The sequence below is a fragment of the Oryzias latipes genome, chromosome 16 (genome assembly GCF_002234675.1).
Source record: "Oryzias latipes chromosome 16, ASM223467v1".
NCBI classification, from domain to species: domain Eukaryota; kingdom Metazoa; phylum Chordata; class Actinopteri; order Beloniformes; family Adrianichthyidae; genus Oryzias; species Oryzias latipes.
This window is the reverse complement of record NC_019874.2, coordinates 1,791,604-1,853,441: the sequence shown is the minus strand read 5'-3', so window position 1 is coordinate 1,853,441 and position 61,838 is coordinate 1,791,604. Positions and strand designations below refer to the sequence as shown.

General features: G+C 45.0%; 2 protein-coding genes across 3 annotated transcripts; one reads left to right on the top strand and one right to left on the bottom strand.

Annotated features, from left to right (window-relative positions):
• Positions 1 to 22,269: 22,269 nt before the first annotated feature.
• Positions 22,270 to 55,513, bottom strand: tshz1 (teashirt zinc finger homeobox 1). 2 transcript variants are annotated; one of them, XM_023964707.1, is made up of 3 exons: positions 55,405 to 55,513; positions 53,111 to 53,684; positions 22,270 to 27,107 (listed from the first exon to the last, which is right to left on the bottom strand). In XM_023964707.1, exons 2-3 carry the CDS (start codon positions 53,148 to 53,150, stop codon positions 23,581 to 23,583), a joined length of 3,567 nt encoding a protein of 1,188 aa, XP_023820475.1. In that variant the 5' UTR covers positions 53,151 to 53,684; positions 55,405 to 55,513; the 3' UTR covers positions 22,270 to 23,580. The 2 variants fall into 2 exon arrangements, with proteins under 2 accessions (XP_023820475.1, XP_023820474.1); XM_023964706.1 differs by lacking the exon at positions 55,405 to 55,513 and adding an exon at positions 53,900 to 54,587.
• zadh2 (zinc binding alcohol dehydrogenase domain containing 2) lies at positions 54,737 to 58,398 on the top strand. The gene is made up of 2 exons (XM_023964708.1): positions 54,737 to 55,295; positions 57,275 to 58,398. The coding sequence occupies exons 1-2, from the start codon at positions 55,012 to 55,014 to the stop codon at positions 58,200 to 58,202; spliced, it is 1,212 nt and encodes a 403-aa protein (XP_023820476.1). The 5' UTR covers positions 54,737 to 55,011; the 3' UTR covers positions 58,203 to 58,398.
• The last annotated feature ends 3,440 nt before the right edge of the window (positions 58,399 to 61,838 follow it).

Sequence of the window (61,838 nt, the reverse complement as noted above, 5' to 3'; positions counted from 1 at the left end):
TCTTCTAATCATGGAGATGTCATTTTTAGCCAAAATCAGAACACCTGTGTTGTTTTTTTGGACATAGTTTCTGCAGAGCTGCAGGAGTTCATTAGGAATTTGCCTCTGAGTTGTTGGGTTGGCGCAGTGTAAGCCTGCCCCTTTAAGCCTAAGCTCATCCCTTTGTGGCAGCAATATTGTAGCTATCCAGGTGTACAGTTCTGAGCCAAATGCCAGTTCAGAAGAGGAAAACAAAGACGTATATGGATATATTTTTCTACATGGATCAGAATTAAGTGGAGCAGGGAGCTTGTGGCCCGCCGATTGTGCGATTCTTACGTCACATCTACAGGTTATTTAACAGCATTTTTTTCACCAGCTCCTATGATTCACCGCGATTTGAATTAATAAATATTCAGAAATACAATTTTAGTCCCCTATCATCAGAAGAATTCAAGAATAAAATGCCAGAAACTCCAAACACACAGTTGTAATTGCAGTGGGGCCTTGATTAAGGCCTCTTTCAAGAGTATAAAAAAAACGCTCCCATTAAAGGGTTTTTGTACAATGATGATATTCCATCAGGAACTTTGAATTCAAACCCTCGTAGATTAACAACATTGACTCTTTGAAGTGACCACGTTCATAAGACTGCTAATTCTACTTTAACCTCTATTAAACAAGCAGCCCATCCCCTGCATCTCCCTCTGTGTCCCTCCCTCCCTCTGTAAGGACAGCTGACAATGATGGGCAGACAGGGTGAGGTGAAGGAGGTGATGGGTGGAGGGAGAGGGAGGAATGAAGGGATAGAGGGTAACAGCAGGGGACAGCAGGGCTAGGAGGGTGAGCAACGCTCGGTGCCTCTCAAATCAGGTCCATTTTTTCATTAGCTCATATCCTTGCCAGGCTTTACAGCTGGCTGATCAGCAATCAGCGGCCGTTTGTTTCAATCAGCCAGCGACTCCACTGTTACAGACAGGACCAGATTACTGAGAGGGGAGGGATGCAGTGGGAGGAGGATGTCTTTACTTCACCATCCGCGTGATGAAAGGGGTGAAGCAGGGGACATTCTGATACAAAATGAGCCAAAATGGAGAGCAAGGCACTTTCAGGGTTGAAAACAATGGGAGTGAAGTGTGGAGGGAAATGAGAAATGCTGCCTGTCACTGCATAAACAAAGAAGAGAGGCTAATTTCGTTTTGCCGTCTGTGTGTTGGAAAAGTTCGTAGAGAAGCTGAGTGATCTGTAAACTGTGGAAGGCATCTCTTTCAGCAAGTCCTCTAAGTAATGGTTCTTTTTTTCTAAAACAAGCAAAAAAGAAAAAAAGAGAGTCTGTCATAGATCAAGACAAAGATGAGGATTTCACCTTCTTTTTTTTAATCAAGTACCAAGTAATCTGCATATTTTTCACCTTATTCCAAGAAAATGTGGCATATTTATAGCAAAAATCCGGTGACAGGTGAGACTCCCAGAGTAAGAAAAGGAATTGACTCATTCTTGCTATCCCAATTACCTCCTCATTTGAAGACAAATAGGACTTTGAGATCAGATGTGAGATTAAAAGCTTTACTGAGAGAGACTCTCTTTATTGCAGTGAGGGGAAGTGTGAGGAAATAAAGAGAAATGAGAATAATATCTCTCTCATCCCTCTTCCAGTCAGCCAGCCATCCTCTCAGCCGCACAGTGTCAAAAGGGAGGTGTGAAAAAAGATGAGAATGAGGAATGATTAAGGCGGGGGAGGAGGCAGTATCGTGCCCAGGGAGGCCTTGTGCCTACTGAGCGTGCCCAATGAGTGGCGGAGACTGAGGCGTGTTGGATCTATAAGCAAAGTATTTATCCTGCCAGAGACCCTGAGAGATTAGCCTCCGCAATGGTGATTTATACCAACACCCAGCCATCCTTTACCTTACACCACAGACACCCCCCTCCCTGCCTTCAGTCCCTGTGGATTGTGTCTGTCAATGGGCCCTGATGCCCAGTTAGCCTCCAGCTATGATATTTGATCATAGTAACTACTGACTCTGTCACCTCCATTTCTTTTCTGTTTGGATACATTATATATAAGGCGGCAGAGACATGGACGTATGGAGGAGAGGGCAGGAATCATATGGAGATGGATTAAAACAGCTCTGATAAATACAGCATCGGCGGCGCCTGACAATTCGACAGCTAGTTCGTTTTGCCTCCGGACAAGCCGCTTCTTCTTCCTCTGTGTGCCAGACAGTGTGCTGTTCATGAGAGCAACCAAATAAATTGGAAGCCATTAAAGTCCTGTTAAATAAAGCTAAGAAGGCTGTCTTTGGTGTTGGGCCTGGAGTTTGCCTTTTCTGTTGACATGCCGTTTTAATGTCTGATCTTTGACGTCAAGATTTCTCAATTTTGGACTTTATGAGATTCCTAGAACCACCAACAGATACAGGAAACTCGTTTTTAGACAAAGAGAGCATAAAGTGCCCCTAAAGTTCAAATCCCACCAAAGAATCACTCAATACGAAAACATATTAAAGATCACAACGACAATTAAAAAAGCAAAACTAATTTAGAATTTCCAAATTCCAGAAACTAAAACACAATTCCAAAAACTTGAAAATGAAAAATGAAACAAAAGCAATTTCCAGAAATCAAAATGAGATGTTTATAAATCAAGCACGATAAGAAACAGGAAAAGGTAGTTGGTTTATTTCAATGCATCTTCAATGCCCGCATACTTAGAAAGTTTTATCATTAGTACCAAGCATATCCAGTGTCGCTTCACTCCAAATAACTTTGTTTGTAAAGATGGACAAACGTCATCATCCAATCAGCGATGGCTTATAGTTCTTATGTTTTCTGGTTTCTTCTTTCATTCTATTTTCAAAGCTCATTTCAAAATTTGGCAATTACTTTTTTTTCTAAAAAGTTTTTTTCGTTTTTACAGAAAATATTTTTTTGTTAAACTGCATATACCAAGTTAGATCAAAGCCAGAGGTCCAAATAGCAAACCTAGTCTCCATGACGGCGTTCATAAATGCACACAGTGGACACACAGGGAGGGGCTTCTTTTTCTACTGCTTGCTAGCGCATGTCCACTACCTACGGTTGGAAAATTCTTGGTGCGACATGTCAAGGCGGTGGAAATCTTTTGAATCTTGCTCCAGGCTTTTTTTTTTTCACAGCTCTATTCTGATACAGTATATGAACGACTCTGTTTAATGTAATTCCGTCCGGGGCATAAATTGCTTTTAATAATTTCTCCTCTATTATCAATTTCCAAATGGTTGGCACTTCCATGAACTGAAAAGGACCCCATCCATACTTCACTACCAAATCCAAGTCCCTGATTGGTCAATTCAACCTGGTTTATTTTCAATGTGTGTTCAATGATCGCGCATTTTGTATGTAGAGCCCCAAAATAGTCTTATAAATTAGAATGAATCCTCCTGGATTCATTCTAATAAACACAAAGAAATGTGCACATGACAGCTGACATAATAACACCTTCAAAAACATCCAAATGTATTTAACTATGACGAAACGTTCTGGATGAAAACAGAGGAATGAAAAGTCAAATCTGAGAGGATTGACAGGTGAAACTATGTGAAGATCTAAACTCTCCCCAATTCAGAAGTGGAAGCTGGACTACTACTTATGTTTCATTTTATACTTTGTTAGCTCGGTGATCCACTGTCTTGGTTAATGCTGCACTTCTAATTTTCATAGTATGTGATTGTGGGGCCATAAACAAAGGCCAAGCAGGCAATAAAGAAATAATCAAACTGGATCCAGCTGAGAGAGCTGTTGCTGCAGCTAATGCCGTAGTCACAACTGCCCTTATGCGTGGAAACAGGCTGTCTGTGGGGAGACATGGGCAAATCTGCAGAAAATATCAAGGTCATAGACCGCTGGGTGAGACTGTGGTTCATGCACATATTTTCTATGGCCATGCTGTGGGAAATCAGGAAATTAGACAGTCAGAAGGTAGATTTTGTGGGCATCCTGCAGGCATCTTATGGGCCCTACTGTACTTGTCACCTGCTGACCTGCTTTTACCCAGTCTCAGTAAGGAGCCAGTATGCACACCTTGATAAGGATTAGAGTGCGGCATAAGCATTACCTATACACCATAAGTGTGTGTAACTTCCTTTATCTGTTCAAATACTTCAAGATACACTTACGACACGCATGACAATGGCTAGTTCCATTTTCATGACACCTCTTAAGGTGGCCACACGAGCCAACGACTCTCTACTGGCCCAGACAACCCAAAAACCCACTGCAGCCAAACGGCTGATAAGACGTTGGTGTTGTAGGTGACTTTTGGTTCTCAGCCTGCAAGCTTCAACAACCACATCAGAGAAGGTCATCACTGGACTTTACTTAAGAAAAAAAAAATATTTGCACAAATCCAAATGTCAGAAAAAGATCCATCATGTGCTTACATTTACTTTATATTGACTGAAAATAAATCAATTCCGTGGCACAGAAACAACGTGATATCAGATGTTCAATACAAAACTAATTTCACTAATGGAACTTGAAGTTGACTTCATTTTGAGTGACTACCCGCATCAGTGAATCCTCCCCTGCAGCAGCTTTAGAGAGGTTGGATATTATTAACAGTGAATTACACTCAAATTTAGCCTAACAGTCAGGGAGTGGGTTGCGGCTCATCACGTGAGCCTCTATTTGCCCCATTTGAAGACCCTCACCCACTCATTGTGGCTGTAATTGGCTGAGCTGAAGACAAATACAGTGTGACAGCTAAAAGCAGCAGACAAGTTGGCACATTATGCTAATTATGAGATGTCATTACATCTTTAGGGGAGATGGCTGGTGGGCTCAGTGGAGGATGTCATCAGAAGCCACATCCAGACAAGCTTCATCCATTAGATGTCCAGCTTCTTACCCCCACTGTCTCCCCCTCCCTCTGTGGAATCACACATCAGCATCCTCAAGCAAGCTGTTGTCAGGTTTGACCCACTCATGCAAACAGAAACCAACTGTGACACATTAACCAAAGTAAATCATCACATGGTCATTTATGAATACACAAGCATAATGATTATTCATTTTACCTCAAAGTCCATCTCCCATCATCTTTTCATCTACTTTCAGAGCGTTCCCAGTCGTCTTTTAATGATCATGATCCCGTTTTTAGCCGAAATGAACATAGTTTCTGCAGAGCAGAGCCCTAGAAATCCCCCTCTGAGTTGTGGGCGGGACTGTTTGTGTGTGCAGAGTAAACCTGACACCATTTCCCATCATCCTTTTGTTTACACTCCTGCTAGCTTACAGCCCCTCACACCCCCAACCTAACATTACAGGTGCAACAACAATGGCGAGCAATATTGGAGCCATTCAGCCATCCAGTTCTAATCCAGATTCCAGCTCAGACGAGGAACAAAGACGTTCATGGAGCTGTGTGTCTGACAGTGGATGATCAGAATAGAGCAGAGCAGAGAGACTGTGGCTCACCCAGCGTATTTTCAATGTCACATACCATCTTTCAATCCAAAAACACCATTTTTTTCAGAGAGGGTCTTTATGCGACTAACATTGTTTCACAAATTTCATTTCTCTTGAAGATGATTTATAGTTAAATGATTATGTTATGTATTTAACAATTCGTGCAGTGTCAAAAGCAAACGTGCTTTTGATGAACTGGGATAAATAAAATCTGCTCAGCTTAAAACTATACAATATTCAGGTTTTTAAACCTAAGATTTGAGTGTTGTCTGTGAAGTAAAAGTTGTGTCTGAAATGCACAACGCACTAGATTAAAACACTTTATGCTTTAAACAACTCTCTAACTTTATCCTCTCTTTCATTAAAATAATTTGACACATATTTAAAAAATCTAGTTTGTTTATGTTAGAATTTTTCTTACTGTTTCTACTAAATGTACTCCATTTCCGTTCAATACAACACTCAGCCTAAAAGGTACAATTCAGACAGTTTTCTTCCACTATATTTCAACACATCAAAAGTTAACATCTTTAGCTTTAAAAAGCCATCTTTAGTCGATTCCTGTTACTGAGTTCATGTAAAATGTTGGTTATCAGAATCTACTAAATTTGGATGAGATTTATTTTAATTCAGCTTCATATAAGACCAAGAGGCGTCTGTCCCAGCTGGAGTAGTAAGTATGCAGCTGTTATGGTTATTTTACCCATAGTGCTTTGTGATGACCCCTGCTCCTGCTAGGGGTTGACTTTAAGTTTTGTTTTTGTTTGTTTCCATCTTTGATCGATTGTACTCCAAAGAAAGCAGACTTTTTGGAAATGAACTCCTGTTTGATGGAAACAAGTCGCACAGTGTCAGCATGAATGCATCCGGAATCTTAAAACATATTCAGAAGAAACTCACAGAGAGCTCCTCTGAAGCCTTGAAAACACAATAATTTAGCTTTGTTTGCCAATCCTTAGTTTTTTTATTGCAAAATGTGAAAATTTATGAATACAGAACATAAAGTGAATTGAATTTGAAATCTACATATTTCTATCTTTTATTTTATTACCAGCATATTGAGAAATGTAAAAGTTTCTTTGACCCAACAGAACCTGTTGGGTCAGCTGTGAATGAACGGAGTGTTGATGATGATCCTTGTTGTCTCTCTCTTCACCTGATTGATTAAAACATGTTATTGATAGTTCTGGTGTGGTTTTTGGCTGCACACGGTCCTGACAGTGCTCTATTTGACAGATTTCCTGCCCCTAGTCACATGCACCCGTACAGAGTTGACCTGTATGCGGGTTTTTGACTTGGACCTGTGATGGGTCATGGGCAGGAGCGACTGGATCTTAAGGGGAGGGCAGGTTTGATTTGTTTATCCACCTTAAGGGACGTCATGAAAATGGAATGTATGATTGTCATGCATGTGGTAAGTGTATCATGAAGTATTTGTGGGGAAAATACCCATATACAAAACAATACAATACCGTACTCTCCAAGAAGGGTCTCCAAGGTCCCCAAAATCATCTGATGATGAGCCAATTTCAGACTGCACACCTTCAGCCACCCCCCCCCCCCCCCCCCCCATGCCCCTATGTTGCCACTGTTTGATTGTTAGCAGCGTGGGCACTCCACGATGGCTGACATGGGCCGGGGGCCTGGGGATGGCGGCCACCGTGGCACATAAATGGTGCATTGATGTTTTGATGCTTTTCATCAGATGAAAACTCCTGCTGTGGTTGGACCGCTTGGATCTGTGCTTTCTTGAGTGCTGAGGCTTATCCCTTGCTGGGTTTCTTGGGAGCCATGTTGTCTAAAAAGTTTGTAAACGTGTAAATGGACACATTATGATTGATGTTATAGAATGTGTGCTCAAAATCTGAGTTGCGACTGACCAGTGGTGCAGAACGGCCCACTTTTTACATACTCCCAGGCAACAGGGCAGCTAGCGGTCAGTGCCATTTGGTAGGGACAACCGCCGTCCGGAGACATTTACACATGGTCCAATCAGAGCTGCTGCTGGCTGGTGATCCGGCTGCCACCGCCCTGTGGCCGCCCAGCTGTCAAAACTTCATAATGGCGTCATCACCCCCTGACTGACTGATGGCTGATGGCCATCATCTACATTCATGACCATGTCATCGATGTTACAAAAAAAAAGATAAATTGGCTTCTAGTTTTGCAATACTGATGGTGTTTCTTGATTAATTTAGTGTGACATGACTGACACTGTTTCTAATAGTAAAACTTTAAATTATTCGTCACATCCAAGCACACATGTCTAATTTAAGTGTAGTCCTGTGTGATTTAGTTCGATTTTTGTGTGCGCGTGGATGATGACACCATACTGTGACTCAAGCTGTATTTGCATGTCCAAATTAGAGGGAAAACCGCAGTGGGTGGTGACTGCATTATTCCAGAGTCTGTGAGGCAAATGAGGCAATATCGGAGACTTTCTTCCACAGTGACAACAGGTGGAGTGGCTAATCAGTAACAGCAAAAGTGAATAGACAGACTCACATGTTCACACACAGGCACGGAGTATTCATCTTTCACTAATCTAACCATGGGGATCTTTCACAGTCATGGCCCCAAGTAGCAGGAGCTGTCAATATGGACAAGGTTAGTGAACTCAGGGTCATAACAAGGCAGACCCCTGCCTCCCACCACAAGCACACTCTACATCCACACAACACAAACACTGCTCTGGCTCCCACCGCATGCCATGAATGCCAATTCTGAATGGGACAACATGTGAACTGAACATGCTAGTGTTATGTTTACACGATGAATGTTTTTAGACTAAAAAAAATGATTCCTTTTTTTGTCAAAGTCCGTTTCTAAGAGGAGTCTAATCAATGAACCCAGTCAGCTCATCTGCAGTAAAAATCAGAATATGCTCTAAAAATACTTGTCTGTCAGCGTTTCCTCTGTCTGTAATTGAGATTAAATTAAAATACAAAAAAAAAGTCATAAGACGAAGAAGAATCATCAAGCTGATAATAAGATTATTGTTGTTTGTTGTGTGTTTGTTATGGATGACGGATTAAAATGAAAACGAGGGTTAAACGCGGGGAAGATTAGCACAGCCAGCGTAGTTATCGCCCTGCCGTTTCATAAAATTAGCAAATGCAACAGACTGAGAGCTCATTTGCATGAGGAGATAACGCTGGCATTGTTGTACGAGTGTTGCTGCTAATTAGAGGTTGTGCGAATACTGTTATGATGAATTAAACCCTTCATCATTAACACTGAAAAAACTCACAAACGATGGGACAGAAGGGGGAATAGCTGCAACGTGAGCTGGAAAGAGTATTTACAGGGTGTCAACTTGACTGACACTCCCCCCCACACTCACACACAAAATGGGAAGGAAAGCATTTAGGGAGGGGGCCGCTTTTCCATTCAGTATGATCAAAGCCCGGACTGCAATATTATGAGGTGTAATAGGACGTGGGGCACGTGACCTTCTGCAGTGTCTGCCTTCTGGATTGGGTTCGTTTGCGTGTGCTCACTTGTGAGCGATGTGTGCGTTTCCACGTCCTGGATGTGTGTTTCCTCTTTTCTAAAGTGGGTAATTAAACAGCAGAGATGAATTGTCATTTAGCTTTAATTATGTGCCATAAATGAGGAGAGCAACCAACTTGCTTCTCTTCTCTGGATGAACTGATCCTTCAAACACATCAGAGAATAAAACCTAATGTACAGTTGGAAGTTATGCAATCTGACGAGAGCTCGTGGAGGTGGGGGGAGTGGAGAGCAGCGGCAGTGGGCGATGGGTGGAGGGGTAAAAAGGGAGATGGTGCTAATTAAAGTCAGCTCTCTGTCAGTTCTGCTGGATAAACACTTCAAGAAGCTTTGCAGATAGACGAGAGATGCCTTTGTGTCAGGGAAATCTCTTACGTGGAGACGTATCCCACAAAGGGTGACAATCCCCAGGGAGGAAAAACATCTCAGAAGAACCTTGTCTTGATTTTTAAAAACCAGAATGGGCCTCATTAAGGACCAAAGTCATACAGATATCCCCTTTGCCCAGTATTGTAGCCAGAAAAAAAAGCAACACAAAACTAGACAATGAAAACACTTCAGCTGTGAATGTTACTGTTTGAAACCAGTTGCTGGATCAAATGTAAAAACTAAAACCTGTTTGCGTAAATCTACTCAGCATGTAAGGAGAAAAAATTAGGAAAAAGCTTTCAGAATAGATTAAACCGAAAATTTATATTATTGGTGGGGCAACTAACTGAATATAATCCAGTCAGATTGATTTGACAAGTCAACCAAGTCCTTCTGCTGACTTTTGTTTTGAAGAACCAGCAGATTTTCTTTAGGTTTCTGTTAAAGAAGTACAGCAGTGAACAATGCTCCTCTAGATCTTTCTGCTTCTCGTCTGATGTGATGCCACTCATGGGCTAGAGCTGAGCAAATGTCACAGCGCTTATAAGTTTGTGCTTACATTTGTTAGTTTCTGAGGTAATACTGTAAATGAGACCTGGACTGGGTGAGTGTCACCCATGGAACACGAAGCTCCAAGAACTTCCAGCTCCAACAAAATGAAGTGCATTCAGTAGCCAGTTTTTTTCCGATATGGACATTGCCATGTTGGAGCCAGATGATGTCAGTAAGAAGAAATTGGTCCCAGTCAGTCTGATTCATTGTTTCCATTCATTATTTCCACCACTCGCACCAATCAGGAGTGAGCTTGTTGGAAGACCACACCCCCTACCACTTGAAAGATGGCTCAGGAGAATCTGTCAGTCCAATGCTTTCAATGTGAGACCACTAACAGTTTTGAGGCATTTGATTGGTCAGTTCATAACTTGAATAACTTCCAATTAAGAAAAAATATTGTGAAAAATATTAGGATTATCAAGAAGGTCTCTAAAAGGTATCACAGCAAAAATGTTCATTCTGACCAATAGAATGACTGAGTATCAGCCTTTTATTTCTCTATAGAAGTCAATGGGATTTTGGCTTCTCGGAGCCAGCAAGTACTTCCTGTTTGAAACGTGAGGGGAATCACTCAGTCCAGTTCTTATATACAGTCGATTGGAAATCCCCATTTTGGCTGATAATGAAGTCACTTAATCTCCAGACTCGTGGAAATACTCTAGGAAAGACTCTCAGTATGGCATTTTTGAAGCATTCTCAACCTCACTTGACATTTGAAAGACAGTCACCTTTTTTTGTGAAGTTTCAAATTCAAATGTAAAATAAAACCCACCACTGAAGAAGGTTTTTGCTGAAAACCACTTAGTGGTTACCTGGCGTGTTTGTTTTGTTCAAGTCTTCTGGACTGTACCAGGGGGCCTTTACCTGATGCCTATTTTCATTAGGCTATAGGCATGGCTGCAAATTGCTCTGACTTTTAAAATCACCATATTGGACTGTTTTTATCACAATAATAGAAAAATAATGAAAAACACTTTTATAAAGATCATTTTTTACATGGTGCTTACAATCGATTCTTAGTAACCCGCCGAAAGTCCCACTCTGAGCATCTTTGGTCGTAATGTGAAACCGTTCCAAAGAGTCTTTTAATTATGATTATGTCAACCCCCCCCCAAAAAATAAAACAAACATAAAAAACAAACAAATTAATTAATTAAAAGGGTTTTCTTTTTGGGGCAGTGATACATTACTAGTTTGCCTCTGAGTTGTGGGTGGGACTATTTTCTAAAAAGTATACTCTTTTGAAACAGCATATTCTCATCTGCTCCTGATTCACAATGATTTGAATAAAGAAATTCAAATACTGAGTTTCTGAGTAAAGATACTCAGAGATGCAATTTGAAGCTTAACTTGCTCTATCTCTGTTCTCCATCATGAGAAAAAGGCCACAAGAACCTGTTAAAAACACCAAAAACACAGTTTTCATCAGAGTGGGTCTTTAATCCCATTTGGGGTCACTGGCCTGCTGGAGCCCTTTAACAGCTACTGTCAGGCGAAGGCAGGGAGCCCCCTGGACTGGTTGCTAGTCTCCTGTAGGGCCTCACGCTCCCATGCACACCTAGGGAAGACAGTTACCTTTAGAGCTAATGTGGATTTGTTCAACCCCCTCACCCCCTCCTCATGTTCCTCATGTTCCGTTAAGATCTTAGGTCTGATTGGTTCTGATCAAAGCCATTCCCCAGCTGTAAAGACTGCATCACAAGCAAATTGCAGCTTTTGTCCACTTTTGCACCCCCCCTCCCCACTCCCAAGACTGAGTGCAGAACACTGGAGTTTACCCAGTGGGTCAGGGGTTTGATTTTAGGGACAGTGACAGTTCTGTTGTGTCAGGAAAGGCCCCCGGTGTGAAGAACTTCCCCCCAGTTTACCGAGCAGATCATGCTGTTGTGATGACCTGTATATTCAAAAAAAGCCGAGTCGGTGCTGCCAACTGATCAAGACAACATCTGGATCCAACACAACTGCTGATGGGAGCCAATGAATGTCTGCACATCCTAAGGATTCATTCACTTTCCACATTTAAGACAACATAGACATGCTGGTCGGCTGTTGAACGTGCTGGAGCACCACCCGCCCACGAAGCTGTGGGGAATGGATCACAAAGAGGCTTTTTTCAATATCTCAATGTCATTTGATCAGACTGGTTTTAGGAATTACAAGGTGAGATGCTCGTGACAAATCTAAAACTTCTCTCGTGAGCACAGTGTCCTGACAGCAGAAGGAAATGGCAACGATCAAAGCTGGTGGAGGTTCTTGGGAAATGGCACAAATGCTCATTACAGTACAAATGCACTGTAACACATTTTTATTACGCATGATCACTGGCAGCATTGTGCAGCAGTTGGTGCACGGCTCCATGCTGAGAAGTGCTTCAACTCAAAGCGCTCAAATGAGCACCACCTCAAGTGTTACCAAATATTTGAGGGGGAATGTTGTCGAAATCGATGCACATGGACTCCAATGCTAATGCCAAAGTAACCTCTTTGGTGGTGCCAGACGCTGACTCCGTCCTCATTTGTTTTCTTTGCTTTATTGATCTTATTGTGTTATTTCCTGGTCAGCAGATGCAGCCAGCTCTCCCTTTTGTCGCGAGTGTTGGCTGGAAGACGAAGCGGCTGTGGCTCCAACGGGCTTTCATGCCTGCAGGCAAAGCTGACCCCATCGTCCTCCTCCGAAAGTCTGTGATGAGGTGCTGATCTTGGCTTCAGGCAACAAACATGCACGGAGGGGGGGTTACATTCATCGAGAAAGAGGGTGGGGGGGTGCAGGGCTACATGGGGTAAAGGCTTAATTTGCCTGTTTTGTCACAAAATGTAAAAAGAGAGATGCTCAGGAGTGCAACATTTTACACTGTGATTAAACCCACTCTGTCATGGTAAACAAGGGGCTAATGGGGGAAAATGGAAAGGGCTAAGAGCAAAGTTTTCCCTGAGGTATGAGGAACCAGTTAGCAAGAGGTTTTCATGGATGCCCGCCTCATCCCCCGAAGCCAACTCAGCCTCCATTTCTAACATTACAAAGAGCATTCAATCAGGAGTAAAACAAAGTACATGCAGTGCACTATACATTCTTCACTGCTGAAAAGTAAAGAGTTGTTTCAGAAAATTGGTTATTCTGAGAAGCAGCTGGATCCTCAGTATGTTTGCCAATTTCCTTTAGACTGAACGAGTTTCTTTTAAAACATATTTGTGTCTAATTTTGAAAGAATTCTGGAGTTAGTATCTCTGCTTTGGCTTATTAAGATAAAGTGAGAGAATTAAGATTAGATTTTGAAGAATTAATTTCCTGCGCTGCCTTAAATTTCCTACAAGGTTAGTCATCAATACCTTGTAATCTAAGAGCAAAAACCAGAACCATCCCATGCCCGGATGAACATTTCTCACACTTTCTTTAGTATTTCATTCTATTTTTTTACAGCCATTGCAATTCTCTATGTCTTCCATGTTTCAGACATCCTGCTGTGAATCCATCAGCTGTCAGATATTGTCACCATCTTTGATCATTTTTTGATATATTTAAAAAGATTTCCCTGAAGTCTTTTAACGGAAACAATAAAAACCTGTGTTGTTTCCTAGGACATAGTGTCTGCAGTTGGTTGGAAATTCTTCTCTTAGTCGTTGGTGGGAGTGTTGGCATGGAGCAACCCCACCCCCACTTCCCGTCACCCATCTGTTCATGCACTCTCTCACTCACTTACAGCCCCTCAAACCCTAACCCTAACACTAGAGGTGCAACAAAAATGGTGAGCAGTATCTAAAAAAATCCATCCGTTCAGTTTAGATCCAGATTCCAGCTCAGACGAGGAAAACTAAGACGTTCATGGATCTATTTGTCCGTAAGTGGATCATCAGAATAGTGCTGGGAGTTTTTGGCTTACCAATTGTAGATTCTACGTCCTGAATAAGCTCATTTTTAAACAGCATTTATGGGTCTGCTCCTTATTTACAAGGATGTGACCCCAAAGACCCCAAAAGGATGTAGTGGGTTTAGAAAATGTATGTGCGGATGGCCTGTGGAGTGTGAGATGTAGCTACATTTGAGTTTTGTTTTCTGCTGACTAAAAAATGTTCTATTTCTAGTTCCATCTTTTCCGCTCTATGAGACCCACATAAAAGCCTTCGTTTTTCTGACAGTGCGCCTTGTAATCCAAATCCTTTATGTTTGCGCTCACTGATGTTGAAGCGGTTTTAAGGTCTGTCAAAATGTCAGACAGTTTTATTTACAAGCTCCAAACAAGTTTGGGTGTTTTTGTCAATCCACCAATGTGGCTAACATGTAGAGGTTTTGGACTGTGTGTTACTAAGAAATGTTGGTTCTGAGTTGTTCTGAGTGTGACTAAAATGACTGCTGTTAGAGCAAAATGGAAGAGAAAGATGAATGCAAAGAATGCTCCGTGTTGGGATTAGATATGTGTGATTATGTTTGCAGGAAGTTTTCTTTATTTCTTACTATTTTTTACTGGAACAGTTTTATTCATTTTGCTGCAGAAGGAAACAATAGCAAATGATGGAAACCAAATGATTGTAGTTTTTTTCCTGGAGAGTCCAGCTCATTCCTCTTTGAGTGACAGCCAGCAGTGTTTTCAAGGCTCTCCTTCCAAGTGAAGTCCAGGCGACAAACTGCGCATCACAAGCCAGCCAAGATGGCATCCGTCTCACAGCCCTGCCACTGATCCCACCGCCATCGGCCGCCAATCAGACTCATCACATAGCTGCCTTCTGCTCGCTGACAGCATCCAAGGCCAGAAAAGCCTTAACTCTTACCCCACCTGCCTGGACACGAAACATCTCTGCATCACTTTCTCCCTCCTTGTCTCCAGTCGGATTTTATTTGCAGGAAGCGAGATTGAAGGCCAGCGAGCGATCACTCTAACGGAGATGCACCTCAGCCTCCTCACTGTCAGTGGGACAGCACTGCAGCTGGGGGTTTATCCTGTCTTTTTCTGCGCAGAGAGACCAGCCTCATCATCTTACTTTCCACACACAACACTCTGCTAAATTTATTGTGTGAATCTGCACGGCGAACATTTCTAACTTAATTGGGAATATTGAATAGCAGATAATTAGATATTTGATGTGACACGTGGCGTCTAATGGGCTTGATGCAGTGGTCTCGTGTTGTTCCCATAGCGAGAGGGATTTTTGATGTGTTGTCAGGCTGCAGTGTAAAAATAACTGAAGTGACAGCAGTGACTTGGTTGTCAGTGTTGTCGAGGATGGTGCGGATTTTCACAGCCGTAGGTCCTGTGCATGTGTGCGCCTGTGTGTATGCACTGTTGTGTGTCTGTGTGCTCGCTTGCACTTGTATGTGTGTGTGTGTTTGTGCGCCGCAATGTTGTGGGTGACAGTGCTGATCGCTGTGTGATGACAGCCTATCATTGTCGCTGTGCTAGAGTGAGAGTGGCAGGGGGGCCTTTTTGGCATGTGTTTTCTCCACGCCTTCATCTGTGTCTGTGGCACTCCGAGCTTGGCTTAACAAAGGAGAAGCAGGGTGGCGAGGTGGAGGGGGGTGGGGCTAGCCGCCGAGAGCGTGATGGCAGCGCAGTCACATGGTGCCAGTTTCCTTTTTTTTCTTGTACAGTTCAGGAACAGGAAGCAGAATTCACAGTTTCTGGGAGCAAAAAGTGGCTGCAGCGTGCAGCTCTCACACTTTTGATAGTCACAACGAGCAGTCGCAACTACCCAGATTTGAGGGCGTGAGGGTAATTCTAGGATCCAAAGACACAATTTGGATCATTCTGGTGAAAAATGGCCCCAAATCCTCTAACTATCAACAAGTGCTATGGGAGCACTCCCCCTTTTTCCCTGGTCGGAGCTTAGGTGTGGGTAAAAGCTTTTATAAAACTAGCCTTAAGCCATAACTCACAAAGCGTTTTTAGCAGACAAATCACATGATTCTCCGACAGAAGAAATCTCTGTGGGCTGCTCTGGAAAGGCGGTAAAAGCCTCTTTCTCCTCACTGTTATTACTGCGCCCGTAGACTATAATGAAAAATAAACTGAAGCAGAGTTCATATCGGGGGGGATTGATCCTCCAAAAACAGCTCTGTGGGAGCAAAAACTCCAAGAGAAGCTGGCCCTGGCATACTTTGGAACCAGTCCAAGTCATTGCACATACGGTGCATGCAATGGAAACAATGAGGAGGGTAAAATTATCTCGGTGAAGTGACAAGAAAGTGACAGGCTGTCCATTAAATCAACACCAAACTGCAGCTTCCTGCCTTAGTACAACTGTGCTGGTCATTAACTGCTCTGTCTGCCAATCGGTGTCCTCCACACCAAAGCCCTCAGTCATCTGCTGAGCCCTCTATGAGGAGAGCACTGGAGGATTCTGGGTATAAACCAAAACCCAATGTCTGGCCCGTTTCTAGGAGTTGTAGATTAAAAAAGGGATTCTAACGTTACCCTCTGTTTATTTTTCTGGCTTGTTAGCTCAACAGCAAAAGTGGATTAAAATAATCTAAAGACATAAAGAGAATGACATTAAAACTAAAGAATTGTGTTACCCATGCTTTGCAAAAAAGGTTCTTGACAGAAAATCCTAAATTGTTAAAATAAAATAAAAAAAGTTCTACACAGGAAATTGAACACCAAGATAAAAAAAACAAGTTCTGTGCTTGGAAAACAGAAACATTGCATTACATTTCAACAAGATTTTGTGGTTGTCAAATAATTTTCCAGAATGGGATCCAGAAAAATTTGATTTTAATTTGTTAAACTTCTTCAGTGTCCATAATTCTTTTAAATCTGAAAAAAGACTAATCATTTGTTGACATATGACTTTATTCTAAGGTTCTCATTGTAAATGTGGATGCAGCTATCCTTAACTTATCTTGACTCCAGCTTCTGCTATGAAACAACAGTAGAGGATTGTGTGTCTGTCTGCTTCGCTTTCCATTCATTTCACTTCAACTTGGAATCTAAATCAATTTAGTTTAGTTTTATGAACCATAACACCTCAGAAACCCTTATTTTTGGGTGTTATTTAATTCAATTAACCATCACTTTTTTCCTGGTCTTGCAGTGAAAGTGGTAAATTATTAAAATGTCTGGAGAAATTTGAGTTTCTTTCCAACCAATCACTGAACGTTTTCACAGCAGAGGTTAACATCTGATGCATACATGCCGGATCAAAAGCAACATGTGTAAAAAGAATGAAGAAACTCTTTTCACAGTCCTTCTTCAACTTCATAGTTCAAGTGACCCCGACGGCGGCAGCTGACTGTGAAGACTTGAATGAACAATGTTGATGCTGGATCACAAGGGAGCAGTGATTGAGCCGGGTGTGAGAAATGTCTGGGAACAGCTTCCAAACAAAAACCTCGCAGTGATTTTATAAAAAGGGGGTTTGAATGTATGAATGATGTCTTCTTGTCCTCCGGGCAATGATGGTTTTATGAAGTTCTCAGTATTTGGTGCTTTCATACAAGACGGAAAAAGGCTTTAAAAAAATCCATTAAAAAATATTACTGCTGCTCTGATAGACCTAGAAATTCCTCTCTACAAACAGAAATAGTGTTTTTTTTAATGCAATCATAGTATATACATAATTATATATGTATATACATTTACAGTTGTAAACATGTGCATTAAAATCAGTGACCTGGGAGTTTGTGGCCAGAATGAGGCCTGTCCGGAAAAAGGCCTCGAGGGCCCATATGCCTCAAAGTACTGTCTAATCTGGTTACCGCGGCACCAGCGGGGATTAGTGGGATGATGAGGGAGGGCCTCTCTAAAGAGTCTAGTCATATGCATTATTCATGCAAATGAAATAATTTGGATGAGGGGACAAAGACAAAGCAGGAAGGATTTTTGTTTTGACATCAACGCTTTGGTCTGTGAATCTGTAAACACACCTGCACGTTCAGCGCACAGTTTTGACGCAAAACCTTAACAAGGACCCCGACCCCACAGCTCACTGAAGCAGCGGAAGCTGATGCTTTAACAACACGCTGCAGCCGAAGCTGGAAAACAGTCACATCCCGTGAAATGACACGGGGTCATTTCCACCAAATCAGTCATTTTCACTCATGAGCAGACGAGATCAAGCCTGTTATTTCATGTTGGTTCAGTGTCACCAAAGCATGGATGTGTGTGTGTGTGTGTGTGTGTGTGTGTGTGTGTGAGAGAGAGATAGAGACAGCCAGGGAGTCTGCATTGCAGGATTTGAATGCACTCGTGTTTGTGTGCTCCACAGTGGACATGACAAATGTGTGGCGTCTTCGGGATGCGCTACACCAAGATGCTGCTTACCACCGTCCCTCGTAAACACACACCCTGCCACCTCTCCGCCCTCGTTCGACTCCTCCAGCCCCCCACCAAACCCACCTGCATAATAACCCCCCTCCCCCCCCCCAACCCCTTCTGTCTTCCCTGCCAGAGCGCCCATGTCCAAACCAAACACAACAGATCAACAACTCGACATGCAGATCGTGTCACGGGATAAATTATGCGCGGCGTGTCAGCTTCATACGTGGGCCCTCGGCTGGCTGTCCGTGACATGTGTCAGGGTGCCCCTGCGTCTCCGCCGCGCCACGCTAATGACGGGATGCTGGGTCGGCCTACGATGCTCTCCACCCCGCCTCTCCGCCTGCCCCCTAACACTACAACCCTTCTACCCCTTTACCCACCTCTCTACCAGCCCCCACCCATCACCCAAAGAAGACAAAGTGTCACCTCCAGAAGGGAAGAAAAACAAAAACCAACCAAAGAAAAATGAGATAATTGAACGGAAAAGTAGAGTCGCACTAAATATCTCACTTTTATTTATTTGTATTTCTCCCAAATTATAGACAATAATGCTCCCCAAACAACACGCACACTATTTAAACAACAACTCTGTTGTTTAAGGAGCCACACAAAAGTAAATGTCAGCAGGCAGGTTTGATGCTGTTTTTCAGCCCAACTCCTTTACACACACCGAATGACTTGCAGGACCCTTTAAACAATTTACGGGTCTTCTCAGCTCCCCCCTACCTGACCCCCTTTTCTTTTAAACCCACACCTTCTCCTCCCATGTTTGGTGCATTTTTTATAAACGCTTTTTTTTTCTGTCTTTGTATGCAAATCCTGTCCGACTTGTCTGAATTATGTGTGTCTGTCCGGGAGCTTGTGTGATTCGGAGTGACTGAGGATTGCACACACGGTGATTGCATCCACTGGGCCCACTCTGAGCCTTGCATAAGTAATTGAGATGTCAGTATGTGTTCTCATATTCCCACAACAAAACTGCAGGAAAACATGCTCCGTTGAAGGTCATTTGAATAATTCCTTAATAGAAGGGAGGCCTTGTTTTTCAGGACGCATGAAAAAGCAAATGTCAATGATCAAAATCAAGCAGCATCATATCTCATGGAGGCAGCGCTGATTCCTGGAGCACTTCACCCTCTATCTGCCGCCCCGTCTTTCTGAAAAGATAGATAAGGGATAAGTGTCTTTGTGCATATCAAACGCAGCACAAGCCACTTTTTCTCAAGGGTCTTTTTCAAACAGAAATTGGTTTTGAGACATTTTCTGTGTTGACCTCTTTGATTTGAAATAGGAAACGACAGGAGCATGGTAGCTGCGCTCATGCTGGAGAAAAGGGGGAAGGAAGCCTGCGAGGTCAATGATTTAATCATACATGTACACATGGCATGAGGGGAAATACACCATTATTCTTTCATGTGGGGATTATTATTGTGGCTATAGCCATGTCCCCAGGTGAGAACAGACACAGAACAGCAGCTTTACGGAAAGATTAAAAGTTCATTGTATCAATGTTGGATCTAGAAAAGAAAAATCCCTGAATAAAAGAGGAGAAGGTGGAGCGGGAAAAAAGAAAAATGAGTGTAAAAATATGAATGGATGTGTTTTCTATCTTAGTTTGTAAAACCACATCCCTCATCCAGCCGGGCAGAGGAAACATTTCATCCCCTTGTGCTTTGTGTTTTGTCCAGACTGGTGATGGATGAAGGGCCCGGCGACACACACCTGCAGATCTCACCCACCAGCACATCATAACTAAAGGCTTGGCAGCCTCTGTAGATCCCTTACATGCATTGGCCGGCTCCTGTCAAGCGCCAGCATTCTCCGTCCCACCCCAGGACCTGCCCACCGCCACGAACGACGGCCGCGTGTCCGTCACTGAAACTACGAGCGCGCTCCAGTCTCTATTCTGAAAGCACAATATAGGCAGGAAATACATTTAAATCTAGTCAATAAAGTTGATTTAGGTGAAAAAAAATTCCAGCTTCATCTCAAGAACAGGTTTTACTTAAAGAGGCATTTTATCAGGATCCAAACAGATTCCTTTGACTTTGGTCTCGTGATCAAAGGTTCACTTTCACCGAAGCTCTGTTTGTCAAGGATTGTTTGTTGTGAGGTATTGCGGCGAGGTATTATACCGAACGCTGGAGTTGCAAGCGAAGGTGGGCTTTTGTACTCGCTGTGATCCTCAGAGTGAACTTTTGCTTTGTTTTCCTGCTTTGACTATCTTGTACAAACCTGGAGCAGCGACCCCAAACACCCAAAGCCCAACAAAAGACCTGTCAGGTGGGTTTCCCTGGAGCGCACTTGCATTTTGAGGTAAGCCACAAGCTGGGGGACCTGTGGGGAGGAGATGCCCTCTGGTTTGTTTGATCTCCCTGTGGGCCTTAGCTGTGAGGTGACACCTCGAAATCAAGGGGGTCATGAAGTCACTGACACATCAACACCAACATAACCCAGACGTGCTGCAATTCTAGGGGTTAACATTTCCTCCTCTGTTCCTACCAGCCCAGGTAATTTTGTTATTCTGTTTGCGCCCTCTGTCTACACCCACCCCTGTCTGCTGTACATAATGGCCCCCGCCCTGGGAGGAAGTAGGCATTTACTTATACAAAACCTTGAGGAAATCCCCACCAATCCTCAGGGCTCACGTTCAGCAGCGCCCGAAACACAAAGACTATGCAAATCTGCCCTGCCTGCGTTTATCTACTCTCCGTTTCCGTTAGCACCACGGGAACCGGCATTGTGCCTTGCGTGGCGATTATCACATGTAATTTACATAGAATACGCACAGGAAACAGTACGCTGATGTCTAACAATGCAGAGAAGAGCCTCTATCGGCTCAGGAGTTATCTGACGGCACTGCAAAATTACAGGTCTAGCTTTGGGGTATTAAACCTGCAAGGTTCTCGTTTTTTTGCGGCGTGCAGGGAACACTATCTTGCAACATATTTATCTGTCTTGTTTGTTTTATAGCAAGAATCTTTTTTTTAAGGAAGTTGCATCTTTAGCTGGTCTAATCAGCTATTGCCAGTGTTTCCATTGTCACTAAATCCATGTATCAACACAGAAAGGTGCAGCCAGATTGAGGTGGGTAATTGCAAAAAAAAAAACCCCACTGCAGTGAGTGTGTGTGTGTGTTTGTGTGTGTGACTAACTCAGCTGACATGAGACATGTTGTGAATGTGAGGGATGGAAGTCATAACACTGCAGCATGGCTGCTTCCACACAAAGGCTGGAACTGTAAGTACTCTGTCAGGAACTTGAGACGTGAGGGTGAGATGAGAGATCAGATTCCTGATGTGGATGCCTCACCTGCAGGGCTGGCCAAGAAGGAAAAACACAGCTCGCCGCACAGCTCGCCGACGTGGTATCATGTAGAGGTCATGGTTTTAAATGAGTCCCTGTAAGCTCTAGTATCTGATGAACACCCAGGTTCTAGATTTTGTCTTGTAAGATTAAAATAAAGCACAAAAAATGTGAAAATACTTTTATAAAAAACAAGCATTTCTACTAAAAAGGTGTATCTGAGGAATTATGTTTATTTAGGGAAAGGTGACAACAAATGAAGGAGATGGTTTGGGCGCGAGCGTCAGTCTGTGAAGACGGCTGCCGTCTGCTACTGCGCCGCAGCCTTCCTCCATGCAAATATGTTATAGCTCGCTTTTAATAAAAGCTCCTCCAGGACGGACTCCTAACCAGAGCAGACACCCATCTGATTTACTTCCAAGAAGCAAGGCAAAAGTGCACTGCCGTCATTAACACAACACTGATTCTTTCAGAGCGGCCCTCCAAAGGCCAGTCACAAGCCGAGCATGGGGTTCTGGCAGCACAATAGGCAGCCTTACAGGCTTATCATCACCATCTTCATCATCACAATCACTGGCGGTATGATGCAGCTCAGTCATCAGTTATGAGGATGACACCAGTGACTCTCCTTCCTTAAAAAAAGGCCTGTTGCAGCACAAAAAAAGAAAAAAAAGAGTCCAAATAGACATTTTGGATCTCACCTCTGCAACGCCGCAGTGTGGAGCGACCATAAAAGGAAATCCTGTTAGACTGGGTTAGGATTTGATATGGGTGTGAATGCTTTAATTTGCCCAACAGCTACAGATTTGGAGTTTGGTGCACTGCCATGACAAAAGAACACACAACCACAAATATACGACTGTTACCAACTGCTTTGGGGTTTATTTTACAATTGAGAAAGAAAAGAAACAAACTAGTTGGTGCTAAAAAGTTGTTTTTCTTCCTTTTTTTTTACAATATGTTCGATAAAACATTGAAAGGTATAGTCATTGTGCATCGCTTTTTATTTATTTTCCACACCATTTCATGCATCAAATTGGATGCAAGGATAATTAAAACCATTTATGTAAACTGAGCCAAAGCTTGTATTTTCTTTAAAAAAGGACATTTTCCGTAGCTCTACGGCATATATCTATGTACACCATCTGTTTTTACTTTTTATCCTTTTTGTATATAAAATGACAGTATAAAAGTTAGAGAATGCACACACCTTAAGATACAAAGAATGCTGAGCTGTTTTTCAAATGTAAGATATGTCACATGGATTACTTGCATTTCACTGGTGGGCATGTACATGGAACGGACGGTTCGCTCTACAGCACACATTTAGAAAGAGAAGGTGGTAACAAACCATACAACTGGAAAATTGCTATAAGTTGATACTTCACAGCAAGGAAAGTATTTTTCTTTTTTTAACAGAAAACTTGCATACTGATGGCCGTCCACTTTCACTGATTGACTCCAAGAAGCAGCTTTTCTTCAAATTATTACTTTTTAATCAAATACACAAATGTTTTATAATTTTTTTAAAGCAGGCCATTGATACTTTAAAACAAGGAAATGCCAGGGAAACAAACAATACATCAAAGCAAAAAAGGAGAGGAATAAAAAAAAAAATACTTGACTTTTTCTTTTCAAATTAGATTTGAACAAATGAATGATATTTTAATACACATTTCTTTACAACGCCATAATTCAAACCATCTAAGGTGCTACTTCAGTCTTTCAGCGTTTTCTCTCATTCGCTTTTTAATGTTCATCTTCTTCATATCAAGTATTGTACAGGTTCTTTCTCCTTCTCCACCCTTTCTGTCCTCTCTCCACCTTCAGCATTGACGCAGTAGTTGCATTTTTGCCATGAAAAGATAAAAATCTCAAATTGAACCTTGTTTCACTAAAATACATGCACAGATCGGACAAATAGCATATAAATATATTACAAAATAAGTGTAAAAAAGCTTGGCGAATGAAAATAAAAGAAACACATTAAAAGACATGGTCCAGTCAGGCAGTTGTCACAACTAAAAATAGTAAGACTGATATTTTTCTGGTGGCTCACTCGGCCCAGTGCAGTAACTGTGAACAATGTCTTTTTAGTGCAATGAAATTCTAGTCAGTTCCACAGCTGTCAGTCTCTCCCCTCAGTGGCTCACATGCTTTCATGATTAAACTTTCTCCATTTTGTCCAGCTTCTCCAGTTTCTCCAGAGCGGTGACAAAAACCAGGTGGTCCTCTGGAGACTTGCCATGGGTCTTGCTGAGGTGCAGTTTGACTGCGTGCTTGCTGACGAATGTCCGGTTGCAGAGTCTGCACTGGTACACCGAGCCTGTGTCGTCCTCCGGCGTGGACAAGGCTGACAGGGGGCTGCCGAATGTCATTTTGTCTGTGATCACCTTTGAGGCAGCCTGCTGCTCCCGTAGGTGCTCAGCTGACAGCTTGGACAGGTCCTTCAAACTGAAGCCCAGGTGAGACTCCAGGTGGCTGATGTAGGAGGAGGGAGTCCTGAACTGGGAGGCACAGTCACTACAGAGGAACACAGGCTGGCACGAGTCCATGTTCTTCAGGAACTTGGTGCCCCCAGTCCGTCTCAGCTGGTATTTGACGTTAGCCAGCCAGTGAGATATGGTGGTCATGGAGAGGCCTGTAAATTTACAGATATGGACCCTCTCCTGAGGGCCCAGATCAGTCATGGCGTAGCGGCCCTCGGGAGTCTCCCTTAAGCTTGAGGCAAACTGAGCCTGCAGGATGAGGAGATGCTGCGGATTCCAGTTGGACTGCCTCCCTTTCCTCTTCTGCACCGGTGAGAGGTCCTCCAAAGCGTCCTCGAACGTGCTGCCATCAGCATCTGACTTCTCCGAAATGGAGGAGGGCGTTGAAGACTTGGGCGTCAGCCTACCTGTGAGGTTCTTCACCATGTCAGAAATATCCATCAGAGCGTTCTCTCGCAGAGGAGAGGAGACAGACTCAGGCGGGGAAACTAGGGGTTTGTTGCCGTTTACACTGCTGTTGCTCACCAGCACGCTGGTGTTGCTTTTACTGCTGCTGTTAGTGTTAGACTTATTTTTACTTAGATCTATAGGCTGATCGTTGTTTTCGTACAGCTGGTAGTGGTTGATGGGCTCAGCTGGTTTGCCCTGAGGAATGGCATTAAAAGCGGGTTTATCCATCATGCTGTTGCTGATTTTATACAGCATAGACAGAGGATCTGCACTTGGGTTTATGGGCTTGGACGCCTTCCCCAGGTGCGTGTTCATGATCGACTGGAGTGCACTGAGAGGGTTGACGAAAGGGCTTTCAGGTGAGTGATCTGTGATGATGCCGAGACTGTTACAGCCATTGGTTACAGGGGATTGGCATGCATCAGAACCATTCTTAGAGTGACTGTTGTGGCCATCTACAGGACTCTCTTTGGGTTCCTTCTTACAGATTAGATCTGAATCCACACTTCCGGGGCTGCTACTTCTCAAACCAGATGGTTTTCCTACAGAAAGATCGTTGGGAGACGGTAGCTGCTCTCTCAGTGCAGGAGAAGGAGACTTGCCTAATGATGGAGGCCTGCATCGTTCCATGCTCACCACCTTCTCCTCTTTTTCCTTCTTGACGGTGGCACCTTTGCCCGTCACTTTCTCCACAAGCTCCTCCATGGCAGTGACATTGCTCCTCAGGGGTGTAGGAGAAGAAGGGCTATGAGGGGACTGGATGACAGAGTTGGGGTCACTCACAAGACCTCGTAGCCCACTGTTGAACATTGGCTGCATCTGAACACTTTGGACGGTTGGGGGCAGAACAGTGGCAGAGCTCTTCATGGCCCCCTGCAATTGGTAGGCGGCATGAATGCTGGGGTAGCCCCCCCATGTGGGTGCGCCTGTCTGGGCCTTGCTGATGGCACTGGATACTGTGTTTTCAAGAGATTTCAGAATGTCCAAACCTTCTTTCGGTGCCTCCTCGAGATCTTCTTCTCTGAGGTATTTATATGACGTGATATCATTCTCCGATTTCTCACTTGCGTCATCCTTTTCCTCTTTGATTTTTTTATCCACTGGCTCACAGCTTTCAACTTTTTCCTCGTCCCCCCCTTCCCTTTTTTCCTCTGATGCAGAGGAGAGGGCCGGGGACACTGGTTGGGACTTAACACTACTAGGAACTGGGAGTCTGGTTGTGGTTGGTGGTAATGGAATAGACTGGATCTTCTCTTCCACCACTGGATCAAAGACTAGCTGTTTGCCCTTCTTAGATGCAGAGTTTGTAACCTTCAAAAAGTGCCCTGTGACCATCATGTGGGCAGTTAGCTGTTGGAGTGTGTCGTGTGAGCTCCCACACTCCATGCATTTGAGTATCTGAGCTTTCCGTGCCTCAAACTGCCATGTATAGCTCGCACCGTTTTGGTAGCCATATCGATTGTTCGGAGTCACGTAGGGATTAGCAGTAGCTTTCGTGTCTTTGCCTGCGTCGCTCAGAGGAATGCTGCCGACACCGCTGCCAACGTGGACAGAGTCTGGGGAGCAGGGCGAAGCTAGAGCGTCTTGAATAGCGCGTTTTTTAGCTGACGTTGGCACCAACTTTGTAGCCAAGGCTGGCACTGGTTCTTTTAGAGGCACTTTCTGGTAATGCTTGGTCTTGATCATATGAACGCTGAGATCTTGCAGGGACTCAAAAGAGTGACCACAGTACATGCACTTCAGCACCTTCTGAGCATCCTCCTTCCCTTCCATCTCCATCAAGGAGCGCTTGCGTGGCTTGGACCAGCGCTTGCCCTGATCCTCGTCTTTGTCCTTGTTGTCATCTCGATAGTGGCCTGTCTCGTTCATGTGGACCGTCAGACCCACCAGTGTGTCGTAGGCAGCGCTGCAGTCTTTGCAGCGAAACTTGCTTGCACCAGTAAAGACAGAGCCATACAGCTTGTTGTTCTGCCGGTAGAGCTGCACCGTGCTGAAGAGGCTGGGCTCAGGTAAAAGGTGGTATGGGGTCTGCTGAAGGGTTTTGGCAAGTGCCGCTTGGTGCCAGTCATAAGTGATTCCGCTACCGTTACTGGCTGCACCACTGCTGCTCCCACTGCTGCTGGAGGCACTGTGGCTGCTAACAGAGCTAGCTGCAGTGCCATTAGTGGCACTCACGTTGCTTGTGTGGTTGACAGTGGAGGAGGAGCTCCTGCCATTGTGGTGACTGTTAGCCACGCTGCCACCACTGCTCTTGTTAATGGTGGTTGTTGTAGAGGCAGAGGCAGTAGAAACAGGCTCTGCAGAGTTTGGGGCACCATTGCCACTGCCAGCTGCAGCAGACTTAGACTTCATGATGTCCATGGTGAGGCTTGACCAAGAGGCCTCTGAAATGAGGTTTGCATAGACAGCGTTCATCCGTGCCAGACTGTCCTGGAAGGACAGGCCGTTACTGGGACGGAAGGGAGAGGGAAGTGCAGCGCCTTCCCTCTCCTGACCATCCCTGTAGGAGGGGCTCTTAAAGTCTGCAAGTCGGTCACTGGCGTCGCTGAGCGGAGATCCATATCCAGCATCAGGGTTAGTGCCGTTACTGAGCGGGGAGTCTCTGTAGCTAGGCGGCTGGCCTCCATCCACATCCTCCTCTTCCTCGTTGCACAGGAACTCGGCGTCCTGACCGTCTAATGATAGGCCGTCATCCTGAAGGTGCTCCTCCTCGTCGTGATCGGCTGCCTTGAGCTCATCCTCGGGCATGTACGCTGGAAACCAAAGAAAGAGATAAAAGAGGTCAGCTCTGTCGAATTAAAGATTTACAACACACTAACAGGACCGCTGTCAAAATACCACGAAGTGAATACTCGGTGATTTGAAATGCAGGCTTTCAGTCTCATCCAAAGTCAGCATGCGTGTGTGCGTGTCTGTACGCATGCATGCATGCATGAGTTTGTGTGTGTTTTGCACACATGTGGCTCTGAAAGCCAGTGGTGAAAAAAGCCTCCAAGGGAAAAATAAATCACTGAGCTTCTGACAGTTGTCCTTTTCCTTCCTAACTATCTATTCTTCCACACATGCCTGATGTTCCCCAGGAAATCACTGGCTGTTTGGCCTTGTTAGCCAGCTGCATGCTTGGCTCTTCAATTCTCCCTTTCCCTTCATTTTTTTTCTTTTGTTCAACCACAGTTTCATGCTGTTATCTCATCGAGTCCATTTAAAATTATTAAGCGTTTTCTCAACCTTTTTTGATGGGATTAAGGTCAATTTTTAACCTGAAATAATAAGCAGTATCAGGCAGAACAGTGGCATTAAGGTTCGAAATGTAACATCTGCCCCCGAAGAAAAGAGTCCAAACTAAACCAGAAGAAAAAGAAAAACCTATTCTGATCAAAAATGCAGAAAAACCCAACAAACAAAGACGTAAAAGGTTTACTTGAGGGATACAGAAAGGCAAAAACAAAGAAGACGAGTGTGTGTGTGGAAGGTGGGGAAGACACTGAAAGCAGCAATAAGTAGGAGAGACGGGAGGTGGCTGGAGGGAGAACAAGTGAGTGAAAAGAAGATGTGCAGGAGAACGAAAAGTAAGCAGGAGGCTGCATTGGAGCGAAGGGGAGGATGGGAAAAAAAGGGGGAGAGAAGACTGGCTGTGAGGGAGGCAGGGAGACAGGAAAGACAACCCCCTAGCTTCTTCCTTTATCTCCTTCCTGCATGGTGAGATGTGTGTCCTAGATGCCAGTATCAGTCTCTCCTGATGAAACAGATGTGCTGTCAACTTCAAACGGCACGCTAACCTGTCACATCATAATCTAAGTGGACATAATACCTGATATATATACACTGGCACCATTTACTGCTGCCTGAGAGGAGATGGGTGGAGGAGGTGGGGGAGGTTAGCAGCTGCACCATCAACTGTGACTGCATGATGATGTGCATGTGTGTGAGCGCCTCCCTAAGTGCCTGCTTCGTTGGAACGCGCTCGCTTTCCCGTTCCTATCTGTTTTCTTACACACTTTGTAGTTCAAACCTGAACCCACCGACCATAATATTGCCTATAAGACTGAGTTTTCTGTGTACCACTGATACACCCCTACCTAAATGAGCAACCCCCCCCTCCAACGCCTGACAGGATTTTTGTGAAATGAGAGCGCTACAGGAGAACCTGGCTGCGCTTCAATCCCACTGACAGACTGAGACCGAGACAGTTTCTAAAAGTCCTGAAAATCCCTGACACAGCAGATTAGCATTATGTGGCGTACTCGCTACCGCACATCTGCAGAGCGTCCTGCGTCCCCCCGCCTTCCCTCTCACTAACCGTCTTCCAGCAGAGGAGGCTATCAATACATATCAGCCGTTTACAGTACAAAAGCATCCTGCAGAATGGCTACACACTCTTGGCAAGCCCAGAGGAACTGTGCAAACATACAGTAGGAATTACCTACGTGAGTCACTCATGTCAACTGGAGCCAGAGGAGGGGAAAAAAAGCTGGCAGTGTTCAACACGCACACCGGAATGAGAGGCAGCACATCAGAAATCTCCCTGGGTGAGTGACAAAACACAGACTGCAGCAGGGAGGGGCTTCCAACCATGTGCAGGTCGCCAGGGAACTCTTTGACGATCCCTGTCAATCAATTCCTGTCCTACTATGTTGTCATGGAAACAACAAAGAGGGAGATATCAAAAGCACACAGACAAAAGCCTGGGAGAGACAGACATCTGTAAAAATCACAGGCAGCAAGTGGACAATTTTGTAAGCCATAAACGCAAAAAATTAGAGGGGAAATGCAGCTAAGTCTGATCTCTTCATCTGTTTTGAAAAGCTGCATCCATCCGGACAGGATGCCAAAACGTGAGGAGATTATTAGGGGCTGCGCATTGACTGAATCACAGCAACTAGAAGATGCGTGTTCCTGACTGGCGAGCAGATTAGGCTTCTTTTTCCGGTCCTGTATGCACATATGCGGAACAACATTAACAGAGAAGGGGCGGGGCCCGAAACGCTCGCCGTCCCCGGCAGTTTGGTTTGCTGAGAGGGTGATCGCTGTGAGCAGGGCCATCTGCACGGGCGCCAAAGCGCCTGTCACTTTTGCTCGGGGACGTGCCGCCATCAAGGAGACAGGCGGCAGCGCGGCCAGGATGGGACCGCAGACTCACTGTCAGAAGCAGCAGCAATCAAGCCCACCACCAGCCACGCCACATCACCAACAATACCCATCGAGCAGCCAAGAATTAGCACTTTAGTGTCACTGATCTCTCCAGATATCTACGCTCAAGGTTAATGCAGGATTCAACACAACGTGCTCCAAAATGGGCTTCCAGCTGCTTCTTTATGAGCACCTCTATAAAAGGTGCATCAATTTGTTCTGCATGTCACCAAAAATTGTGCTGGAAGCTTCAAAGGTCTACCCATGTATTTTGTATTATTGCTTTTCAAATAATAAGTCTTCTAAGTCAGGCATGTCCAAAGTCCGGCCCATGCGCCAAATGCAGCCCGCGTTCAAACGTCTCCCAGCCCACAGGATTTGTCATGAAATCAATAATATGCAGCCCCCAGAACTTTCTAAGAAGTGTGTGTGCGGTTTCTGGATTGGGATTGGAGTGCTGTAAACAATCCTGGACCTTTCTGTCACACTTCCCTGTAGTTGCTAGAAAGAACAAGTGGAGAATTATTTTAGTCAAACACAAAACAAATTGTGTTTGTACTTTAGAATAGGAAAACCATTCATTTCTTGTGCTTTACATTTAGAGGTTTATAGAGACCATTTAATAGTGAATATTATGTAACATTTCATGTGAACTGTACTTTTATGTTGACACAAGCTTTTTTTTTTCAGACATACTTTTTCTTCATTTTATTTCTGGTCTTCAAATATAGAATCCATAGTAATTTGGGGGAAAATGGATTTAGACGTTTTCTGTTCTATGTGAGGAAACCAAAAGCATCCCATTGGACCCCCTTGTTCCATGTTTTGCCACGACAGATGATTTATTATGACTACTTGCTGGTAAATTCTGAGTCTCATACCAGCACAACACTGAGCTTAAAGAACCACTCCAACTAAAACAGTGTTTTTGGTGTTTTAACATGTTTCCAATAATGGAGGACATGTTTAAAGAGAAGTGGCTCAAATTTGCATTTCTGAATATTTCTTTTTCAAATTGAGCTTGAAAAATACGTAGAAAAGACGCTGGAAGGGCAACAAGCCCCCTGCTCCTCTCCATTCTGATGCATCCACTAGTGGACGACTAGATCCATGAACCACTTTTATTTCCTCGTCTGAGCTGGAATCTGGATCCAAACTGCACTGATTTGCTCGCCATTTTGTTACACTGGTAATGTTAGGTTAGGAGGGTGGGGGCTAGATGGATAACAGGAAGTGTGGGAGGGCTTACTCCATGGCAGGGGGAAACCTCTAACAAACTCCTGCCGCTCTGCAGAGACTATGTCCTAGAAAATGATAAGGTTTTTGATTTAGTCAAAAAAATGGCACAATCAGAACCAAAAGGCCAGTGGGAACAAAGGATGATGGGAGTGGGACTTTAAGTCATCTCTAAACATTTCCCTCTAAAGGATGTTAACTACTTTCTCTTCTGACAGGATTTTTGTAAATACTCCAGTCAAACACTTCCAGCAGACATGTCAGCACTTTGGCAAGGAGCGATGCAGAAACTTATCACTCCTTTTTAAAACTTTGCTCTCTCCCCTCTCTTCCCCTCCTCCTCTCCCCTCTTTTCTTTGCTGAGAGTCTGCTGGTTGTTAAATCAATATAACTCTCTGTCAGGCCCGCGGAGCTTCACCATTTGGCCGCTGTCAAAGCCAAACAAACCAGATAAGAAAGGCAGAAAGGCAATGAGACGGGAGGGAGAGAGGAGGGGGAGCAAAAAGACGGCGATGAAACCAGTCAGTTTCCCCTCCACCGCCAGCCCCCCCTCTCCAACACCCCTCCTTCTATTTATTTACACGCATTTCTTTATTTATTTGATGCGAGTTTGGGAAGAGCGGGCAATCACGGCAGTCATTTGCGGCACTAATGTCCAATCGCGCACCCCTTCACTCATGTGATTTAGGCAGTGCGGGTGTGGGTCTGAGGCGGAGAATGGCGGTGGGGGTGGAGGTGAGGGTGGGCAGGGGCCGTTTAGGCCGGCCCCTAATAGGAAACTGGCAGTCTTATTCCTTCCCCAGATTCTGTTTGTCACCCTGCTCTCCATTACGTGCCTCTCAGCTCTGATGGCTTTGGACAGGAGCTGATCAAAAAGCCATCGCTTGACCTACACGCCGTGGCAGAACGAGACTCGCACAGGAACGGGGGGGTGGGGGGGTGGGGGTGATACCTCTCGGACTGGGACAAGAGGGCTGTAAATAAAATGACATTATTATTTCCTCTGTCCCGTCATGTAGAAAAGCCAATTATGGTAATGCTGCTGCCGGCGTGTCAGAGGGAGTGCTGGGATGTGCTTTCCGTGAAGCGGCTAACATGAGAGCAATGCCCTGATCAGGAACACAGGCCTCAGTCTGACAAGAGACTGAGCAGAGAGGAGGAAGAAACAGAAATGCAGGGGGGAAGAAAGGAGACAGAGATGTGAAGCTGCTGCAAAGCTGTGTGTGGGCCGTGTTTTCCAAACGGATAAATATTGAATTGTGTGGAAGAGGAACTCATTTTACCTGCAGCCCTGGTTTGGATTTTCCATTGTCACTCTGCAGTCGTGTGAGCTTATTTCACTTTGCAACAAATCAATTAGCACAGAGTGTTGTCATTAGTCTTTTTAAATCCCGCTTCATTTTGGGAACAAAAATGGTGAGAAGTTCAGGAGTTCATGAAATATACGTGGCTGCACCTCAAATTCTGATGCGATGAATTATGCAGAGACGACGGTGAAAGAGCCGGATATTGAGGGTGATCATTTACTCCAGCGGCTAATTCGCTCTCATCTAAGGCATCCCTTCCTTAACATTCCTCCTGCGTTCGATGGGAGGACTCTCCTTTAAAATAATTCCTCGGGTACCTTTTGCCTGCCCTCCATTACCTCCCTGGTCTCACTTTCCTCCTCCTCCTCCTCTCCCCAGCCTGGCTCACACGCCCACATGGACCCCTCCCAAGCGTAATAATGGGAGCATATGGCCTAGGCAGCACCTACAGAGCCTTAAATAACTGCTGCAGCATTCCAGCTCGCTGTACCAATTTATCCCCGCACCACGTTTCAAAACATTTTGAGTCTGGGTTGAGCCGAGCAGCCAGCGGCGGAGCGGACACGTTGCCTTCAAGTAACGCGGCTACATAATGAAGGGATGTATGAAGTGCTGTGCAAACAGGATTAGCATGAAAAGGCTGTCTTATTGGCAGTTACAAGCAGAGTGAGTCAAAGCAGAGCTTTCCTGGGAACTGCTTCAGGTCAAGCTGAGCTCCAGGAGAATGGCTGCACTGTGAAAAGCTGCAGATGACGGCCTGAAGATCAGCAGAGCGACCAGCGGAGGTAGCCAGGTTCTGACCCGCGGGATCCAAAGCATCAGTCACCTCCATGTGCTTCATGTGCATGTGGGATCAATATTTTGGTGCAACAACGAATCGACTTTATTGATGAATCAAATCTAATCAACCTGAACCATTAAAAATTCATCTCAAAATGAAATCACAATTGGAAAATACCTTTTAGATTGAGACATGGTAGGTTTATTTTACTATAACATAGAAATGACCAAGTGCATCAGCGGACAACATACATGTGATGTCAGCAAAAACTGTTTAACCATCATTCCAGTCCAATGTGTGGACAGACTTTGAATAAAGTCATGTGACCATCCAGTGTCTAGAATGTTCTAAGAATGTTCCCTTTGGATTTTTTGGATGTGGAAAAACAACAGTGGGCTGAACTTTAGGGAACTAACATTTTGGCTAAAAATGTCCTTATAGTAATTCAGATCGCTTAAAATGAACCAACATCGACTAAGAATTGGATCAGAAATTATAATATGAATTGAATTGTTGTTGAATTGAATTGTTACGCCCCCTTAATATTTAGCAAAAATGAGGGTCAGAGTCTGGAGAGGTCAATAGTACAGCTCACGTTCCACATGTGTCACCATGCCCCCGCCTTGGTTCTGAACCAACGTATAGATTAATGGGCAGTTTTTGCCGTAAAAGTTGTGTCTGAGGAAGATCTGTGTGCGAGGAAAGCGTACGTGAGGAAGGTGCTGGTGCTTTATTTATAGAGCAAATGCTATTTAAAGATCAGTTCAGAGAAGCTGCTTGCAGGCCACAGCCAAGATCCCTCTCCATTACAGAGCGGTGATACCACACACACACACACACACACACACACACACACACACACACTGCAGTCTGTGCTTTTAACACCGCCGTGCAGTGACAATGCAGGCAGAATTATGCAGCACATACAGCATAAGCACGTGTTAGTTGGTGAAGGGCCTGCTGGGGGAGTGCGGGGGGGGCACTGACTGACTGTTCTTCATGGAGCAGAGCAGGCTTTAACATGTTCAGAGATCAATACAGCCGACCAGAAATAATCGATTGCAATTCATCTGGCTTTTTTTTTACTTCTCACCTACTCGCACTGAGCTGCAGCTGTCCTGCAACGTAACCCATAAATAAACATACACACATTTGCAAACACAGTCATGCAGTAACACACACACACACACCTGAACAGCTAGAGCTATGGCACCCTCAATGCAAGAAAGCAGGTTCAATAAACCCCCGTATGGAATTTATTTATTTTTATTGAGCATATCACCCCATCCTGGTCCTCTCTGCATAACAAGGCCTGTATAATTAAACCATAAATTTCTGTGCGCTCCTTTAATTACCACAGACAATGTCAGGAGGCGGCAGAGTAAACAAATGGCTTTGAAGTGAGCTCGAAAAGAAAATGCTTCGACACAGCCATGGAGAAGCTGTTCGTTTTGGTGGGGAATGCTGTTGCACTTGAAAAGGATGGGAAGTTCAAAAGGGTGCATGAGCAGTACAGTAGATATATTTATATTTATATATAGATATTTTTTTCCCCTCCTGTTTTATCGAAGAATTGAGGGATGCAGTTGAGCTATTGAAAGGAGAAATAATCAGCGCATTGCTGCAAGCACGACGGTGGGCAAATATGTCGACTTGGATGAGGCGCACACGCATGCAGCTCCTAATAAAGCTGGTATGCGCGTGTTTGTGCACACATACGGTTTTCCTGAAAGTGCGAAGGTGTGTTTGTGAGTAGTTCTCAAAGCTCCCCGCTTGACTGTGACTGCAGACATCCAGTGCAAAGGCTTCGTCTTCTACAGTATATGTGCCGCGTGTGTTTGTGTGTGTGTGTTGTTTGTACATGTGTACGTATTAGGTCAATGTCAACACACAGACCTGCTTCTCAGCAGCTTAGCTAATTACACAAGAGCCCTGAAGGCCACTTAGAACAGGTTAGCTAATTAACAAACAGGCTGATTGCAGATTAATTGAGAGGTGTTCTTAATCTTCACCCCTAAATGCAATGACAAATGCTAACCGGCGTTAATTAGGCTGGTATGGAGAGCTGAAACTATACGCTGTCCTTACAGATGCTGTGGCCGGTATGGATGTGCAGCTTGTATCCAGCAAACAGCAAAAAGAAGGCTGGGCAAAGGACTTACAAGAAATAATTCATTTGTGCCTGTTGAAATATCATTTTCTTCAATGATTTGTGATCTTCACTGGTGTCCATGGATTTCATGAAATCTTTCCGCCTTTATCCACCTTTGTCATGGTAGGGAGAACACGTGAATGGAAGGGGGGGGGGTCATCTGGACCCCATGTGATAGCAAAACTGAAGATGGTTCCGTCATGAAGGCTGTAAAACACAAAACCTTAAAAGGAAATCATCACTTTGGTTATAAATATTTAGAGAAAAGCTTTTCTGTGCTTTTCTAGAACAAATTATTTCTGTGTTCCTCCCAAACGACTCCAACAGGAAAAAACTGACTTACAAGCAAACCTTTAGTTGAAATGACTAAACAAAACATGCAATTTGCATTTTATATTATAGATACTCATAGATATAGATTATAGATATTCATATATTTTCATTTTTTTTATTCTTGTGATACATTAAGGGAACTGTGAGGTGACTATTAAAGAGCATATGACTTATTTTAACAAAAAGTTACGTCTCAACCCAGAGACATTGTTCACCAGATGTCAAAAAATGTATCGGCCGTTTTTATCTTTTCCTAAGCAGGGCTTCGTTTTTGGAAATTTCTGGTTTTGTTTTGTTCTTTAAAGACTTTTCTGATGATGGAGGACATATATGAAGAAAACGAATCTTAAAATGTATTTTGAAAAGCTTATTGCTCTGCATTTTTGTTGAACTGGTAATGTTAGGTTGGAGGTGTGAGGGGCTATAAGCTAGCAGGACAGTGTAAACAGAGAGCTTTCAGCAACTGAAACTATGCCCTAGAAAATGACGAGTTCTTTGTTTTTGGCTAAAAACGGCATAATCATGATAACTTGGAACACTTTTCTAATAGATCCAGAGAAGATCGGAGTGAAACCTAAAGTAGGTTTAAGTATGTTTATATCTTCTTTTATGGTGTTTGTTCTTTTGTTTTGCTGTGCAAACTCCTTGTAGCAAGCATGCTAACTGTGGCGCTAACTGTGTTGTGCCTGTTTCTGATTTAAAAACATCCTGTTTTTAAATATGTAATTTTGTCACACTGATTCAATATTTGGCCCTTTAAATAAGAGTTTTACTGTAAACATAATTGATAACAATAAGTGGTCATTAAAGCTGGAAATAATTCTGTCAGTACCAAAGCCTTAGCAGGGATTTGAGCCAGCAGCCACAGAAACAAGTCCTTTAAAAACTTCTTCTCTGTCCTTCTGCCTGGATACATTCATCATCAAGTTCCCCCTGTCTATCACACACCTGTGCCTTTTAAGCTGGGCACCCTCCCCAAAAACATATCAGACTCCACCTGGCCTCTTTCAACCTCTGACCCCCCCCTCACCAAAATCTGTCTCCGTCCTCTAATCCCTCCCCCCACCCATTGACTCCATTGCTTCTTTCTGTGCTTCCACCACCTGCGCTTTTAAATCCCCACCACCGCCAAGATGGCCCGCTTTACCTGAACACACGGCCGAACAAATACACACAAGAGTCCCCCCTCCCACACATAATCACCCCCAAGCACGCATCTTTGCCCAGATCCCTGGAAACACACACAAACACCGGCATGTCCAAACACACACATGCACTGTCCCTGACGAGACAACAGCCAGCAGCAGCTGCTTCCATCTCCTAGCAACAGCAAGCCTGATAGATGACCCAACGATGGATAATTACCGTAAATCACCGCAGCTCACACACTGAAGGCGAGAGGGGGAGAGGGAGCTGGAGGAGGACTTAAAAGAAGGGGATGGGGGGGGGTGGCTGAAAGGGATCAGAACTGGAGGGCTGGGACTGGTCATGTGTGCACTAATGCACCTTTATGACAGCAAATTCATCCGCCTCGCAAAGGAAAGGCACACGCACTTGGTGATGACCACACAAACTGTCACGACGCCCCCCCCCCTCTGCCAAACACACATATGCACTCGCATCAGCATATATGTAGTGCCAGTCTGAGCCAACGCACTGGAGCCGTCCCCCCTCGCCTCCCTGCAGAGGGGCTTCCATGTCACAAAAATCCTCCACTCAGAGGCCCATCTGAGCCAAGCAGGTGCTGTACCGTGGATCTAAACAGCACTTTCTAGAACCACAGACTGCATGACACACGAACACGTCAGACTTTAGGTTGGCTTTTGTCATGCAACCGTCCTAGAGTCCAGCATTCAGTCGGCTGAGTTAGAAACTGTTGCTGAAGCTTCAGTGGACAACAGTACCTTTTCTCAGAGGAGAATCACCAAGACAGTAACTGATACTACTGTCTTGTATATTTCAAAGGGTTTTCATTGAGTAGAATGACACATATTATTGTATAAATCATGGATATTTCTTTGTTTTTTGTTGATATTATGTTGTAACGAAACAAAATAACAAATCTGTCTAGATGTGAATAAAAGTTAGCAGATCCTTTAACGTGGTCAAAATCTCTCTAGCTCTACAGTTCTGTTCACGACGGACTCAGCAACGCGCGTTCAAGTGACCACTGTCAATTTAAAGTCTATGTAGACCCGTGTACACGCGTGTTCCACGTGTAGCCATGCAATTCTGTTTTCAGACTCTACATACAAAATACAGGTCCATTGAACAGGGTGTTGACAGGTAGTGGGTCTTTAAAGGAAAGAAGCATTCACTTGATTTTAGATAACAAAGTCCCTAAAAAGATAAAGATAAGAAACCCAAAAATCTTTAGGATTTAAAAGCTTTTCCAATCACCACTCTTGGGAAACACTTACAGAAACGTGATCAATGCAGGGGAGCCTCCGAAGTTTTAGACAAAGTTTACTCAGACTTCTTCAAAAATAAAGACACACTGCTGCTTTTTTCCACTCTCCCATCATGCAGTCTGTCCCTCTTGTTCCCTTCTTTCTTCCGCTCCATCCCCCTCTCTTCCTGAGCGAGTCTTGGCTGCAGCAGACATTTGATCTGGCTGCCGTGTGATAGATTGACAGGTAATGAGGAGGTTGAAGGGGCGTTGGAGACAGGAGCAGGTGTTCAGCACAGTCTTTTTGGCCAGCGCTAAGCTGCCATGTCCTTCACTGCTGTACCGCAGCACTCCTCTTCCTCGCTCTCTCACTCCTTCTTTCCTTCCTTCTTTCCACCACTCATCCCTCCCTCCCTCCCTCGCTCCCCCTCTTCTCTTCCGGAGAGAAGAGGACGATGCAATCCATCACGCGATGACACGGTTGGACACAGACTGTCTTTATATGGGGAAACGCATCGGCCGTGGAAATAAATAGAGAAACATGAAGTCCCATGCTGGCAGCAGCAAAGCGGGCCTCAGACCCATCAGTCAAAGCGTGTTGAGCGGCGGTCCAAACGACCTGCCTACAGACGGCTAACGCATAATCACATGTAATCACTGCCCCCTCTATGACATCAACGTATTTCTATATACTATACTTTAAAGGACAAAAACGTTTCAACAAACATAAATTATATCCATCCAGTCTTTTAAAAGTCAAAACATTTCTTAAGTTTTGCAGCACAGTTTAGAACTAATCACCATAAAAATGCATTCTTTTTTGAATAAAAACAGTTAATCCATCAAATTAAAATTGGCCGAGGATTGGGATGACTCAAAGGGATTGAGGTCCGTCCCTAATTTAATCTGTGGAGGACAAAAGTCTAAATATTTGTTACCAAATCAAAGTTTATACAATAGAAAGGATCATGACCTGCTTTTCTGTTCATGATTTTCACTGTTAAAGAAGCACATTTTTCACAATAAAAGATTGAAATCGGACCAAAAGCATTTCTGTCAGAATAAGGAGGGATTGTAATTTGAAAGGCTACAGGAAGTTTCCTGTTTTTGCTCATCTGGTTTATCGACCTTGTGCCGGGCAGTGCGGCCTCGCCGTGAAATCAACACCAAAAGTAAACAGCTGTTAACATGGAGGGAGAGTTAAAGCAGGAGACTCTGTGTCACACACCTGCTGAAGGCTGCACAAATTCTCACAAGCACTCATGGCTGATTTAGCTGCTGTTGCTTCAGTCTACAAGCACACAATTACGCTGATAACAGTTAGACTTCAGCATAAAAGCGTGCCTTGGAAAAAGGCACAGTAACCACAGCTGTTAAAGGCCTTTATTTGGAAAAATTTGGCTGATTTGAAGACGCCGGTCTCACATACTCAACAACAATTTGTCTTTTTGAGCACATTTGGAGCAGTTCAAGTCCTGCTGATAGAGTCAAGTGTTGCTTTGAGCAGCACATCATCAGAAGGAGAAAATATCCAAGAACAGAAATAAGGACAAGATGACGGTTGAGCAAATCATTTAGAATTGGAAGACCCACTCCAACAAAACATGTGTTTTGGGGGTTATTTAGCCTGTTTTTGATGATGAAGGACATATTTAAAGAAAATTATTTCTGTTAATACAGGAGCAGACAAAAAACAGCTGTTTGAAGCGAAGCTTATTTGTGACGTCGAAAATATGTTGGGAGGCCAGAAGCCCCCAGCTCTGCTCCATTCTGATCATCCACTGTCAGACAGACAGATCCATGAACGTACGACTAAACTGTACGACTGGATGGCTCTGATACATTGCTGCCATTTTTGTTGCACCGTTAATGTTAGTTTGGGGGTGTGAAGGGCTGTACACTAGCAGGAGAGAGTGTAAACAGAGAGCTCTCAGCAAAGGAAAGAGGGAAGATTGGTGGGTTTTCTCTGCAGCGATGGTTATGGTTATGCCATTTTTAGCCAAAAAAATGGCATAACCATAATTTCAAAAAACAAACTTGGAGTTTTTCAAGCAAAAAAAAAAAGGAATTTGGAAGATTTTCTTATACATGGATCCCTACATTTGTAGGTGGTTTCCCTCAATATGACCTCATCATATTGTCTGGATCTGATTTGTGTCATAAAAACCTTCCGAATGGTCTATGCTTCATGTTCCAGAGAGCAGAGAGGATCTAAAACTCCTCCTGCCAGCTCTATCCTTAAAAACACCTGACATCCATTGAGGGTGGGGCTATTGCTATAGTTACCAGAGGGGGAAAACAAGGCTTCCAACTATAAATCCACCCCCTCCAGTTTACTGCCCAGCATTAAAGGACATGTCACCCTTGTAAATCAGCTGAGCGAGAAGACAGCGGGCTAAAACAGGCCGCATTTGCATGTTCCCTCAAACATTCCTGAGAGGTGACCACACAGCTTCGTCCACTCCACATCATGAGTTATGACATCTGTGTCTATTTCTTTCTCTTTTTTTAATAACTACTTCAACAACTGAGTTTAAAAAATGATAGATCCAAGCTCCGGTGAAACCAGAAAAGCCGCTTCACCTGGACACTTTTAGAATAATTCTCAATAAGAATTAAGGGGAGAGCTACGAAGCTTTGTCACACAACTAAAAAAAAAACGTTTTTATACGGGGAAAAAAGTCATTGATGTGAAATCAAACACACACTCCTGTCAGGGTACAACTTTCCTGCTAGCACACAGGCAAAAACAGCGTTGGACGCACACGCAGACACCCACACTTTTTAAGCCCTCGCCTGGCATCAGCTGTCACACAACCTGTCTCTGAGAACTAAGCAGAGACAGACGCTGTCAACTTAGAGTGCGTCAAATGCCCACATCCAGCCAGGCAGAGGAGAAATCAAGCCCGTCTCCCGGTATAATTTGCGCTAATCCTTCATAGGAGATAGTGAAGTCTATGGCATATCTGCCTAATAGCATCAGTCACCGGCAGGTTCTAATCTCATAGTCAGACCCATTTCCATCACTGACTGACGACAAAAGTACCAGCACAAAGTGTGATTACTGTCTTTTTTTCTGCATTTCTGCCTGACTTGAGTCCTGATAATGAAGAAGAGAATGAGTAAAAAGGAGTACAGAGAATTTACAGAAGACAGGTGGGCAGAAAAAGTCAGGGCATGAACTCCTCTGAAAGAGAAGAAACTGTGGAAAAGAGAGTGAAAACCTCTCATTCAAGAGTTTACCCGAAGACTCGCACCCTTCCGTGCACGCACAGCCGTGCACGCTTGCATAACTCCTTTTCAAAAGCGCCTACAAGCAGCGGTGTTTGTCCTGCTCTGCTGGCTGCTTCACCACGTGCATTTGAATGCCGACTGGAGTGCATCCCTCTCTTTCAGACAGCGCAATAAAAGACGACTAGCACAATGAGGGCTCTTTTCAGCCAAGTGGGGAAAGCACCAAAAGAGGGGGGGGGACCTGCAAAACCGCAGTAGCACTTCAGCCATAAGGCTACAATGAGATGCTGAGCCAGAAAACCGAAAACAAACTGTAAACATGGCAAGTCCTTGAGCTGCAGTTCTCTCCCAGCCTCTAGGCGTGACCCGGCCAAAGCGGGGACACAAAACCAAGCAGGGTTAGTGCACGGGTCCTAATGAAGCCCTGAATCAGTGTCTGATGAGAGCAGGCTGAAGGAGGTCGCAGAATGCAGACGGCTACACACCCCACCGCCAGGATGCAGCGGGAAAACAGCCACCAGAGTGAGGGGAGCTCACAAAGATACACGCACCAGCATGAGCCGGACCCTTCACCGGCAAACACACACATGACACACACTCATCTAAAACCCATTAACCCCCCACCGCTGCCGCCACCTCAAAAAAACGCTCGCCTTGCCTATGGGCTGAAAGTCCCGCCTCTTTCCTCAATCCTGCTCATCTGAATAATATCTGCGGTGATGAATGGCACCACAGCTCTGATATCCACAATCAATCTCAGCTTTAAAGACACATCCATCTTTCGTAACGCTCAATGGTGGGCGGCGTTGCAGGAGGTGTTCGGGTGCTTGTCTGACCTCCTGAGGGGAGCTGAAGGTGGGGCGAGAGGAGGACGCGATGATGGAGGCCAGGCGGGGTGCGTGGGGTCTGGAGGAACTGAGTGATGGCTGTCCAACTCACATCTGGCAAAAAACGCGGCTGATGAAGACAAATGCCACGACCCCGCCCAGCCACACAAATACAGAGATGGAGATGGAGGCTGGGCCAACAGAGGCTGCGATATGGCAGCGGGACGTGACGGCATACAGTCAGCCACAAGTTACGGCTGTCTGATCTGGAAACAAGCCGCCAAACTCTGATCAAATAAAAAAAAAGCTGCTACTGTACAAGGGAAAGCCCTCAGGCTAGGGCCGGCCCCTGTTACAGTCCACAGAAGTGTGTGTGTGTGTGTGTGTGTGGGGGGGGGGGGGGGTTTAGTGAGCTGGAGTGTTTAAAGAGTGAACTATCCATGACCTGTTTGAAAGGTCACCCCTCGGTGACGCTGCCGCTGAATATTCTGCTTAATGATACACCACCTCTTTTAACCCCCGCAGACAAAGCAAGGAAACATTATCCAGCGTCACGAGGGCGACCCCCACATACCCCCCTGCTCTGTTTTTGTCTCATTTCCCACCCCCCTTCACTCTCCACCTCACTTTGCCCCGTTTTCGGTTTTGAATAATTAAAAGGAGAATTCCTCCCTGAGTTTTGTGGCTCTTCTTCCAGCAGCCTGGTTTAGTCCAGGTGAGTCTGAGCAAGGAGTGATGTCATTTACAAAAAAAGAGCAAGTTCCAGTTTTCTTTGCTAATAGTGTAAACATCCAGATCTCACCCACTAACCGTATATGAGAACTGGACTGAGTGAGTGTGACACCACCCATGGAAAATGGTTTACCTTCGGCTCCCATGAAACTATTTCAATTCAGTTGCCATTTTTTGGTGACACCGACGCATCGGTAAGAGTCATCAGTGAGTCTGAATCAACATTTCTATCACAGTGCGTTTGTTGGAAGTCCAAGAATGGTTATTCTGAGTAATGGCTGCTTATTTCTCTATGGAAGTCTATGGGATTTGGCTGCTTGGAACCAGTGGGTACTTCCTGTTTATCATGCCAGGGGGAGGGGTCACTCAGTCCAGTTCTCATATACAGTTAATGATATTTTCACCCAAGCAAAGACATTTCCTTCCTTTGAACTTTGATCACCTGTGAACATGGCGCGCCAAGGTAAGGTCCTATCCAGACACAGCAAAGGACAACGAGGGCAACCAAAGGAGTTCATCACTTCTGGAAGTGACCCGAACCGTCTAACTGCGGCTGATGAAGAGGCCCGATGAAGGTTAGGGTGGAAAAGGTGAGTCGATGATGGATGAATAGAGTGTGGAAATTGAGTACATACAGGAAAGAGCGATAATAAAGCGGTGCATGCATGCATGCTGCAACTGGACCTGCACAGACTGCGGCTTGGTCAACATGCTATGAAACAGGACCAGTCTATGTGACATTCAGCACATCTTCAACACCAGAGATGTTGCCAGAGTAACTTTTGGACATACCATTTCTTTGACCGTTTACACAATGAACATGATTCAGAAAAGTGGCTCTTCACATCGACTATGCACCTGTGTCCACCATTTATGAGGGTAAAGTGTCAGATACCGACCGGCATAAAGAACTGTGACAGAATCAGCTGATCTACAACAATTACGTAAACAGTTTTAGAGTTCCGGTAGTCGAAAGACCGTAAACACTGGGACTGAAGCTCCAGTATTAAAGGGTTAAATACTACTGACAGGCGCCTGATCAACCAGGAAACTGCCCGCTCAGCAGCAGGAATGACTCAAAGCAGTTTTGTGTATCAGGGATCTAAACGTGAGGCTGAACGGCACGAATATAAATGACAGTCTGGCCTGAAAATGTGGATGAATCATATAAGGAGCTAAATAAAACGATAAGGAGAATTTGCAGTCGCCTGAACGGATTCTTTTGAATCTTCTTGAATGTGCAGAACCCAGCGGGGCGACCCTGCAAACACAAACACACAACTGTACACACAGCAGCTGGGAAGACAGCAAACATTGCAGGAACCTTTTCTCCGGCACCAGGCACTGTGAGTAAAAAAAAAGAGGGGGGGGGGGTGCAGAAAGGAGAGAAAATGAGGAGGAGAGTGAACAGTAGGGGCGGGCTGAAGGAGTAGAGATGAGGGAGGGGGGAGGAAGGGAGTGTTGGAATGAACTCTCTCAGGCTTTGTGGTGCACGTTTCCCAAGGCCCCCGCCTGGCCCCTTTGATAAATGACACATGTCATTCTGTCAGCTTGTGACACTGCAGCTGGGAGGCCCGGTGATATATGGCTCTGCTGAAAAAGGAAATCAACTTCACCCCCCACCCCACCCTCCGTTTCTGTCCCCCTCTTTCTTTTTCTCTTCCTCCCTCTTTCCTTCCCCGATCACACGACCTTTTTCTATAAGGATTTAGGTTTCCTCCGGTCCAGTGACCCCCCCCCCTACACACACACACGCCAACACAACCAGGTTGTGGCCGGTTGGCGCTTGCGGAGACGCAGCCATCGTGGTCGAGCTGCAACCCGAGGAAAAAGGGGGCACGGCAGAGGAGGATCGAAGGGGTTCGTGGCAAAAAGCCGAGGAAGTCCACAAAGAGCACACTTTTTAATAGGAAAGGTGTTTTTGAGTGGGTGTGTATGGGGGGGGGGGCACTAGATTCTCGTTGGGCAAGACGGTTGGTGGCTCCCACTGGGTCATCTGTCATCCATGTGTCTGAGAGGAGCAAACACACAACGCTGGAAAAGTGCACACACTCACACACACTCCCACAGGAACTGCCATGAAGTGAGAAAAGTATGCCACACACACACACAAACACAAACACACACACACACACACACACACGAGGACATAGTGTATAAATCCAAATGGATAAATATTCACACTCTTTTTCTCTTTTCAGAGCAATCGCCCACACTATCAGTCTTTAAATCCATATTTTAAAAAAAAGACACAATAAGATTTTATTTCAGAGGGCAAATGAATCCAGCCAATGAGCTGCTCCCGTGAGGCCTGTCCTCACCCTCCCTTCCTGGCAGATTAGCCTATCACGGCGTCCTACTGACCTCTCCGCTCCATTCGCCGCCCACGCAACCAGTGAGCCAGCATAAAGAAGAGCAATATTTCCCTTTTCTTCCCCCCTCTTGCTTACATACTTTCCTTCTCTCTAATCATATCCTGACTCTTTCTCTTCCTCGCTCTCCCCCCGTTGTTCCGTCTATCACCTCCCCCTCCCCACTTCGCTCTTTCTCGTTTTGACTCAATGGCTGACCTGCTATCAGCTGCACAGGAGATTTGGGGATGTTTCCCATCCAGTCTCCATTTTTTTTTCTATTCCCACAATTCCAGAGGAGCAGCGTGGATCAGAAGGTCCCGTTTTAATGGGGGGGGGGATCTCCGCACATGTCAGCGTGGGGTCAGGTGATAAAATAATCACAGTGACGTGAAAGATCTGCTGGTATGAAAATCACCGGAGAAAGGAATCAGGCCGTTCGGCAGGCGCACACACACACACACACACACACACTAATGAGTGAGAGTTCAGTAGGTGTTGCTATGGGGACCAGGGCTACTTTTACTGAAAGAGTGCAAAAGAGCCACAGACACAAAAAGACACGGAGGGAAGCAAAGAAACAGTTGGAAGGATCCAGAGAACATCTCCCGTCTACTGAAGGCCGAGGCGGCCGGCCGGCCCATGAAAGCTGAAAGCTGCATTTGATTTCAGGAAGCTCTTTCATTCAATGCTGAATTCTTTCTGTTGTTTTTGTATTATTAGCAACAATTTTTTTCACATTAAAAAAAGTCCAAGAGTCTGGCGCCAGATCTGAGAAGAATGGAGCGAATTGCAAACCTGCACAGTCCTCGCTGTGGCCACCTGGGGGTCACGACCTGCTTTCGACCCTGTCAGATGAGCCCCCATGAAGGGAGGGGTTTGTGCGAGAGGCGGGGGCTGCTGCCGCCGCTGCAGGGCCAACACATTTATAAATGCCAGAGGGCCATCACAATGCTGTCACCGACACCGGTATAACAACTTTGTGTGTGTGTGTGTGTGTGTGTGTGGAATCGGAGGGGAGAGTTTTGTTAACAGGCTGCCTCTGGAAGCCACAGGATATTGCTGGACTCGTGTAAACAACAAATAAAGTAAAGCGCAAACCCACACAGATCAACAGCTGCTGACCTTTTTCACTAAAGCCATTTTGTTTTTGTTTACCGTATTTTCTGCTACATAACGTCCACTTAGAGACATTCATTTTCTTAATAAAAATATCATTTTTATAGTTTCAGAATTAGTGTGAACGCGGTTAATAAAGTCTGACTGACAGCTAATCTCTGACTCTTGTCTCGCTTCACGCTCTTCATAGTTCGGTGCTCCTTGATGGTGCGACTTATAATCCGTTGGGCCTAATAGTGTGGAAAATACGGTAATCTCCGGTTTGAGCAAAGTCTACTTGGAGGTTTGATTTTCACTTTTAGTCACAGCTGGATGGGAGGAAGAAGGAAGCCTCATCCCAGGAGGGGCAGTGTGGCGCTCCTGCTGCATCCTGGGATGTGCAGCAGCTTTTTCTGACCCCAAGGTCAGCTGATAAACACAGCATTCACAAGTCAAGAGCTGAGATGGTTGGACCCCCCCCCTCCCCATGAATCGTCCAATCAGAGCCAAACGTTGGCCTCAATTAATCACTGGGATTGTTACAGCGTGGTAATACGGAAAACAATCTCCATGATCACACGCACAAACAAAATTTCAAATTGCTATCATCCATCTCACCTGCCCTGCTAAAAGAATCAGAGTGGGTGTTATGGAGGGGGGGGGCTGACTACCCCTCTTTGGTTTGGGTCTGCAGGCCCGGTCAGTGAGACGATGGAGAAAAATGAGCGGCCAAACCACAGAAGGCGCCGGATCATCCGTGGAGGGAGCAGCTATGTAAAACACTCGCCTTAAGTCAGTCGCATCCGGTTAATATTTAATCCCTCCATCCATCTCAACAAAGAGCGTTTCCCTTTTAGCTCCAGCCGCCGTTTACTTTGATTATACGCAACCGTTAGGGGTGGCAGGGGCGGCGAAGCAGGAGTGATAAGGGAGAGCACGGTGGGGTGATTTGCATAGGGATGGAAAATATTCTCAGGTTTGATAACCGCTCAGAGCGGTCCACCGCCACGGCGAGACGGAGCCGAGGCAGGCCGGAGGAAAGGGAGCCAAATGAAAGGAGAAAGAGAGAGAGAAGCTGGGTTTGCTGTGATGAAGAAGAGGGGCGACGAAGACCGAGGAAAACAAACCGAATTTCACTGCAAGGGGCTGCCTTATTTAAAACAAGAGATATGCAAATAACACCAGAGTAGGGAAATAACACTGATATTATCTCCCCCGGTTTATTTTCAGTGGCAAATGATTTCTAGGGAGAAAATCCAAAAGAGTAACTCCCAAGTGAACAAATCCATCTGCGCATTTCGAGGAAGCTCGCTCTTATGTTGCTGTTTTTCCCTCTTTGAAGCGACTGGAGCTGCTCCTGTTTATTCTGCATCAACACTGAAAACAGCAATTATTAAAGTAACCGCGCCGCATCAAGGACGCCACGGCAGAAAAGCCAATTCTGCAAATTCCAGACCAGCCGGACCAAAGGAGGCGTCCCCCTTTAGTCCCTGAATGAAAATGTTCAGCGCTTTGGACGAACCAAAAGGTGTCAAACGGAGAAACTTTAATGTTATTTTTAGTCTTTAAAACCAAAAGGCCTGAAAATGGGTTTTGACCACATCTTTGCTTTTTTCCTGGATTCACACATTAATATTTTGTCTCTATGTGTTTGATCTTTGGTTTTAAAACACAAAAACTGTTTGATCTCAATTTTTGCAGCAAAAAAAGGACAAATTTTTCCACTCTGAATGGAGGTTTTTGAACAGTTAGCGGTTCAAATATAAACAAAAAATAAATCTAAAAATGGAGCTGGAGCGGTACTGAAAGCTGCAGATCAAGCATCGCCTCAAAGATCTGGTTCAAAATTAAACTGATATAGCAAACTGTAAGCCTGAACAAAAAGGCCTGGACTACAAAGGGTTAGAGGTCAACCCTAACTCGCTGTTTTTTGGGTCTGATCACCTGCAACCAGGACGCTCTGACTCTTGGTCACTGCAACTTTCTGTCTGTATCAACTTGGCAACCAGGCAGCAAAGCCCCTGAAACTCTGTTGCTGCTCATGAACAGAGGAGCTGGCGTCTGCGAGCGTCCGGTTATTGACCGGCGGACGCCTGAACCAGAGGGGCAGCAGGGCTGAGACAACACCGACACTGTTATTTCCCTCACAGGCCGACAGCTGGACAAGGAGGCGGGGAGGCGGGAGGGGAGCCAGCGATCTGCACAGATAGAGGGACGGGAGCGAGAGGGTGGGGGCGTTTGGCCGGTCAAGCAGTAATTCTTAATTGACACCTGTCAGGATAATGGCGGCGGTCCCAGCTGTTGCGGGAGAATTTGTCCCGTCCTGTTCATCTGTCAGCTGTAAGGCCTGTTTCTAAAAGCTTAGATGGTCCCATCCATCTACCCAGGAGAACCCGTTCCAACACCAGAACACGTTCACTTTTAAAAAAAGAGGGATTTTTCTCCTCAGTTTGAGCTTCCAGGCTTAGTCGTGTGTTTATCAGGATGAGAAGCAAAGATGCGAAAAATGTTAAAGAAAAGCGTAGCAGAGAGCGATAACAGTACGCAAAGATGCGAGATGAGAGGCAGGGATGGAGGAGGAAGAGATGAGGAGCGAGCAGGGGTCCCTGGACGGGGTTTGAGCTCTCTCGTTTGTCTTGTTTGTTTGTTGGCATCAAAGCGCTGCCTCTCACTCCCCCTGCTAACTGATGTAATGAGCGGGTAAGCTACACGCCGCAGCTTCTTCCTCTTTTTCTTCTTCTTCTTCTTCTTTTGCCCGCGCTGAGGAATTCAAATACTTATTAGACAAAATATTCTGTAATTGCTCATCTTTTATTGATAGCGGTAACATGTTAGATTTGGCTCCGGCTGACTCTCCCGTAGCCTCTGGAGGAGGCTCGCAGCTGATCAAGGGAGCCGATTCACCCTCAGCAAATACTGGAATACTGTACTTAAGAAAATTTCAGATATCCATTTCGCCGCCGTAAATGTTGCATGACCACTTCTCCCGAACGCTTCCCCTCTTATCCTCCTCGTCCCTCGAATGATGAGCTAAAGATTAAAAAAAAAACATTAGAGTTTTTCATTAATGATCTCTTAGGCCTTGCATCTCTGCGGCAGACCCTTAACAAAATGTAATTACTCAGCACAACACTAATATTACATAGTAATTAAGCGCACTTCACAGAGCGCAGATAACGGCGACAGTTCATCAGCGTTCTATCTGGATTGGGCCAAAGTTTCTGCTGCTGCAACAAAGTAAGAGGAGGAATTCTTTCTTTCTTTTTTTTGCGGATAGCAGTCAGGAGTGAGACGGCTTGTCAGCCCCGTCCCAGAGGGCTGCTTTCTATCTGTTTCAGACTTGATTTTCTCAGACTTTTTTTTCTTTTAAGATCCCATGACTGGCTGCTGTTTTTATGTGCTGCAAGGCAGGCAGCAAAGCACATCTGGCAGCTTTAATGATATGATTTCCCATCATGCTAAGCCACCTCCATTATGACCTCCCACAGAGACATACTGGCTGCACTTAAGCATTAGGTGTAGGTGAGCTTGCTGTCTGTCTGTCTGTCTGTGTTTGTGCTGTGTGTGTTTAAAGTGCAGCAAGGGCGAAACACTGGCAGCGATGCCCCCGGGGCGCCTTTTGTCCAGAAACGATTCGAAAAAAAGGGAAAGAAAGAGCCCTGCTGGCGCTTGGGTGTGAAACTCCTGCTTTTTGACGTAAACAGGAAGCTATGGGGCTATTTATCCAGAGACGGGTGTTTGGTGACGTTAAACATTGAAGTGAGGTTTTGGGCGGGATGAGCGTGTTTGACCTCTTGACTGGCGGCAATCCCAAACGTAAAATTGATCACCTCCTCTTTAGGAGGCTGAAACAGGAGTAAAAGGTGGCGATGGACGAGCCGATCGAAGCCACCTGCTAACCACACCGCCGCTCCAATTAGTGGAAGCGCCGTCTGAGTCCGGCTGCCACACGCAGGCGGCGGCGGCGGCGTCACCAACGCAGCGCTGGAGGATCAATGCACGCCCCGACAGATGCTCCTGCTTTTGACTGGGAGTTGTGCGGAGAGCTGGCGGGAGCGAGGCTGCTGCTGCCGCTGCAGGAGGGGGGGTTCTGACGGCAGGCCCGGCTGCAGAGAATGACTAACATGGTTACGCTCGTCTGAGTTATTCATTCCAGGAAAACCAACACCGGTCAGCGCTGAGCAATGCAGGCCGCGGCGCTCAGCTTCTTCCTCTCGTACACAAACACACTACATGGTTTTTTTTTCATGCACCCCAAACATGAACTTCTGACTCACACGTCCGGCAGACTTCTGGTCTCAAACTCAAAACTCAACTCTTCTTCTTCAGAATGCAACGCTAAAAGTGGGAAACACACACACACACCTCCAGGCAGGAGTTTTCCGGACGCCGGGGCAGACAGACCAGTCAACGGGGAGGGCGGGCGGGCAACGGGGTGGGGGGGCGCTACATAAATCTCAGCCTGCTGATTATTTTGAGGAGAGAATATCAAATAACAGCCTCGTCAGGTGAGAGCACAAAGGTCGGCGTGAAATCTGAGCGCCCCCCCCCAACATGCAAAATCATTAATCCCTCGACGCTGTGATTCTCCTCCGGCTCCCAGTCAACTAAAGGGGCACTTGGGACACAGAAAAATGCAGGGAGGGGTGGGGGGCAGTAAAGAGAATAACTGATTTACTGTAAACACAAAGATGGATGATGGTTGCAAAAATAAATAAGATGAACAAATAGTGGAAACTTTCTGAGAAGAATAAAAACGTTTGGACCACCAGTGAAACCTGTGAGCGCCAACAACCTTTTTAAAAAAAGTCTGCAGTGACTTTTGTACCAAAAAAGTGTGGTTGGGGTAGGGGGCAGCGGCGGCTCGCCGAGGTCATTAACAGGTATTGTCTCCTGACGTGATTAGTCAGGTAGCAAAGTCCATTTGTCACCTGCACCGGCAAATTGAGTTGGAGCTGCACTGGGGGCTATGGGGACTGTATAATATCAACTTGATTACATCAAGGCAGCTGCGGACTTGACACCTTACTGAATTTGTCAGCATTAATCGTTAGAGCCTGTCACAAATCCATCAGCGGCACAGATAATTAGGCCGCTCTCTAATGAAGCCAATGGGAAGCAGCCTTAACCCCCACCGCCACCTCCACAGTCACCACAGCCACCCATCCACACACACACACACACACACACACACACACACACACACACACTCTCTCTCGCCTTCTTATCATTAACCAGCATGTCGGACAGAAGAAGCAGCGTCTTTCTCCGGTGCTTCTGTCCGCAGATCAAAGGCAGCGGGTCACCTTTGAAAGCAGTCAGGTGAGGCGGCGGGGGGGGGGGTCACAAATCTGCATGCAAACACACACACACCACCATGCTTCACACTTGGGTTGCTGCTTAGGTGGGAATTCCCTCTTAAAAACTACCAAAAAATTATAATTTTATATTAAAAGATGAAAAAAACACTAAAGACCTGAATCTAAATATTTCTATTAGTATTTCTATAAGTGTTTCTATTAGAAGGATTCAAAAAAATAACTGATAAATAATAAATGAAACCAAAAAATGTTTTTCAAAAACATGGCTGAGCAAACAAGAGCAGAATTCACAAGGGAGGCCATGCAACTGACGAGGAATCTTCACGTCTGCAGCTCTGAGATACTGAAATAAAACCCATTAAATAATATCTGCGGAGGGTGGAGATGGACCCCCACAGAGGGAGCTACAGGTTCCCCCCAGCCCCTAGCGGAGGAGCTTCATATCCGTGTGTCTAAACGAGAACACCCCATTTCCCCACTGTGATTGACCATTCCACGCCACGGACTTCACGGCCCTCAGCGGACCGTGTGATGGATCGATGTTAGGGTGGGTGTGTGTGGTACGGGGGTCACGGCAATGTCATGTCAGAAACATAACAGGGGCCACTCAGAAACACACCCGATAAACTCCTAGACGCCGTGCATAAACCTGAATTTTTGCTTCCTAGAAATCCTGTGAACGCGGCCTAAAGCAGACACAGCCAACACCGGTTGAATGTTCTCCTGCTCATCCTCCTCCTCCCCCTCCTCCTCCTCATCATCATCATCACCAGCTCCACGCTGAAAACGATAAAGCCTGCTGAGTTCAAAGTCTTCGCCGGCTGGCCCTCCTGTTCGACCCGCTTTGCACATCATATTTCAAAAATCTCTTTAAAATTCCGCTACTGTCTTTTGTTCACTCTGGTTGTTAATGCCTAACTTCAAAGGCTCGTCCTCATTAGCACAGAGGTAGAAACCCTGTCATTCATTTACATTTGTTTAAAGGCTGAAGGGAGACCAGAGGAGGAAAAGGGGGGGGTCCAGGTCCAAAACACTACAAGTCAACCTTGTCCTCCAAACACCCCCCATATTTTTTTCCTGCCAACACCCGGTTCTATCAGCTGGTCACGCTGCAAATATCCCACTTCTCTCCAGCTATGGATATTGATCTCAACTCTGAATCAGCTGGGAATGTGGGGAGAATTCGGATGGAGAACGTTTTCCCCCTGAGAGCAGAAAGAAAACCTGATTTTAAAAGAAATAATGAAAAATGATAATAATGTTTGGGTGGATTTTTCCAGTCATCGACCCAAACACTCTGCTTTCATCTGATCTAACTGGAGGCCCATCTCAGTAATCAGATGCATTTCCACCTTCCTTCACAGCTTTCCTTTGGATTTTTTTGCCCCGATCCAGCCTGGATCCAGGCTGGAGCAGGAGGCGTGTGTGTCTGCGCCTTCATGGAGGGATTTATTGATGTTTATCAGGGATGAATAGATCAAAGACTGCCACATGACAGGCGATCAATCACACATCAAACCGAGGATGGCAATCCTCTAATAAAACAGAGAGAAAAGAGGAAAAAAAATCTTTCCAATCCCCCCTCCATCACAACCCCCACCCTCCCACTTCAGTCAATTATTCATCATTACTCACTCTTGAACCTCAAAACTCCCTTTTATCCCCCATAACATGCCATTTAGTTTATCTCACTGTTCTTAAAAAGAACTTTCCTGGCAAAAGAGCGGAAATGCAACTCAAAGTCAAATTACGCAAATTGGGTTGTGAGTGAAGTTTGGATAAACCGCAGCATGCAGGGTTGAAATAGTAAAATAATAACTTAGGAGTCTTTGTTGAATGAAGCTGCAATGGAGGGCCGGCTATACCTGCTGATCGCCGCGGCTCTTGCTGCTTTCTCCTCGGCATAGTGACCGTCCCGTTCCACGGTGCTTCTCATGCAGGAAACGCAGACAGATCGGGTCTATCAGTTTGGAAAAATCATCCCGAATTCGGGAAAGCAAGAAGAACACAGGACGGGGGTGATTTTTTTTTTCTCTTTTTATCGGCAGGGGGGAGATGAAAGTGTCGGGTCTTCTTCAGTTCAAACTCTCGCCGCGGATGTGATCTCTGGATCTGCTTCTGGGAGAATAAGCTCACCCTCGTGTCCACTAAAGATCATCTTCCTTCATCTTTTATAGTTGCAGAGTTGAAAAAGGAAAAATCAAACAGATCAAGAAGCACTTTTAACTTCACTTCCTCTGGGAAGAGGAGAAAAAAATCCCCCCGGATCTCCAGTCCTCCGTGGAAGCGAGAGTCACTTCGCTGCGCGCTTTTACGCACACCAAAAAAAAAAAATCTTTCAAAACCAAGATTTCTAACAAATAAGTCCCGCGTGAGCGCAGAGCACAACTCTTGGTGAGAAATAAATCCTTGTGTTTCTTCTCTTGTGCTGCCAGAGACCTGAAAGAGAGGAAAAAGAGGGGGAAGGAGAAAACAGACAGACAGGCATTAGACGGGTTAATGTCAATCCCGTCACCAACCACGCCACCTCAGCCCGGATCCTGCCCCAGCAGTCCGGCGGACACTTTCTTCCCTCCCCTCCTGCCCTCTTCCTTTCCAGTAAAGGAGGAATAAAGACAACTTATGTTAGGAGGTGTCCTCCTCCTTTTACTTACGTTTTAGGAAAACGATTCTGATCGCATCTCTTCCTTTCTTTTGGAGCTGATGCGAGATTTTACTTCAGAGAAAAGCATCCGAGCCTCGCTAAGAACAGATCAGACCCACATGGATGGGAAAATGTTTCTCTTTGAGGAAAAAAAACAAGACAAGAAAACTCTAGGGACAGATCCGGGAAAAACATGGAAAAGCTGTGGATCTACAAGCTGTTTCAGACACTCTCAACTGATAGACAGACGCATCGAGTGGCTTTTCCTGCTACATTTTTACTCCTCCCCTCTCCACAAGCGTCACCCCTGACAGAGGAGCCTACCTGTCAATCTTTTTAATTGTCTTGTTTTCCCCCCTCTTTCTCCCTCTTTCCCTTTAAAAAACCCAAACCTCCGACAAAAAAATAGGAGGCGATCCTTTCGGAACTTGGAAGCAAACTTACACAAACATGTGGCGCACCACCATACTGCCTAACTCACAGTCACACACGAGCGTTCCGCTCCAGACGCAGTGACATGGCACGGGGCTAAGGGAGATCTGGGGGTCCACAATCTGTTTTTCTTTTTCTGAAGCCTTGATTCCTTCAGAAAGATGGAATGAAAACGGTTCAGAATTCGGTTACAGGTGTAGCCCGTGGCTCCAGATACCAGAGGAGGAAAAAGAAGGTTGCACCGCGTGCGTAAAGGATTAGTGGAGGTATTTTTTTTATTATTATTTATCTATAGGATAGAAATAAAAGCAGTTCGACGGTTCGGTGGCTGAAGCAGCCGAGGGCGTGCTAGGAGGCGAAGATTGATTTGCTTCACCTTACTAGGAAGTGAGTGTCCGGGAAGGGAAGGGGAGGGACTCCAACGACAAGTCCCGGGCGCGTCTCTGCTTCCTATTTAGCTGCAGCGGGGCATTTTTTTTCACCCCCCACCCCCCTCAAAAAAAAACGATCCTGCGCAGTTTTAGCCGGCGTTAGTCACGCTGCAAAGCCGCTCAGCTGCTCCGGCGCCGCGCTCGGTCGGTGCAGCTCTGCCCGGCCTGCTGCGCAGAGACGGAGGAGCCCACGGCGAGCGGCGGCTAACGGTGCAGCCACCGAGCCGCTTGCCCGTGAACTTTGGCACATTTCGGAGCCATGTGCAGCCCGCTGTGCGCGCGGAGCAGCGGCAGAGCCGTGTCCGCGGTCTGCTGGGGGCGCAGAGGCGCAGACGCACTTTCAGGAGTTCGCTCGGTTCCGAGGCGCCTCATCATCGACACGTCCTACTCCGCGCACTTCATGGATTTCAAAGGATCCTCCATACCGAGCAGCATGAAAAAGCTGGTCGTAAACAAGCTGAGTCCCAATTTCCGGGAGGCCGTTCGTGCGCGCGCCGTCGCCGTCCCGACCCCCGCAGACACCGAGCTGCTCGTCAGGAATCGGTAAGTTTCTCTGCGCTGGAGGGGAAACGGCGTTCGAGCAGGTCGGTGACCCGGACTTAGCGCCTCCGGACTCTGATCTAGCAGAAGTTGTAGGAAAGGCTCCGCTTACCTCGCTCTCAGCCGCGTCCGGCACCTGCGATCATCATTATCACAAGATGGCAAAAATACGGCAGGAGTAAACGCCGCGCTGTTATTCCAAGTTCCGCCCTCCCTGCATTTGTCTATCAATCCATCTCTCCCCCTCCTCCTCCTCCTCTCTCCCTCTCTCTCTGTCCTCCTGTCTCTCTACGTCATCAGCAGAGAGAGTGTCGTGGGGGGCTCAGACTGCCATCAGGATGGAGAAGATGATGGAGGAGATGCGCTGCTTCTGCAGCATCATGTCTCTGAATTCCTTCTGAGCCTCATAAAAAACAACAACAGGCAAATAAAGCCAATTTGAATTTGAATCTTTACTAAATTCAAAGAAGAAACAGATTCATGATAGCATTTCCTGCAGCCTTCTATTACACTGAGTGTGTCACACATCAGGACTTCGGTAGCTTGTGAACAGGGACCTTTGACCTCTCGGTGACCTGCATCAGCCATGCACCGCCCTGACATGAGCTGAGAGCATGTTGGAGCTTTCGGGATCTGTTTGTGGACGTTTTTATCGCAGCCTGAGACCCTCAGTCAATTTGTTTCTGAGGAAATCTGATAGAAAAGGAGGTGAGATCTTCAAACCATAGGATGGTGGGGGATACACTTCAATTTGTAGGACAGAGACACAGTAACACAGATGTCTAGTTTAGTGACGACTTATTATGGAGGAATAAAAGTGCTTTAAAGGATGGTTCAGTCACTAGTTTCCAAAAAAGTGGACGGCTGCAGGCCACAAAACTGCTTTATAATCTTCTTGACTCGACTTCTAATGTTTAGTTTTATTTCATTTGAAGCAAAATATATTTGCAGAAAAAACAACTTTTAAGTGACTTTTTCCTCCCTTGTGGACATTTTGTGTTTGCTAATTAACTCCAACGAGCTTTTCTTTCTTTTAAACAAAATGTTAGCTTCCCTGCATCCGAATATTTTCCAACACCATGAAACCGAACCGCAGAAGTAAAGCAGGCGAATCAAGGCGTTTTGTTGTGTCACCATTACACATCTCTGAAACACAGGAGCATTATCTAAAAGCACAAAGTACACATGTGACATGCACAGTAATGAGGCGCAGCGTGCGAGCCGCTCTAAAAGACAGTAAATGATTTATTTATGCATTCCTTTCTTACTGATTTGTTTCCAGTGTAAGATGAAAACAGCTGCCTCCACACTGAGGCAGGAGGCAGCTATCTAAGGTTTATACCTCTGAAAACAACCAACCCTGACATCACGCAATGTGTTTTGTGATCTGATCGTTGTCCCATCAGTGCAAGACGACTCTTCTCCAGAGAAAAGATCAAAAGAAACTCTACTGTTGGTCCTTCTGTGTCTGAAGCTACGGACACACCGGGCAAGTGACGCACGTTCAAGAACGCACCGACTATGATGTGAAATGTCCAAGTGGTCAAAATCTGGTGAATCTTGCTCATGTAATCCCAGCCGGGCACAAACCAGAATTATTCATTTCTCCTCCGTGATCAATTTTTGAACTGTTGGCACTTCTGTGACTTTACAACCCTACCACATCCAAGTGCCTGATTGGTCAAAGTTTGACCTGGTTTAACTTGCAACGTGCGTTCATTGGCCATGCATTTTGTACGTCGAGCCCAAAAACAGCTGTAAAAATGTGCGTAGCGAGTTTTGAATGCGGAAGCCTGAAGTACGTGTTCGTTTGAACGTTCCATTGGAAGTGTTGCTTGAACGCACGATGCTGAGGGCGGTGTGAACGTAGCTTTAGAACAGGAGGCTCAAGTCAGGACTTTGGCCCGTCTGATCTTGTGAAGCCCAAAGTGAACACAGTTGATTATTAGTTGTGCGTTTCACCTCTTTTTTCTCTTTTTCAGCTTCGTTGGAATCAATGCCTCTGATATAAATTACACGGCTGGCCGCTATGACCCGTCAGTGAAGCCTCCATTCGATGCCGGGTTTGAAGGTCTTGGAGAAGTGGTCGGCCTCGGCCTCAGTGCCAGCTCTGCCTTCACTGTAGGGGACACTGTTGCCTACTTCGGAAGTGGCGCGTTTGCCGAGTACACATTGGTTCCGGCCAAAGAAAGTGTGCCCGTCCCCTCGGTGAGGCCGGAGTTCCTCACCCTCCTGGTTAGTGGTGCCACAGCTTACATCGCCTTGAAGCGCTTGGGCGACCTCGCCAAAGGCGAGACGGTCCTGGTCACTGCGGCTGCAGGAGGGACGGGACAGTTCGCTGTCCAGTTTGCCAAGCAGGCCGGCTGCCATGTCATCGGGACCTGCTCGTCGGATGAGAAGGCGGGCTTCCTGAAATCAATCGGCTGTGACAGACCAATCAACTACGTCACCGAAGATCTGGCCAAGACACTGAAGAGAGAGTACCCAAAGGGTATAGACGTAGTCTACGAGTCCGTGGGAGGCAGCGTTTTGGAGCTTGCAGTCAACTGTCTGGCCAATAAGGGCCGGCTGATCATCATAGGCTTCATCTCGGGGTACCAGACTCCATCGGGGATCCCACCTTTCGGAGGAGGAACGCTGCCGGTCAAGCTGCTCCAGAAGTCAGCCAGCATTCGGGGCTTCTTCCTCCCCCACTTTCTCGGCGACTACAAGGATGCTCTGAGCAGCATGATGCAGATGTTTGCCAAGGGAAAGCTGGTGTGCGAGGTGGACTGTGGGGATTTGACAACGGAGGGGAGATTTGTAGGCCTGGAGTCCGTTTTTCGGGCTGTGGATTACATGTATGCGGGGAAAAACCTGGGAAAGGTGGTGGTGGAGCTAACACCACCCAATAATAATAGTAAGCTGTGATTTATTTGATTGACAAAGCACCAAAACAATCAAACCAAACTTTAAAAGAAAATTGTCGATGATCTAACACGTGGCTCTTTATTTTTATGTTATGACTGATAAAAATGACGATAAAATCCATAGTAAAATAAACACTTGCTCTGTAGAAGTGTTTTTATTCATATTTTCTTGAATATTAAATCAACTATTTACATCACTTGGTTGAGAATTAATTGTTTTAAGACATGCTTATCTGCACCAAATGGTGAGAGTCCACCTCTGAAATGATTTCAGACTCACTGACACTGCTCGACTTCAGCACTCTCAAGCACTTTATCTACCATAAATGTTTTATGATAGACTTCATTGTTTCTCTAATAGGGCCTTACGTTGGTGTGAGCCTGTCAGAAGTGACTGCAGCTCCAGGTGTGCTTGGCATTTCATCGCCTGTTTGTGGCTGACAGAAACGACATTCACACAATCAATCTTTTCATTTACACACCCTAAAGCTGCACATAATATATAAAAAAAAAGAAAAATTCGTCCTGCTCAGGACCAGAACACGTCCTTATTTTTTCCTTACCTTGGGAGGAGGAAGCAGAACATGATTTAATCGTTTTAAAAATATGTTGACACTTTTTTTTCTGTTCAAGAAAAATATCTGGCATGGATTTGTAAAGAAACAATATAATTTATTCTGAAAAAAATGTAAAATTACTAGAAAATCGTGAGGATGTAATTGTGTAAAAAAGAATAACTTGAAAGCACATATATGCCTCTATAACAGGACAATGTCAAAGCAGGTTGTTCTTTATTAGCGTGCGGACTGTCATCTAAAACAAACACCTGTTCCGTCCTGGCAGGGAGGACCATCCTCTCCATGCACCATGAACACGTTATTTCCTCATCCAGGTGGCTGCTGAAAATAAAACCCAGTGTGAAACACGTTACAGGTGTGACCCCAGCATGCAAAGCTGCTGCCCCCACCATACGGTGCAGGAAGTCACTGCAAGGCTGTAGAAAACCCCAAGTCTCTGTCAAATACTGACAGCTGCCATGTTTGAGTTCAGACAAGAAAAGCATATGTGAATGGAGTTATCACCTGACTGTGACGAGGAATAAGCCCAGCTTCATTTCTCAAAAGAAAGAAACACGGAAAGTTCTACAGGTCTCACAACGTCTGTAAGATTAGGCAAATGTTGGATTAGCAGTGAAAAGGAAAGTATTTGCAAGAAACATGTACATTTAATGATCATTAATGCCTTTAAAGACAGCAGTGAGCTGCAGAAAACCAGTTTAATATTTTACAAATTAAGATGCATTCTGTCCAAAAAAAATCCATTTTGTCCTAAAACTTTTCTCTTTTTATGCTCCGTCTTATTTCTGTAACCTTTTTTAAAACTGGTAAGGCCTTTAGCAATGATCATATTATAAAAAAAGTCAAAGTTTTCTTCTGGCATTATTACCACAGAAAGCTCATTTTTGAACGTCTTATTGACGTGGACCTGAATGTACATTTTAGCAGTTTGAAGGCTACTTTACAACATTCAGACCACTTTGCTTGGAAATTCCCCATAAAGCTGACTGAAAATGTATTTTGTTCAACTATCCTGCTCTTCATCACATTATGAATGTGTGCTGTGAAGATGGCTCCCAAACCTTTCCTGTTATGATGGGAAACTTGTTTCTAATTGATGGCTTTCATTCTCTCCATTGTATCCCATTCAACGTCACATGACAAAAAACAGACAAACATGCTTTCACACTCCTGGTATTTATTTCATGAACTCCACTCAATTCAGCATCATCCTGAACAGAAAAACAATGAAGACCATTTTGATGACAATTGCAAATAAACTCAGGCATAAAGGGGTTAAACATAAAAAAATAACTGTAAAAAAATACCTAAGTGGTCAAATAAATAAAAGGTCTTTTGTTATTTAAGTGAAAAAATCTTTCAAGACTTTTAAAATATTTTTTTCACTGCATTAACAGTTGCTTCACGACGTTTCTGCTGTCTTTTCTAAAACAAAATGCAACCATAAAGCAGGAGTGGACGCTCTGAGAATCACAGAGTTTACCTGTACACAAACCAGCGGCTCCACTGCCTGTCCAGGTGTTAAAATGCTAAAGCAAGCTCCTACACGCCAGCCTGGTGGAAGGCGACAGAGTGATGAAGCACACAGATGTTTGTGTGACGCTCGAGCGGCGGCGCATCCACGCTGGATGGTGAGGAGAAGGCCGCGTTTAGCGTCTCTTCAATTAACGGCAGAGGCTCCGTCTCCGGGTCCTCTGGGGCCTACCTGTACCTCTGCTGATTAGTGAGCAGTCACAGCCCCAATTAGAGAACACAGGAACCTGAAGAGACTAGACTCTTTATTTAATTGGATTGTGTTGCAGTCCTTGGCTGCTAACTGGCATCTCAGCGTGAAACTGCAGAGCATAAACAAGACATTAAAGATGGAGCAGAGCTCCTGAAATGTCCCCTCAGACTGGCAGAACCGATAAGAAACAATCATATTTTAGCTGAAGCTGTTTTATCATTGAGGATAACATTATCTAAGGTTCATTTGTGGAAAACAAATGGGGGAAAAAACTTAAAAACTGCCAAATTAACTCAATCTTTATATGCTTTTAAGGTTTGTTTGGATTCAAGAGAAAACAAAAGATTAGCTTGTTTAGCAAATTAAAAGTAGCTTACCATGATGCTAGCAGCTAGCTTCTGACAGGAAAGAAAGACACATTTTACGGAGTTTAATCAGAAATATCAAAGTTTCTCATCTCATTTTTTTATCTAACTATTTTAAAGTAGTCCTTCAAGTATACTACGCTAAATAAACAGTTTTAAAGACCCACTCCTTTTTAGGTATTTTAACCCCTGAATCATTTCCAGCAATGAAAAGAGAAATCACTTGTGATTTTGCTTTCAAGAAGATGCTAAATCAAGGATTTCTGGAGCAGATGCATATTTGCATCAATAGGCATCAAGGGGATTAAAGTGTTCTTTTAATTATAATTAAAATAATTAAAAGTGGTCTTTTAATTATGATTATGATGTTTTTTGCCTAAATAAAAAAGAACAGTGTTGTTTTCTAGGACATAGTTTCTGCAGAGAGAAAGTAGTTGGAAACAAATGAACTTCTTGATTCTTGCACCGTTGGGGTGTCAGGGCCTCACAGCCTCACATTACCGGCCATCCAGTCTAGATCCAGATTCCAGCTCAGACCAGGAAAACAGTTTCATGGATCTAATGTCCATAAGTGGAGGCATCAGAATGGAGCAGAGCAGGGAGCTTGTGTCTCACCCAGCGTATTTTAGGTGGCAAATACAATCTTTTACAAACTGCATTTTCTCTTCTGCTCCTGATTCACTTTGTATAAAAAAATACTCAGAAATGTACTTTTAAGATTAATTTTCATTTTATATGTCCTCCATTATGAGAAAAATGCGTCAAAACCCCTATTTTCCTGGGAGTGGTCTGGCAGAACCTCAAAATGACTGCTTTTTAAAGTATCAATGGAAAGACGCACAGGACATTTTTCTATAGTGCTCTGACACCTCATATCTTCTTTTACTTTTTGCATTTCCCCCTTTTTTCCTATAATAAGTTCCACATAACAAAGACATCAGCCTCACGGTGTGGCATGGTTTCTATCT

Coding starts and splice junctions, on each gene's coding strand:
- zadh2 (XM_023964708.1), top strand. CDS start 55,012: ATGTGCAGCCCGCTGTGCGCGCGGAGCAGCGGCAGAGCCGTGTCCGCG. Junction 55,296..57,274: donor GAGCTGCTCGTCAGGAATCG/GTAAGTTTCTCT, acceptor TCTCTTTTTCAG/CTTCGTTGGAATCAATGCCT.
- tshz1 (XM_023964707.1), bottom strand. CDS start 53,150: ATGCCGAGGAGAAAGCAGCAAGAGCCGCGGCGATCAGCAG. Junction 27,108..53,110: donor AGAGCCGCGGCGATCAGCAG/GTATAGCCGGCC, acceptor TTTGGTTTCCAG/CGTACATGCCCGAGGATGAG.